The 72,089-nt window shown below is 34.6% G+C and overlaps 1 pseudogene; it reads left to right on the top strand.

Annotated features, from left to right (window-relative positions):
- Positions 1-36,208: 36,208 nt before the first annotated feature.
- Positions 36,209-37,022, top strand: LOC101053211 (large ribosomal subunit protein uL30 pseudogene; annotated as a pseudogene).
- The last annotated feature ends 35,067 nt before the right edge of the window (positions 37,023-72,089 follow it).

The raw sequence follows: 72,089 nt of genomic DNA, 5'->3' as shown, positions 1-72,089 counted from the left end.
TTAAGTAAAATGTTTTAAACTCTAGCTTCCATTTAGTGAACAGAACATCAAGATAAATAGCCCTTATGGTTTAGGCTGATAGACTGATTTCATTATTTCTAAATTAGAAAATAAGTTTGGAGATTGTCAGTTAACAGGCTCTAATAAAGGGGCTCTTAAGCAAAATTTCTACATAATTTATGTTTAAAATTCACTTTATTTCTTATAGGGTAAAAATGATTTAACTTGGTCTGAAAACTAAACCTAAGGGCTTTTTTTCTAGTAGAGTGGAATAGTTGGAGAATTTTACATTTATTATATCCTCAAAGTGGAAAGAAATGTCTTAAAAAATACATTCCCCCTGCGACCACATTTAAGTTATCACCCTTAGCAGTCAAATTTGTAATGTGAGAAAGAAGTGAGCTATCATAACTAGTTAAATTTCCTTAGAACATATCTATTATCAATTTTAACAACCAGATGGGTACAGACTTGCTGTTTTCATCATGATCTTGTCTGATTTGAAGTTTATGGTTATTTCTTAAGGGTACATATTCTTTTTATGTAACAAATATACTTCCTCTTTGGAAAAAAAATATAATTTCTTGTGGGGCCTTCGAATATATATAGAAACATTCAAGATGGGTTCATAAATCAAAAATAAAATCTTCTGCCTCCCATACTGACTGAATGAAGCCTCCATAGGCCATGGGGATCCCAGAGAAACCTGAAAAACTAAATTTCATGTCAGAATGGGAAGAAAGGTCAGTCATACTTCCTTGTACCCCGCTGTTTTGTAGTTTAAGTGCAACTGACCAGCATTAATGTTAAAACAGAGACTGTCAAACTGACAAACAAATTCTGTGGCAATAAAATACCAAATTATAAAGAAGACCTAAGGCCATGCAAGCCAGGTTTAAGTCACACTACAAACCATAAACTCTTTTTTATTTTTGTGACCTCTGAATTTTTATTGGCCTGCTGCTCCCTAAAGGGTCCTATACTTCTGCTGGCTTAATGTCCCAGAACTTTAATGTTGTTAGTCTCAGACACCATTTTGCCATCTACTATCCAGAGGATGGTGGTCTTTCAGAGATGCTTTGCATGGAGTTGCTATTGTTCAGGGCATCACCAAGATTGAAGTTCCTGCCATCTTCCAGCAGGTGGCAGTAGGTGGCTATCTCAGCCTCCAACTTGACCTTGATGTTCAGCAGGGCCTGGTACTCCTGGGCCCGGTGGTACTCCTCTGCCTGGGTCTGTGCCAGCTCTGACTCCAGGTGCAGCAGGATCCTGTTGAGCTGCTCTATCTGCTGGTCATAGCGGGCCTCCACCTCCGTCAGGCTGTTCTCCAAGGTGGCCTTTAGATTTCTTATTGAGTCCAGGTCAATCTCCGAGGACTGGACTGTATGTTTCAGCTCCAACCTCACAGACTGCATGGTGAACACTGTGATGCTCTCCTCAGTCTGCTGAGACCAATATTTGTCCAGTTCCTCTTGGTTGGTTCTTCCAAGCCAGCTCGTCATATTGGGCCAGGATGCCTTCCATGATCTTGGTGAGGTCCTGAGATTTGGGGGCAATCTATCTCCACGGTCAACCCAGAGCTGGCAATCTGGGCCTGCAGGCCTTTTACTTCCTCTTCATGGTTCTTCTTCATGAAGAATAGCTCCTCCTTGAGAGCCTCGATTTCTGTCTCCATCTGCAGCCAAGCGACATTGGTGTAATCAATGACATGGATGTCACTCTCCTCAGACTAGCATGTCTCATACTTGATTCCGAAGTCGTCAGCAGCAAGAGGGGAACTGTCGATCTGCAGAGCGATGCTAGCATTGTCCACAGTATTTGCAAAGATCTGAGCCCTCAGGCCCTCCATAGTCTTGAAGTAATGGCTCCAGTCTCTGACCTGAGGTCTCTTCTTCACCAGGTGTTCCTGGATTTTATTCTCCAGCTTCCAGTTTTCAGTCTCCAGGTTACTCATTCTCTTCAGGTGGAAGGCCAGGCAGTTGTTCAGGCTTTGCTTGGTTTCCTTCTCATTCTGGATGCCTCCCATTCCTGCCAGACCCCCAGCCATTCCAACGGCCAGGGACCCCGACTCCAAGCTGCCGCAGAAGCTGGTGGAGCAGGTCACGGAGATCTGGGCACCAGAGACCCCGGTGCCTGCATAGACAATGGCCAGGCTGCTGATCTGATCAATGCTGTAGCTGGGTGCCTGGATGGAGTCCAAGGACCAGTAGTTGGTGGAGAAGGTGGAGTGAATGGTGAAGATCATGTGGTCTGGGGAGGAGGATGGGAGGATAGAACTCGGGCTTATTAAACAACGGGTTTCTATTTAAGCCAGTATAATGAGGCTTACTTTTTTTAATTAAAATTTTTATATTTATAAATTACCAATTTTCAAGTTTTCTATTATAGCAGCACAAAATGCTATATCAGCATTAAGACACAGTTCAAATGTATAATATACAATAAGTAGGCAAATATTTGAAAATACCGATAATAAATTGCTAAAAATATTCCTGGTGTATTGAGCCAGAGGAATTATCATCAAAGATTTTCAGATTTTTTTTATGAGGTCAAAATTACTAGGATTTGAATTAATGTGATGTCCAATAACTGATTTGGATGACGAGAGAAGGGAAGAAGGTGAGTTGTCAAAGGGCATTAGGCTTACCTTCCAAATTTGGCTGATGATTTATTGGCAACATTCATAGCTATTGGGTTGCTCTGATGATGCGACATGTTAGCTAGGATCTCGGTCATATATTTTGAAAGCCCACCACACTTCTAGAATTCTGTATTGCTTTAGGGACTTTGTTGCTTAGCAATTCATTGAGCCAAGGCATTTCTGCCAATTCAGGCTATGCTGACTCACTCTCTAGTTTCAGGTATTCTTCCAGGAAAACCAGCTAGAACTTCACTGAGAAAGTGAACTTTCATGTGGAAAATGTACATCTGTAGAGAGTCTATTAGTGCAGCCAGATCTTCCCTTTCTAAGATTTCCTCTGCAGCTAGGAGAGATTAACTCAGAGCCTGACATCAGTAAGGTCTGAAAAGAGACATTTCTCAACTTTTCTGTCAGAAGGCTGCTACCTATGAAACTTCATCTACATAACAAGAACCCTGGCTTCCACAACCCTCCTTATCTTAATTTAACTGAAGCATTTTTTTTTTTTCTATTGATTTCAAATTTTTGGACAAAGCTTAACTCATTCAACCAGTTGCCCATCAGAAAGTCTGAATCTACCTATCACCTGTACACCTTCCACTTCCACATATCCCAGTACCTTAGGCCAAACCAATGTACACTTTACGTATAATAATTTGTAAGTTTACCTACAATTCTTGTTTCCCTATAATGTATACGACCAAACTGTAATCTGACCACATTCGGCTTTCTCAGGACCTTTTGAGACTGTTCCCTTGGACATGGCCACTTTAAAATATTTTACAAAATTCAATTTTTTCATTGACAGGTCTTAATAATACATAATAGTGTCTTCATTTACAAATAACTAGAAAATTTCACCTGTACAACTGAACTAAGGATTTTACTTCTAGTTTAAAATAATAACAATAATACGAAATACTAGATATTTAAGGTTTATCCAGCTTATATTTCCATATGAAATGAATTAAAGAGTTAGATAAAGAGGTTATATCTAGAGTAAATTTAAAAGGTAAAACCACAATTGCAAAATTATAACTGAGACAGTGAAAGAGATCTGACCTAACCAATTCCATCTTCCTTTTATTTTAAAGAGTAAAAGTAGTGTTTATTAAATGTCTGTTTGATTTACAAATTAGGACTCCATTGTTTGATTTCTTAAGTCCTGCAATATAATTGGTTAACTATAAAAAGCAGAATCATTTTTCCATTTTTTCTTTTTTAAAATTAAAGCCATTTTTAAAATTTATTGCATTTGTTTGCATTCATTTTATGTATACATGTGTTTATTTGCATAGTTTTAATCAATGGTTAATATGTCATTAATGTTTTCATTTATCTATTGTTATCACAAATTGATTCCATTTTTGTTTTATGGCTTTTGTAACATGAAGAGCTTCTTTTTTAGTAAGAAAATTAGCATTCTGAAAAAAAGTCAAACAAATATACAGGTATAAGTTTCTGTTTTTGTTTTTATTTTTTACTTTTCTTTAACTTCCTTAATACAAGTGTAGAATGTGTAGGGTTGTCACCTAGGTATACATGCGTCATGGTGGTTTGCTGAACCTATTAACTCATTATCTATGTTTTAAGCCCCTTATGCATCAGCTATTTGTCTTAATGCTCTCCCTCCCCTTGCCCCCCACTCCCCAATTGGTCTCGGTGCATTTTGTTCCCCTGTCTGTGTCCATGTGTTCTCATTGTTCAACTCCCACTTATGAGTGAGAACATGTGGTGATTATTTTCTGTTCCTGTGTTAGTCTGCTGAGGGTATGACTTCCAGCTTTTCTCATGTCCCTACAATGACATAATCTCATTACGTTTTATAGCTGCATAGTATTCCTTGGTGTATATATACCACATTTTCTTTATCCAGTCTATTATTTATGGGCATTTGGATTTTTCCATGTCTTTGCTATTGTATATAGTGCTGCAGTAAACACAGATGTGCATGTATCTTTATAGTAGAATGATTTATATTATTTTGGATATATAACCAGTAATAAGATGGCTGGGTCAAATGGTATTTCTGGTTCTAGATCCTTGAGGAATTACCACACTGTCTTCCAAAATGGTTCAACTAATTTACATTCCTATCAACAGTGTAAAAGCATTCCTATTTCTCCACAGTCTCTCCAGCATCTATTGTTTCTTGACTTTTTAATAATCACCATTATGATTGGCATGGGATAGTATCTCATTGTAGTTTTGATTTGCATTTCTGCAATGATTAATGTTGTTGAGTTTTTCTCATGTTTGTCAGCCACATAAATTTCTTTTGAGAAGTGTCTGTTCACATCCTTTGCCCACTTTTCAATGATGTTGTTTGTTTTTTTTCTTGTAAATTTGTTTAAGTTCCTTGTAGATTCTGGATATTAGACCTTTGTCAGATGAGTAGATTCCAAAAATTTTCTCCCATTTTGTAGATTACCTGTTTATTTGGATGATAGTGGGTTTATTTGTTTGTTTTTGCTGTGCAGAAGCTCTTTAGTTTCATTAGATCCCATTTGTCAGTTTTGGCCTTTGTTGCCATTTCTTTCGGTCCTGAAGTCTTTGCCCATGCCTATGTCTTGAACAGCATATTCAAGTATTGCCTATATTTTCTTCTAGGGTTTTATGGCTTTGGGTTTTACATTTAAGTGTTTAATCCATCTTGAGTTAGTTTTTGTATAAGATGTAAAGAATAAGTTCAGTTTCATATTTCTGCGTATGGCAGGCCATTTTTCCCAGCACCATTTATTGACTAGAGAATCCTTTCCCAGTTCTTTTTGTCAGATTTGTTGAGGATCAGATAGGTATAGTTCTGTGTTGGTATTCCCGAGGTTTCTGTGTTGTTTCCTTTGTTTATATGTCTGTTTTTGTACCAGTACCATGCTATTTTGTATACTATAGCCTTGTAGTATAGTTTGAAGTCAGGTGGCATGATGCCTCCAGTTTTGTTCTTTTTGCTTAAGATTATCTTGGTTATACAGGCTCTTTTTTTGTTCCATATGAAATTTAAAGTCATTTTTTCTAATTCTTGGAAGAATGTCAATGGTAGTTTGATGGGAATATCATTGAATGTACAAATTACTTCTGGGCAGTATGGCCATTTTCATAATATTGATTATTCCTCTCCAGCAGAATGGAATGTTTTTCCGTTTTTTTGTGTGTATCTTCTTTTATTTCCATTTTTTGTAGTGCAGTGGTTTGTAGTTCTCCTTTCAGAGGTCTTTCACATCACTTTTATCCGTATTCCAAGGTATTTTACTATCTTTATAGCAATTGTGAATGGGAGTTCATTTATGAATTTGCTCTTTTTTTTTTTTTTGTCTGTTGTTGGTGTATTGGAATTCTTGTGATTTTTGCACATCAATTTTGTATCTTGAGACTTTGCTGAAGTTGTTTATCGGTTTATGGATTCCTTTGGGCTGAGACGATGGGGTTTTCTAAATATTGAATCATATTGTCTGCAAACAGAGACAATTTGACTTCCTCTTTTTCTATTTGAATACACTTTATTTCTTTCTCTTGCCTGATTTCCGTGGCAAAAAATTCCAGTACAATGTTCCATAGCAGCGAGAGGGGGCATCCTTGTCTTGCACCAGTTTTCAAAGGGAATGCTTCATCTTTTGCCCATTCATTATAATACCATCAATGGGTTTGTCATAAATAGCTCTTATTTTGAGATATGTACAGTCAATACCTAGTTAATTGAGAGTTTTTAGCTTGAAGGAATGTTGAATTTCATTGAAGGTCTTTTCTGCGTCTGTTGAGATGATCATGTGGTTTTGTCATTGGTTTTGTTTATGTGGTGGATTATGTTTTTAAATTGCGTATGTTGCATCCCAGGGATAAAATCGACTTGATCATGGTGGATAAGCTTTTTAATGTGCTGCTGGATTCGGTCTACCAGCATTTTATTGAGGATTTTTGCAATGAGGTTCATCACGGTATTGGCCCAGAGTTTTCTTTATCTGTTATGTTTCTGCCAGGTTTTGGTGTCAGGATGATGCTGGCCTCGTAAAATCAGTTGGGGAGGAGTCCCTCCTTTTAAATTGTTTGAAGTAGTTTCAGGAAAAAAAAAATGGTACCAGCTCCTCTTTTTACCTCTGATAGAATTGAGCTGTGAATCTGTCTGGTCCTGAGCTTTTTTTTTGTTGATAGGCTATTAATTACTGCTTCAATTTCAGAAATTATTTGGCTATTCAGGGATTTTACTTCTTCCTGGTTTAGTCCTGGGAGAGTGTATGTGTCCATGACTGTATTCATTTCTTCTAGAGTTTCTAGTTTATTTGCATAGAAGTGTTTATAGTATTCTCTGATGGCAGTTTGTATTTCTGTGAGATCAGTGGTGATATCCTGTTTATCACTTTTTATTGTGTCTGTTTGATTCTTCTCTCCTTTCTTCTTTATTAGTCTAGCTAGTGATCTATCTATTTTGTCAATTTTTTTTTCTAAACACAGCTCCTGGACTTTTTAAAGGGGGTTTTGTGTCTCTATCTCATTCATTTCGACTCAGATCTTAGTTGTTGTTGTTGTTGTTTCTACTGCTATCTTTTAAATTAAATTTGTTTGCTCTCGCTTCTCTATTTTTAAAATTTCTTTAATTTAATAAAAAGGGTGCCTATTTGAGATCTTCCTAGTTTTCTGATGTGGACATTTAGTGCTATAAATTTCCCTCTACATGTTGCTTTAGCTGTGTCCCAGAGATTCTGGTATGTTGTCTGTTTGTTCTCATTGATTTCAAAGAACTTCTTTATTTCTGCCTTAATTTCATTAGTTACCCAGGAGTCATTCAGGAGCCCTTATTCAATTTTCACTTAGTTGTGTGGTTTTGATTGAATTTCTTAATCTTGAGTTCTAATTTGATTATACTGTGGCCTGAGAGACTGTTTGTTATGATTTCAGTTTTTTCGCATTTGCTGAGGAGTGTTTACTTCCAATTACATGGTCCATTTTAAAGTAAGTTCCATGTTGCACTCAGAATATATATTCTGTAGATTTAAGACAATGAGTTCAGTAGATGTCTATTAGGTCCACTTGTTCCAGAGCTTAGTTCAAGTCCTGAATATTCTTATTAATTTTCTGTCTCATTAATCTGTCTAATATCAACAATAGGGTTTTAAAGTCTCCCACTATTATTGTGTGGGAATCTAAGTCTCTTTGTAGGTCTGTAAAAACTTGTTTTATGAATCTGGGTGCTCCTGTATTGAGTTCATATATATTTAGGATAATTATCTCTTTTTGTTGAAGTAATCTCTTTACCATTACGTAATGCCCTTCTTTGTTTTTTTTTTTTTTTTTTTTTTTTTTTTTTTACTCTTTGTTGTTTTAAAGTCTATTGTGCCAGAGACTAGGATTGCAACCTTTGCTTTCTTTTACTTTCTATTTGATTAGTAAATTTTCTCCATCCCTTTATCTTAAGCCTATGTGTGTCTTTGCATGTGAGATGAGTCTCCTGAATACAGTACCCAATGAGTATGAGTCTTGATTCTTTATCCAATTTGCCAGTCTGTGTCTTTAATTGGGGCATTTAGCTCATTTACATTTAAAGTTAATACTGTTATGTGTGAATTTGATCTTGTCATCATGATGCTGTCTGGTTAGTTTGTACATGAGGTGATGCAATTTCTTTATAGTGTCATTGGTCTTTATATTTTGGTGTGTGTTTGCTGTGGCTGTTACTGTTTTATATATACATATATTATGTATGTATAATATACGTGTGTGTGTATATATATATATATAACAATACATATAGCAAAATATAAAAATATATATATAGTAACACAGCAAACACACACCAAAATATAAAGACCACTATATAGTGCTTCTTCAGGAGCTCTTGCTTGCAAGAGCTTCTGCTGTCTTGATAAATTAGCTCTGTCTAGACAGTGAGTAAGGTGAACCTGTTAGGCAGTTACAAAGGCTGATGTGACTGATGAAATCCCCACTCTCTTCTGACTTGTTGGGTTTCTGCTGAGAAGTCCACTGTTAATCTGATGGGCTTCCCTTTGTCGGTGACCTGGCCTTTGTCTTTGGCGTCTCATGTGACAGGAGCAGCTGTGAGGCTGAGCCAGTTCCAGAGCCATGGGTTAGAATGGGATATGGGGATGCCTAAACACATCGCCCTCTACTGAGCTGCAGATGGTGAAACTAAAAGAGGTAATACTCCCTCTTGGGCTTTGGGGTTTCAGACACTCCTTCCTGCTGGGCACTGCCATGTTCCACTCAGTGGATGTGTTCCACAGCCACACAACTGATCTTGCGGTGAGCTCTGCATGGTGCCTACTCATGCAGCACTCGAAGTGTCAGCACTTGGAGTGGCTGGCTAGACACCATACTCACTAGCTGCATGCTCAGTTCCCTCCTGCCGGGGCTGAGCATGCACTCACAGTGGTTGCAGGCTGGAGTACAAGCCAGATGTTGCCTGGGTAGACAGGCTCTCTCTGCTGTGAGCCTAGTAAAGGGGCTGAGAAAAATGACAGCCTCCCAACCCAGGAACATCTCAGTGCAAGAGTATAGCTTTATCTCCCTATAATTTCATCTCCAACCAAACCAGTCATCACTCCTGACTCATAGGCCACCCCCATCCACCACATTACCTTTAAAAACTCTGACCCACAAATGCCTGGTGAGACTAATTTGAGTAATGATAAAACTCTGGTCTCCTGCACAGCCTGCTCTGCATAAATAACTCTCTATTGCAATTCTGCTGTCTTGATAAATCAGCTCTGTCTAGACAGTGAGTAAGGTGAACCTGTTAGGCAGTTACAAAGGCTTCTTGGGAAGTATCCATGTCACTTACACAAACAGAAAGTGAACTTTGAATTAATAAAATATGTAAATTTGATAAAAATTGATAAGTTGAGGCCGGGCGCAGTGGCTCAAGCCTCTAATCCCAGCACTTTGGTTGGCCGAGGTGGGTGGATCACAAGGTCGAGAGATCAAGACCAACCTGGTCAACATGGTGAAACCCTGTCTCTACTAAAAATACAAAAAATTAGCTGGACATGGTGGCGCGTGCCTGTAACCCCAGCTACTCAGGAGGCTGAGGCAGGAGAATTGCCTGAACCCAGGAGGCGGAGGTTGCGGTGAGCCGAGATCGCACCATTGCACTCCAGCCTGGGTAACAAGAGTGAAACTCCGTCTCAAAAAAAAAAAAAAAAAAAAAAAAAAAAAAAACTGATAAGTTGAAAGGTGTTTAATTTAAGTCTAACATATTGGCTTTTTTTTTTTTTCCAGGTCAGGTAGCCTCTGATACATCTTTGTTGATTCCTGGTATTTCTTGGTAATTTAAGAGGTGATGCTTTATATAAAGCAAAGTCATCTTTTTTTCTCCAAATGCAGTATTTCTTATGTGAGTTTATTGTCTAGAGAACACATATTCATAACACACGGTGTATTAAATATGAACTATTTCAAAAATCCTTTTATATTTTTTCCACTCTTTACAAATACCTTTTCTTTAGAACTCAGAGAACTATATTGTATTATTTTCTAACATCTTCAACTTATTTTACACTGCTCATCATTTCATCTCTAAAATTGAATAAAAAGCAATGAATTCTTTAAAATATTTACTGCATTTAATTACACCTAAAATATGTGTGGATTTTAAAAGACACCTCCAAAGTGAGGTGCAATTAAACTGACCATATTATTAACATACAAATGAATAGAAACAGACATTTTTTATCTTTATGTGCACACTATTTAACACTACCTGCTTTACCTCATTTATGACTATACTTAGGCAAAGATCAGTGCTCTTTTTTATGTAGATCAATGCTCTCTTGGTTTTTAAACATCAATCTTAAAGAGAATATGTTGAGTCATAATGATATTTACTGTCATGTTAGTGGTTTTACACATAAAATTCATTTTAGAGTAGTTATATATACAAATTTTGTTATTATTTTATTAATGTGTACATTTCTTAGAGCCTAATTTTTAACTGAATAATCAGTAACAGATTAAACAGTGGCCTACATGGTATGCATTTCTTATCACTGCAGTTGAAATCACCATTTTATTATATGTTACTGTTATATTGGGGTTCAGGGTGCCCTCAGCTCCCCTGAGAGGACATTCATCCAGGTTCTTGGTCTCCTGCCTTCTCAAGAATGAGGGAGGGGACCACGGCACAGAGTGCAGTAAATGCCGGACTCAAAAGTGTTTACAGAAAGTGATTTATTTAAAGAGAGAGAGAACCAGGAGGAGAGAGAAAGAAAGAGCTAACTCTCACACTGAGTGAGAGAATCCAGAAAGATGGAATCCAGGAGGAGAGGAAAACAGCTTCCACACTGAATGGAAGGAAATAGACAGAGATGGAGTTTAGGCAAGGAAAAGCGGCTTCCACATTGGGTGGAAGGGGACCCCAGAAAGGGAAAATCCAGGAGGGGAAAGAGAGCTCCCACTATGTGGGAGGGGATTCCAGAGAGCTGGAAATCCCCTGTGGGTGAAGAAGCAGGGGAATTTATCCTGGGAGAAATTCCCACCTCCCCAAGTTCCTTTGACCAAAGAAAGGAATTCCTTAGAATTTTCGCTGGAGTGATTGACTTTTTGTTTCTTCCAGTGCCCACAAAATGTAAACAGAAACCTTTAAATCTCCCTGATGGAGAGAGATGGGAGGGGGCATGGTGCTGGGAAAGTTCTTGCCCTTAAAACAGCGCCCCCTCGTGGACCCTGAAAAGAGAACACATTGCCTCATTCCCTCTGGATTGATGGCTTTTGTTCTGTGGACATTCACAGTTATTTGAATGCATAAATTAATAACTGAATATGGGTTCTGGTTTTCTCAATGACTGATTCATGAACTAACTTGGGAACTCCTGGGATATTACATTGAACTAATGAATTTTTCATTAGAGGTCCTTTTATAAACTTTTTATCTCTTGAGTCAATACTTAAGTTTAAATCTAGCATTCACCAAGCAGCTTACTGTTCCTTCTTATGTTAATGAGAAGGCTAATTGCAAATTTCCCTAGGTAATCTCAATGTCAATTATTCATGAATCACTGACAACAGACATGACATTTCCAAATGACAGCTTTCAATCCTTTTGTTTACAAGTTTAAATATATGCAGGCGGATATAACAGACTTTAAACACTAAAATTGACAAAACTTAAGTTTATCAGGAAAGATAATAACATTTCTGAAACCAGAATACCTTATATGTTGGTTTTGAATTTATTTATGGCTAACAGGGGAAAAAAGGAAACATTATTTCAAGTGTATCTTTAATTACCTTATTGAATTGATGATCTTGAATGAAAAATATTCCACCCTAAAAATACTTCATCTAATTGATACATGGCTTTTCTTATACAAAAGGTTATAAGATTAAACTGCAATACAAATTAATACAAGAACATTATGTGAAACTTGCCTTTATGATACTTTTTAGTGTTCTCTCTAAATAGTTGATTCTTCTACACTTAGTGAGTTGTAAATGCTTCTATTTGTGCCATCTGCTTATACTCACATCGATACATTTATATCATGGTATGTATGTCATTTTGAAAAATAAATTTATCTGTAGCAATAATTGTTTTCCGTGGTAGTTCCAAATACTTGCATTGCTCTGTGACAATTTTATGTTTGCCACTCACTGTCTCTGAGGTTTCTTGGGTTTTCTAGTATATTCTTAATAGTTTTATGGTCTAGCATCTTCTAGAATTAAAAATAAAATTTGCATTCTACACTTTTGCACTTTTTTGGCTCAGCTTCTTTTTTCTTTCTTAAAACATAATTAGACCAAGAGGCAGAGTTTTTCTGGTCCCCATTTCAAACATTTAGCTCATCCTAAGAATATGGGTCCATTGACTTGAACTTCCAACCCAGAATAGTTTTTAAAACATTATATTTAACCAGCATCTATGGCATAGTGTGTATGTATGTATGTGTGTGTGTGTGTGTTTATGTGTGTGTATAGGCATGTGTGTATGTAAAGGGTTCCTCCCAAATTTTTAGCATGTCAATTATAAATTCAAGTGATATTAAAAAGTTATTTCAATGGTCTTTATAACAAGGGACTGTGTTAAGGAAAATTGCCTGTGTTTCAAAGGCAGGAATTTCCCAATGCCATATCTCCATCCATGCCACCATCTGGAGTACCAGAGGGATATCAAATATAAAGTATTTGTCTAACTTTCCCAAGCATAGACTAGGTAGAAATTCCAGGTGAGCTTCTTTGTTCAGAAAGCCCACCAAAAGCCCTGGGAGGAGGGGCTCTGTTGTGGGCTCAAGCAACCGATCTGGGATCAGAGTCGATGATTAATCACTCCAGAATAAGTTTGAAAGAACTCCTCTTATTGGATAAGAACATGAATGGGGCAGGAATAACTTCAAAGTTAAAACCCCACAGTTCCTTACCTGTGTGGTATTCCCTCTCTGGGATCCCCTCTCACAACGATGTGGGAGGTGCCTTTCCCTCTCTATCTGTGCAGATATCCCCTTCGGATTCTCCTTCCATGACAGCATGGGCGCTGTCTCTCTTTCTCTCTCTGCCTAATGAATCACTTTCTGCTAAACTCTTTGGGTCCTATATTTCCTTGAACGGTATACTCACTGTGCCGCCAGGGCTCCTTTCCCTATTCTTGGGCAAAGAGAGGCCAAGAGCCTCGGACATATCAAATCAGGGAGGGAGCTAAGCCCCATCTCATCCCGTGACCTGGTTACAATAAGGACAACTGAGTAAAAACAAGAGTGTTTCAAAGGACAAAATTACAACAAATTTAACTTAAAGTTCTTACTTGTCTTGATTTGAGATTCTATGTTGAGGCAACACTTGATTCCATGATATAAAACAAGTGTTCTGACCAGTTAAGGAAAGCAGGTTAGCTTTATAGACAGAAACAGGACAGAAGTATGCAGAAACAAAGAGCCAAAAGCAGACTGGTCATTTCATAGTTACTCTCCTTGTAAAGCAGGGGCAAGCGAACAATAGAAAAATAACTGATTGGCTAACATTATCATTATCATGCAAACTGACACTGGCCTGTTTATGACATTAGGCTGCTATCTCTCTCTCCTGATTTCTCAAAAGGCTCGGTTTCAGTCTGATGACATGGAACTTCAGCATGAGCGAGTCTTTTGATTTTTAGTTTGGTCTGTTGGGACCTAGAGCAGAAGCTTAGTCCAAAGCAATGGCCTCCAGTTGTTTTTATTTAATTGTTTGATACCAGGATTAGAAAAAACAATATTTTTTCAAGGTATCAAATTGTTTAACTGCATACTTTTTAATGAAATAAAAGGTGAAAAAATATTTTTGGTAAAGACTAAATAAAATATTAAAAGTCTACCCTAGACCAGGTGTGCTGCAACCATCTTCTGCCTTGGGCAGAGGCATCTGGGTGACAGGAATGGTGTTGTGCCCCAAATTGAGAGATACCAGCTCTCCCACTGTTCACAGGAACTGGGCTTGTTGCAACTTGTTTGTTTCCACCGTCGGTGGTCTAGTGAAAGGGGTGGTGTCACAGCTCTGGCTTGGGGAACCCTGAGGTCTGGGCCTTCAGAAGTTTCACCACTCTTCACTCCCATAGTCTGCTCACTGCTTACAGTTTAGCAAACCGACTAGGGACACGTTATAACCCTTATTGCTCCTGAGCTTTAATAGTTTCCAAGTTCCTGTCCCGCTACCAAGAAAAATGAGGTTACACAGACACTGGAGAGTGAGCAAGGCGGGGAAAAGTTTGGTTGAGTGACAGAAAGAAATCCCTCAGCAGAGAAGGGACCCAAAAGTGGGTGGCCCTCTGGGTAAGAGGGGACCTGAAAGCACGTAGTCCAATATATGGCTGAGTCCAGGGTTTTTATGGGTACGGAATAAGGGACTGTGTGCTGAGTGGTTCATGGGCAGGCCGGGAAAAAGCACCCTTTGATTGGCTGAAAGGCAACAATGAAGTTTTCACTCTGGTCAGTGATGAACTTCATCCAGAACTGGTAGCTGGGTTTTCCAGTTTCAGGATGTTTTTGGCCAGAGGTTGGGTTTTACTGAGGACGTCCGCTTGTCTGCCTAGGAATTTGTCTGTCTCCTGCTATTTTCAAAATGTCCAATAGTAACTTAGGTCCTCTAAACAATGTAATTAACCAAATTTCCTTTAAGTGTTTGCTTAACCCTGTGTTTTCTTGACCTTTAGCTTTTGTTTTCTGCTTTTTATGGTCTTCTAGCTTTTCCCATTATGATTTATTAGTGAAACTTTTTTTGGACCTCTATTATTATACTTTTAATGTCATTGCCATTTTTACATATACAAAATTAATGCCTTAGGTATTTTATATAACGATTTTTTTTAAGGGGAAGAGAGTTGCAGTTTCTAAGTTACCATTCAAAAAGAATAGCAAAAATATATAACCAAATGCCTACCATATTCAAGATTAGACTTATTCTATATTTAAATTAATACTTTATATACTTCGATGGTTGCATATGACTGTTTCTTTTTAATAATATAATGAAACTTGGAGAGTTTAAAGAATTTGCCCAAAGTCCCATAGCTAAAAACTGTATGAGCATGTGTTCAAATCATGACCATGCCAAAAACAATGAATATGTGCTTGTTTTCTTGCTCTCCTGCTAGATAAACTGAATAAAGCGTTCTTAAACGGTAATCCATGCCTAAAATGCATGTCTGACTCTCAATAACAGCACAGCAAATTAATCAAATCAACTGTTTAACCGACTTAATTTACTCAATTGAGCATTTCAACATAATGCTTTTTATTCCAAGTATACCAAACTACTTTGTAATTTCTAATTCATCCTTAATGTTTCACACTTCTGAGGTTGTCTATAAAAACTTCATGTAGAAAGATCATTTGTCCTTCTTATATCTAATACAACTTATCCTAAACTTTCTAGCATGTCACTAAAAACAAATCCACCCTCCTATAATGTGTATATAGATTTCCATTATCCACCTAAATCATACTGCCTAGTGTCATGGAGTTGACTCTATATTTTTTTTCTGAATCTTACTGTTAGAGGGAAAGTTCCTTATCTTGATTGACTTTGCAGCTAGACTGGATAGCGTTTTCTACACTGTAGCCTTCAGTATGTTTGCGTTGAATGAATGCATGCATTGTGCTGCTGTTCTTCATCACTCATTTCTATTTGTAGCCATGTTTACAAGTTATTACAGTCTATGCCACTTTCCTTGTTACCCTGTGTATTTAACAATGGCTTATATTTGTCAACCACGTGATAAATCACCTGGCTATACTAATGCTACAGCATTAATCTGGCATTTCTCTGGTTCTCTGCCTCTTGTCTCAACGTTTCACTTTTACTCTTCCCAACTGCTTATTAATAATCCTCAAGGCTTTGGGGAATTTAACTTTTGCTATATAACCATAGTTTTAATTACCTCACTCTTTACATTAATGGTCTTCCAAGGAGTGTTCAATGACCACAGAGCTACAAGGTCTTGCACTCTTCAGTTTGTCTACTCTAATGGGATTTATGAAACATTGGTCACCCAGGCCAGAAATCAAAATGACCATCATGGTTACCACCCCACCTATGACGGCAAAATGTTAAAACAAAAGAGATTAAAGTAAAAAGTTAAAAGTACTTCTTCATCCTATTCTTATTTTCCCTCAGAAACTAGAGCATATGCTTATATATACCTATAAACCCACTCCCTTACCTGTATTGCATTTTGAATAAGTACTGCAAGTGAGTGATGTGTGTTTGTGTATGTGTGTGCATATTTGTGCATTTTTTTGGGGTCATAATTGTTGTCTTTGTTTCAGGACAAAAAGAAATGTACATGGACTCAGAAGGAAAGTAATGGACTCATTCTGATGGTCATATCTCTCTTTTTTCTCCGAAATGTGATTTTCCTTGATTCAGTCTTCTCTATTACAAGCAGGGTATGAAGTGTTATTTATCAAAATGATCTTAGATTTCCAGCCTCCAGAACTGTGTGAAATAAATTTCTGTTTTTCATAAATTACCAAATCTGTGCTATTTTGTTATGGCAGCACAAGTGAACTAAAATAGTGCCTAATTCAATCATTGAATTGCTTGGATTTCTGGAGTGATAGTTTTGAATCAACAGATAAAAAGAGTCAGTAGTGCAAATCAATGATGTTTGCATAAACTCTTAATGAATATTTATTCAAAGAGCATGGTAAATAGCATTTCTCATCTTCATGGGGTTTTTAATAACTCTCACAAGGAGTTCTAAAAAAAAGTTAATGGCAGTACTAATGCATTAATAGAACAAGAAACTTCAATGTTTATTACCTTTAAAAAAGAGTATTTTTATATCATGTCACTCTAGAATGGAATGTGATGTGGTTTGGCTGTGCCCTTACCAAAATCTCAATTTGAGTTATATCTCTCAGAATGCCTACAAGTGGTGTGAGGGACCCAATGAAAGGTAATTCAATCATGGGGACAGGTCTTCCTTGTTCTATTTTTGTGATAGTGAATAAATGTCATAAGATCTGATGGATTGTTCAGGGTTTTCTGCCTTTGCTTCTTCCTCATTCTCTCTTGCTGCCACCATGTAAGAAGAGCTTTTGGCCTCCTGCCGTGATTCTGAGGTCTCTCCAGCTATGTGGACCTACCAGTAAGTCCAATTAAAGCTCTTTTTCTTCCCACTCTCAAGTATGTCCTTATCAGTAGCATGAAATTGGGTAAATACAGAATGTGCCCTAAAATTATATGTATTTGATGCAGAAAAGTTTAGTTTCATATTATTTCTTACACTTAGTATTGCTTCAAATTGATTAAAACTAATTTTTAATCTATTTTCAGTGGATGGCATATATAAAATATACACTTTTTTTTCCGTAGGTTATTGTAAAAGATACTGTTTCTTTGAACTGAGGGAGGCTGAAGTAGATACATTTTTTTTTCCAATTCAAGTAGATAATTTTTTTCTTTAAATTCAACTGTTCTTTAGTTCTGCAGATTTTAGTAGCTCAACTGTGGTGATATTACGAGGTTGATGAGGTTCCAAGTTATACACTCTTATTTCAGACAATGGGGTCTTCTTTTATCATTGTTATAGATTGGACTACCACAGCCATTTTCACTGAAGAAAATAGTTAACTAAAGTTTAAATCCCACTAAAATTGATTGTTTTCATGTTTTTTAACTCTACTAGTTTATGATCTGTGATTATATGATTCAGTTGGCTTGTGGAAACCAAACCTAACTTTATTTTTACCAGGTGTAAAATATCCAGAGGTAGAAATAACTTGCTGCAGCTTTCAAAATAGATTAAACAAGCAAATATGTCTAAAATAAAATAACATGCAATTTAAATGTATAACCAAATAATAAAAACAAATTTGCATAAAATTAAAGAAATTGTACATTAAAAGTTTGCTTCTGAGAATCAGTTGAAGTTGCCATAAATTAAACTGTGTGCAACATTATATATGTTATCCATGTATTATGTCTTTTAGTTTTCTCCAAATGCTTGGATCATGTTATTTTGTGAGAGCTGTGGTATTACAAGGTACAGAACCAAGACACAGTCTAATGATCATGTTTACAATTTGTGTATTTCAGTTAAATCATTCAGCCTAGGTCCTTTATTTCATTAACTGCAGGAAAAAAGGAAGAAATTGTTTTCTTGCTTATAGTAGATTGTTTAGTATTATGAGGATTATTTTAGGGAATAGTACTGGGGATGTGCAAACACACAGACCGTGGATCATCAATAATGTTATATCAAAACTACGTTAAATAAAATGATGTTATCCGAATACCTGTTGTATTTAATCAGGTAATTAATAATTGCTAGTTTCCCCACAAATGAGTTATTGTCTTGCTGTTATAATTACTTTTGTTTTAAGTCTGGTATATTAGCTTACATTATAAATTCCAGGATACTTTTTTTTTTTTTTTAAGATACAGCTTTAGTTCACTGTTCAACAACGACAATGACAAATATTTCTTGATTACTTGCCAATGGTTAAAATAAAGCAATACAATTTCCTTGGTATTGTTACATTAGTTAAATTCTTATTTCCTTTTCTCAAAAATTTTATTATTGGAATTGGGGAATGATAACGTATTCTGTTATTCAACAAAATCTTTTTGTGGCACCTGTTGAATTAACTTTAACCTAACAACATTTGAAATAATAAATATAATGTGAATAAAGTTATTCATTTAAGAACCATTTATTGAGTCTAGTTTGTAAAAGCATTAGACCAAGAATCTCAATTCAAGATGGATCAAATTAAATTCCTATAAACAAATAGATCAGAGATAGAGAAAGAAGTAGAGACACAAAATCATGTTATATAGATGTTTGTGGATAAAATATCTACAGGAATACTAAGTAAAATACTCTATATTTTTCTCTGTGATCCTTGTTAAAAATAGTAGGAACAAGAAAGTCAGAATATTTTTGTGAGAAATCACGGATATTTAATTCTGTAGCTAAATTTTTCAGTCAAAGAAGGGATTTGTGAGAGAGTCAATAATTATGTGTGTAGGGATTTGTGAGAGGGTCAACAACTGTGTGCACATATATTTATGTGTTTAGGTGTCTGGGTGACATGATCCTTCTTTGAAAAATAGTAAATTAGTTTTGTAGATGAGAAAATGGACTAGAAAGTAATTACTAATAGTGTGAAACATCTAGAAGCTTAATTTTTAGGAATGGGTTTCATGACAGTTTGACAAATTAGTCACACTTAACCATAGTAATGATAATTAATGCAGAGCCAGAAAGGCAATGTTTCAGGACACATTATAAATTTCATATTCAGATAGCCTTGATTTCAGGGTTTGGGATGAAGATTTGATATAGGGTGGAGTTTAGCCTCCCAATGAACTTGAGTCCATTACTCTGAAGATTACATTGATGTAGAATGAAAGATTTAAGCAGATTTACATTTAGCATTTGTGACTAAAAACGCATTTGCACTGAATAAATATTATATACTCTTTGATCTTATTCACCAAATTGGAAAAGTGCTGTTAGAAAAAGTTTAAAGATTAATATAAATTTATAAAAATGGCATCTAAAAAGCCTTTTCTTTTTATGAGCAGGCCTTATACATGCCAAGTAAGAATTAAGTTATGGTTCATAACATGTCTGCTTCATGATTATAATTTTTAGAGTGCTGAAAGGCTATTAGAAATAGTTAAGGATAAACAATTATCTGGAATGTATTATATGCCAGATATTGAACTAAGCACTTTATGTATTATCCTAATTCATTTACACAGTAACTCAGAGATATGTACATTTAATATCCAGAGTGTTGAAAATACAAATATTGAATTAGAGAAGGTTATTATCTCACCAATACCACAATTATTTTGACAATGAGACTCTCTTCTTGAGGTTCCAATCCTCAGATATAAATACAAATTGCAGGTGTAATATTAAAACCGTAATAGGTAGTTTATGAGAAGGCGTTAAGCACAGTCAAAATGTCTTTCACAGACCTTCTGCTAAGAGGTGGGATCTATTTCTTTATTTCTTGAATCTGGCTTATCATAACTTGGCTTGGCCAATAATGAGGCAAAAGCAATGGGTGAATTTTAGTCTATGTTTCAAAAAGTTTTGCCACTATGCTTTATTTCCACTTGCAGCACTGCTCTTTCTCCGGTTTGTTGTGAAGAAGCCCAGGAAGAAAAGATCTCAGAGGAAGAGAAACCCAGTCACTTAAATTAGTCCAACTAAGGTTTGCCCCAAACCCAACCACCAGCTGCGTACAACCAAGTAAAGACCTCCAGGTAAAAGCAGCAGAGAAACCACCCCACGAGTCTTTAGAATCATGGGAAATAACAAATCCTTATTGAGTCCAAAGTTTGTGGTGGTTTGTAAGCAGCTATTGACAACTGAAACAACCACATTTAAAAGAGAGATTTTAATCAAATAGCAATGAAAGCTCTATGTATTTTTAAAAGAAACAAGCTTGCATTTTGTAATTTGCCTTTGTTTTACATATATATGCATTTTTTTCATTTTTGAGAAGTGATTACTTCTCATACTTCTCAAAGGTGATTGAAAGAGTTTATAAAGCAGATGAGGTATTTTATTTCATCTTAATTTCATAGCAACCCAGGGTATGGGATTATTAAATAGTAAATACCAGCAATTTGTAATTTTGCTTCTAGAAGATTAAGCATGTGGGAGTTTGAAAAATGATAAACTAAAAAATATATATGTGTACACATGTGTTAATATGCTATTTGATGAAACAAGTGGGAACTTTTTACAACAAACTATTATCACAATTCGAGGGAAATGTAGAAAAATGTTCTACATGTAAAAATTTAAGTGTTTGAGTACTATAATCTTCTAATTTTTTAAAGTTATATTTAATAAACTAGTTCTCATAAAATATCTTAGAGAATCTCTATTTGAGATTATGCTAAATTCTAAATATCTTTAGTGGGAGTTATATAAAAATAGTAATTTACTCATGATGTTTGAAAAGCAAGAAATATATAATAAAAATAATTTATTTGAGTGAGATAAAGAGATACTAGAAAATCAGAAATCATCATTTATTGCATAATTACAGACTGCATTATGTTTTATTCACTACTTACATGGCATGACTTAGAGAAATGGTAAATGATTAAAATCATAAAAATGAGTTAAAATGCATTTCATAGCCAAAGTAATTATTTAGAGTACTTACAAAAATATTGTATTTACCAACAGATTAAAATATCACCTGTGTGTCTTTTTAGGTATCGAATGTGATTAGCATACTTTGTAAAATAACCACTTGCCAGATCTCCAAAAATAAAACTGTTTCAGAAATGTTAAAATTTGTGTTTCTTCAGTGAATTGATTAAAATATAGAACAAAGCTTTAATTACTCATATTATTACAATGATGTCTATTATTGTGTTTTGAAATTAGCATACATGAAGAATTTCTTAGTAATGACAAACATTTAAAATATATTTACTTTATTAAGTGATACTAATGAACTAACATCTAATGTAATTGCTGTAATCTTACTAAGCAATAAAACTGTTATGTAATATCTTTTAAAGATAAGCTATTTTAATATGGTAAATTATTTGCTTTATATTTATATTACTGTCAATTTATACGTGTGTGTGTATATATATATATATATATATATATATACACTCTCTATATATATATACACACACACACTTAAATCACCTATATTAGAAAAAATATACAAATTATCTTTTTCTCTCTATATGTGCATCTATAAATTGCCTTTTCTAGGGGTATGAGATGACACATTTAAAATGTAAAAGTACATGATGATACACGTTATTTGAGTAAGTTGTAGGAAGTTAAACAATTGTATGTAAAATTCAAACTATTTTGTTGGCTAACAAAATATTTTTCAAGTTAAGTTGTTGGTATATTATCTGACACTTTTGTACTAGTTTATTTATTTTACTTTGACTGTCTTTATTTTTTTGATTAAGCCAGAGCAGCAACATTTTATAGAGTATAACACCAATACTTCTAAATATTAGAACTCTCAACAATTTAAGAAAAAATCTATTTTAAATACTTAACTGAAATACACATCAAGTAGTATTGACCTAGTTTTTAGTACAAGATAACTGAACTGAACTATGGAATATATCGATTTTTCGCTTCTTAACACGTATTGGGAGAAGGATCCCAAGTAAAAGTGAAAGAAGCAACTATAGCTCAGAAAAGGAGAAGAGGTACTGAAGTTGGTGGTATGAAAAAGGTGGATTTAAGGTTAAATCTATTAATATTTGTAAAGCCCTTCAAATATGCCTGGTACATAGGAAGCAACAATGTACCAGGCATATTTGAAGGCCTTTATATATATTTGTTAAACAAATTAATAATAGAAGAATGAATAGAATTATTGTGAAATAAAATAATTAAGAAAGCTATTCTTGCTGTCAGGTCTAGTGTAGATTAAACAAAAAAGAAAAGTAAGCATAGAGACAATTGTATAATCCACTCATGTGGTAATATAGAACATATTCAATCAAATAACTCTTATTATACAAATTTAACTTAAAGATTAAGTATAATTGTTTAGAACTTAACAATTACTCTAACACAGTGATTTCACTTTAAACTCATTAAGACAATTCTATATAAATGTTGGTTTGAGTAAAGAATATATTTTGGTAATGTTAAACATTATTCACATGGTTGTGGTGGTGTTAATAGCTGTAGAAATCAGAAGACAGGACAACCTGCTTATTGAAGGTAAACCAAATTATAATGCACCAGCTGGAAAAACTCATGCAAACTATTATAATTGTACTGATACTTGAAAACTTTGTTTTATGATTTTGAATCACATAGCAGGAAGCACAGATGGAGGCAATGATAACATGAACATTTCCACTTGAAATAGATTAAATTCAATAATCATACTGGATTTCTAATGTATACAAGCACACTCTCTATAACCGGTAGAGGCAGCCTGCTTGAATCAAATAAATGTTCTGATTGTGTGTGTCATTGCATCTCATTTCAAATGTTGGCAGGATGTAATAATTTCATAATAAATGAAAACATATTTAAGCACATAGTTGGATGCAAACAGTAATTGGTAATCTTCTATATTTATTTCATTTCATTCCATTTATAGTTGCACTTGTAATCAATAATCAAGAAGAGAGTAAACTAATGATGCTTGGGCCAATATACCAGCATAACCTCAAAAATATTGGAAACATCTAATCAAATGAGAATTTTGTTCAAATGTTAGTGTTTTAAGCAAAACATTATTTTTATATTTAAAATATTTTTAGTTGGTAAATTAGAGCAAAATCTATTGAAAATATTAAGTCAAAAGTGAATTTAACTAAAACATAAATCTGAAGTAAATTGTATTATGAATAACTTTCAGCCTCACTACTCTTTTAAATATGATTCTAGCTCCATATAACAAACACTATAATATAGGGGATAGAAAACCATTTGTTTCTGTAAGATACAAACTTATTATGGAAATAGAATGTCATAAAACAAGGCACTTAAGTCAGTATAAATTATGAAGCCTAAATATTGACCTAAATTGCAGTTCTTATGTTTTGTTAGAGGCTACGTTCTGTCTTCCTGAAGCACATTGCTTCTACCGCTTTTGTACATGGAAGCAATTTGAATAAAAACACATTGTGCCTAATTGACCAGCTAATTATATGAAAATCGCTGTCAGTCAAGCAGTAGTAATTGGCTATTTTCAAAATAAACAATGGTTTAGTGAATTTGACTTTTTCCCACTACAATTTCTGTGTATACAAATCCATAATTGCTGTTCTTGATATATATTCGAAATGCAATCCTTATATGCAATGATTATTAAAATAAGGGCTCACTTTGCATTTTACTGAATTATAGTCAATGAGTAGTAAAATGCTTTACAAATAAAATATTTTAGCTCAAAATAAATATTTTTAAAGATAGATCCAATTTGTGCCAAATACTTAATATTGTCAATCTTAATTTTCTAAGATTTTGCTCCTGTAAATAGAGGGTCTGTCTCTTTCTACACCTGGCATTAAATCACTCATATATGATTCTAAAATGCAAGGTCTTTTAACTCCCTACAAAATAGCACAAGGCTTGTCATGACCTACTCTTGTCTATTCTTCAGGACCATGCCTTATCAGTCTTTTATATGTACCAAAAATAGTGATTTAATCATTAAATGAAATGCTTATATATTAACAATAAAATACCAATTTTCCTTTCTTTAATGCATATTATCTTTTGCCTTAATATTTTGGATATGAATGCCCTCTGTCTAAAATGTCTCCCTCTGATGCAGCTACTGAAACATGATTTTTAAATTATATGATAATGGTGAATTGCTATAGCAATGGAGGCCATAGTGTTGCTGTGATGATTGATACGGAGTATTATTGATTGAAGGATACAAAATATTGATCCTGTGTGTGTCCGTGAGGGTGTTACCAAAGGAGATTAACCTTTCAGTCAGTGGGCTGGGAAAGGCAGACAAATCCTTAATGTGGGTGGGCACAATCTAGTCAGCTGATGGCATGGCTAGAATGAAAGCAGGCAGGAAAATGTGGAAATAAGAGACTGGCCTAGCCTCTCAGCCTACATCTCTCTCCCATTCTGGATGCTTTTTTCCCTCAAACCTCGGACTCCAAGTTCCTTGGTTCTGGAACTCAAACTGGCTCTCTTTGCTCTTCAGCCCGAGATGGCCTATTGTGGTACCTTGTGATCGTGTGAGTTAACACTTAATAAACTCCCCTTTGTGTATGTGTGTGTATGTATGCATATATATATATACACACATATGTTCAATTAATTCTGTCCTTTTAGAGATCCCTGACTAATATGGTGGCAAATAACCACCACCAGATATAAGAGGGACAGAGTTACCAACATAGAAAGCAACCTTAGAAAGTCACAAAAACGGTTTGAAACAAATTGATTTCTGATAGTAACCAATGTATTTTAGAAGTGTAAAAGATCAGCAACCTTCTGAAGCATCATTTGATTTGTTTATGAGAAAAAATATTATTTATCTATTGTGACTAGAAGTCTGACATACCATAATTTCAAATACAGTACCAAATTTATCAAATACAGTTAGTATAAACAAGGTCAGTATTGAGCAGCATCTGATGGCACAGATAACTTTTATGAGAAAGTTAATTCATGAGCCAGTTGAATTCATTAGTAAGTTAGTAATTTCATAGCCAATCACTGCCACAGTTTTCCCTCTTCCTAAATCCATATTTCTAACATTAAGTTTCTTAAAACTCATTGATGAATGAAGAAAAAGCACAGTCCGAGTTTGTTGGTAAATTTAAATCTTGCGCTTGTATGAGTCGAATGTGAATGGTGTGGCTTTACAGCATTGCTCAGGGCAGATTGGAAGCACTTCAGGGAAAATCCAGCTAGTAGACAGATATCTGTGAAATTTACTTAGTGGTTTCCTGTGTCCAAAAGAAAGATGACAAGAGCTATGGCTGACTCAGAAAGTAGCCAAAGGCTTTGAGGGAAGGTCAGAGAAAAAAATAAGCATGTAATTGTTAATAAAGAGATCTGGGAATGGTATGTGTATAGACCCCTAAAAATGAGATACAAGAGTACAGATATTTATGAATATGTGAATATTCATGGTTGCAATAAGAACAGACACTGAATAGTAGGCTGCTGTTAATTCAGTGGACAAGAAAACCCATTCTCTAAACCAGGGGTCCCCAAACTTTTTACACAGGGGGCCAGTTCACTGTCCCTCAGACCATTGTGGGGCCAGACTATGCAAGGTGTGACACCCTTCACAGCCAGCACTGCTGCCTCCACTATCCCAGACAGCAGTATACAGTGTCACAGGCCCAGCACCGCCTCCAGTGCTGCATACAGGGATGGCGGTGATCAGCCTGTGACACTGTGTATACAGCGTCCTGGACATCTGCAGCAGTGGTGGGCGTCTTCTGTGGGAAGCCCACTGCTGCATGTCTCCCCTATTATAAGACACCTCCTAAAAATAAGACAGCCCCTGTCTTTTGGGGGTAAAATTAATATAAGACAGGGTCTTATAATAGGGAAAACACAGTGTGTAGTAATGTGCGGGGAGACTTTTGGGCAAAGGGAGATTATACGGGCCATTATGTTGTTGTACATTTGGGGGAGTATGGGGGCCATTGTACTGTGTAGTAATGGTTATAGTGCTTTGCCTTTCTTCCTACTTCTGCTGTTATTTTGCACTGCTTCCGGTGATGTGGGGCCCCGCAGCTGCAGACCGGATGTGCATCATATGACGCGCTTCTGGAGCTGTGACACATGCATCCTGCATCACCAGAAGTGATACTGTACGTGAGCTACACCGTGCTTTGCTGCACCACCACATACAGTACTCTCACTGACCACCAATCAAAGAGGTGCCCCTTCCTGAAGTGCGGTGGAATAAATGGCTTCAGGGGGCCACACGAGGCCCGGGGGCTATAGTTTGGGGACCCCTGCCCTAAACCTTATTCAATAAACCTTAGAAGCAATGGGGTCAAGGGCTAGGTATGGTGGCACACATCTGTAGTCCCAGTCACTCAGGAAAAAAAGAAAACAAATAAAAAGAACCAATGAGAGCAGGCTGAAGTTAGTACATAACACAACAAAGGGCTTTTCCTTACTGCCCAAATAGCAAAGATTAACACTAACCTGGTGATGTGGCTGCTTTCCTTGAGAACAAGCTAGCCACCTGGTGGTAGACTGATTATAGTGCATATCTTTAATCATGGAAGGAGTAGCAGTTGGCCCCAATCGGAATAGATGGTTAATTTTAATCTGGATTTTTATTTCTTGCCTGATATGCTTCTGCCAGCAACAACATCTGTGGTTTAGAGAGCACCTTGTTTACCTCCTAGAATATTATTTAGACTCACCACTGATCAATTAGTTTAATTTACCGAGATAAAAAAATGTAATGGTGCTTGTCTTTATGACATTTACGGATCTTACCATACTCTTACCATCCTGAAGCAGTTGGCTTCATACGGCATTGGAACAGCTCTAGAAGACAACTGCAAAGCTAGCTCCGCCTGAGAAAACACCATGTGTAGTTCGTGTGCTGTTTTTAAAGATATGTTATATGTCTATATATCTATATATACACACACAACGTATCTTTATAAATATATACACATATAATGTATCTTTATATATAAATGTATATACATATCTTTATATATAAATATATAAACTTATACACATTTATATATATAAAAAGAGGTAAAGAGAGAGAGAAATCTCTACCTATTATCTATACATTTAGCCATAGATCTACAAAATAAGAGGTAGAAGATGAAGTGATTTTCCTCATTATTACTTGTAATAATCCACTAAAAAAAGTTGGTGTAGGGATCTTATTTCTCAAAGGAGGAAATATTTCATCAGAGGACAAAACATAATTTTTCATTAAGCTAGCAACAGAAACTGCCCCCTGGCCACTTTGGGCTAGACATTCCACTGAACATCAGATAATGAGGTTGCTCTATTGTCTTGATGATTGAACCTAATAGTCAAGCAATAATTAGGTTACCGCTGTGTAGTAGAAGCAAGAGTTTATAGGTAGGAAATTCAGGGGAATTCTCTGAGTTGCTTCTTATCACTCCCATGGCCAGTAGTAAAAGATATTGGAAAGCTACAACACTCAAAATAGGCAGAACCACTAATAGCATAAGTGTTTCAGGAATAAAAAAATGCATTTGTCCAATAAGTTAAAGATCTTTTAGCAAATTAGGGGCTGGCTGAAGACCAGAGGAAACCAGAAGTAGGAATACAACACGGAGATAATACCAACTTCCAATAAGAGCATGAAAATAAAGTTGAGAACTGCTGTAGTTATGCACACATTGATTGTTTGATATGTACATATTGGTTGGTATATTAATTATATATGTAATGTTTGTACATATTAGTAATATACTGTACTTATTAACTATACTTTATATACAGATATATTTTAGTAGTATATTAAGTACAAAAATTACTAGTATTATCTTATTACTACATACATGTATTATTTCATTAATAGTACATATACATGTATTAATAATAAATTATTTATAGATTTGCTTAAATGAATATTAATACTTCCCAGGACACTTATAAAAGTTTATAATAGCTAATTGGTGGGAGGCCAGAAATATACTCTTGTTCTGAATAACAAATGATCACATTAAACATCAAATTTGTATATCACAATTTAAATAACAACAAGTTATTCTGTATAATATACAAACAAGTAGTCACATAAAATCACAAATTATATAGCTATTTTAGCCTTGTGTTTTTCAAAAATAATTATTAAAATAAATGTAAATATTCTATTTCCTTTTAAATTTTGTTTTATGCATTAATAATAATCAAATGGGAAATAAACAGAAAATTATGGTATCCTGTTTAGCACTTTCATCTATAAGACATAGTGAACCATTTCAGATATTAGAAGCTGGGCATTATAAAACTCTTTTTTTTTTTTTTTTTTTTTTTTTTTTTTTGAGGCGGAGTTTCGCTCTTGTTACCTAGGCTGGAGTGCAATGGCACGATCTCGGCTCACCGCAACCTCCGCCTCCTGGGTTCAGGCAATTCTCCTGCCTCAGCCTCCTGAGTAGCTGGGATTACAGGCACGTACCACCATGCCCAGCGAATTTTTTGTATTTTTGGTAGAGACGGGGTTTCACCATGTTGACCAGGATGGTCTCGATCTCTTGACCTCGTGATCCACCCGCCTCGGCCTCCCAAAGTGCTGGGATTACAGGCTTGAGCCACCGCGCCCGGCCAACTAAAACTCTTAAAGAGAGAGAATAATGTATATTCCTAAATCTGTTAATAAGAATAACAGAGAGACAGTTTTTATATACCCGAATCCAATCAGATGAAAATAATTCTACTGGGACAAGAAAGTGATAATTCTATCCCTTATTTGTGAACATTCTATCAATCTTGCTTTTTATTTTTTTCCCTTTTTGTGTTTCTAGTAAATGTATTTATTTATTTATTAGTTTTACTTTGGTTTGGTTCAAATCTACTATTTCTACTAAGATCAAGGGTTTGGGATTCTACTTAAATATTGGTGTCAATGTCTTAAAAACGCATTTCGTGATTTAATGTATATTTAGAAATAAATGCTTATTAAAGCACTAATATAAAATTATAGATGTATTTGGAATGAAAAAAATCAGTGACTGGAAAATAGCAATTAGCTTGAAATAATAATTAGAATACCATGGGTTAGATTCCTTAATTTTTAAAATTAATTTGAATTTCTCTTACTAATGCCTTTGAAATACATTTTCTTACATAATCACCTGTGTTCTCTGCTTTAAAAAATTTGTTTGATTATTATTTACCTTATTGTTGCTGGGTTCTGGGGTGCAGGGGAGGCTGAGTACCCCTGAGAGGATATTTTTCCAGGCTCTTCATCCCTAACTCACCCCAAAATAGGAGACAGGACCACGCCAGGTGTGGTGCACTAGCAAGTGAATATCAGACCCCAAAGAGTTTTTGCAGAAAGTTATTTATTTAGGCAGAGAAAGAGAAAAAGGAGAAAGAGAAAGATGAGAGACAGAGAGCTTCCACAAGATTGTGGAAGGGAGCCCAAATATGGAATCTGAAGAGGTTCCCAAATATGGAATCTGTGGAAGAAGAAATTTTTAATCTGGGAGGAATTTCCTCCTCCTCCAAGCCCCCTGGCATTTAAAAAGAGTTCCTTCAAACTTCTGTTGGAGTGATTGACCTTTGATTCTTTCCCATGCCTGCAAAAACTTAAACAAGGTCTTTAATCCCTTGATGGGGGGCGGGGGGTGGGGGAGAGGCATAGCACTGGGAAGTTCTTGCCCTTGAAACTACACCCCGTTGTGGACTCAGGAAGAGAATACATTCCCTAATTCTGATTAGTTCTTGTACCCTAATTTTCTTTACCAAAGTTATTAAACAAGTGACCTAACTCAATACTCTTAATGCATGTCCATTCAATTTCAGAAGCTGAGCTCAGTGCACATTTATTTAGTACTTTATATGTAATTAGCACTGAGACAGATATTGTGCCAAAGTGTGGATGCCAAAAGATGAAAACATAATCTTTCTGCTAGAGGAGTTACTTGAAGTAATGATGAGATTACCTAAGGAAGAGGATGTAGAATAAGAAAAGGAGCTGATCAGCAGCAGAATTCTGTGAGATACTAAAGAGCATATAAGCATATACCTCTATTGACATTTTAGGGAGTAATAGTGTACATATCAGCGTTCTTTCTGTCAGAATAAGCTAAGATAAAAAGAATCACCAGATATTTGAATTGGCATTCCACAAAACAGTGCTTCCTGAAGAAAAACTCGTTTCCTTAAAAATGAAAGGGAGGTCAGTTGTGGCACCTCAGACTGGTAACCCCAGCATTGGGAGGCTAAGGCAGGCAGATCACCTGAGCTCAGGAGTTCTAGACCAACCTGGCCAACATGGTGAAACCCTGTCTCTACTAAAAATACAAAAAAAAAAAAAAAAAAAAAAAAAAAAAATCAGGCATGGTGGTATATGTCTGCAATCCCAGCTACTCAGGAAGCTGAGGCAGGAGAATTGCTTGAATCTGGAAGGTGGAGGTTGCAGTGAGCTGAGATCATGCCTCCGCTCTTCAGCCTGAGTGACAGAGAAAGACTCTATCTCAAAAAAAAAAAAAAAAGGAATTTTGAATGTCAATTAATGAATACCCCAGAACCCAAAATACAATAAAAAATAAAAATAAATAAATTCCAGCCAAGATCTTGAGAAAAAAAAAAGAAAAGAAAGAAAGAAAAAGAAAGATCCAAACTTAGAGTAACTAAATAATTCTCTGAATCTCAAAGTTTAAAAGTAAACCAACATTATACATAGAAAACCACAGAGGGAAGATAAATAAAATACATAAGAACTTTTTCCTACAATGAAGATAGAATCAGAATTCCATCATTAATTTTCTTCTACAACACCAATCACAAGTAGATAGGAACACAAACTCTACTACCCAGGGAAAAAGAATTGTGGCTCAAAATAAATACAATTAAGTGAGGATAGATTATCTGTTTATCATCTCTTTATTATGTTAATAAATAACTACATAAAATTTAAGAAAACATTCTTTAAGATAAATACATTGTGCAAAACATGTATTTTTAAAAATGTCTCAAGACTTCAAATACCAGTCATGATATAATATTTTCTATGGAATTAGGCATCTCAAAAAAATTCAGAAAAACTCACATAGCAAAGAATTGATGTAGTTATTCTTATGCTGGGAAATAACTCTGTTAGGCACCTGATAGTTTAATATTTAATCCTTACTTAGAAACTCTTCTTCTTCCTTTCTCTATTTTTCTTTTTTATCTTTTCTTTTCTTTTTTTTCTTTTTCTTTTTTTTTTTTTTTAAATTATACTTTAAGTTCTGGGACACATGCGAAGAATGTGCAGGTTTGTTACATAGCTATACACGTGCCATGGTAGTTGGTTGCACTCTTCAATCTGTCACCTACATTAGTATTTTTCATAATGCTATCCCTCCCCTACTCCTCCATCCCCCAACAGGCCTCCATTTGTGATGTTTCCCTCCCTGTGTTCATGTGTTCTCATTGTTAAACCCCCACTTATAAATGAGAACATGTGGTGTTTGGTTTTCTGTTCCTGTGTTACTTTTCTGAGAATGATAGTTTTCAGCTTCATCCATGTCCCTGCAAAAGACATGAATTAATCCTTTTTTTTATGGCAGCATAGCATTCCATGATGTATATGTGCCACATTTTCTTTATCCAGTCTATCAGTAATGGACATTTCAGTTGGTTCCAAGTCTTTGCTATTGTGAATATTGCTGCAATAAACATAAGTCTCTCTGTGTGTGTGTGTGTGTGTGTCTTTATAATCCTTGGAGTATATACTCAGTAATGGAATTGCTGGGACAAATGATAGCTCTGGTTCTAGATCTTTGAGAAATCGCCACACTGTCTTCCACAATGGTTGAACTAATTTTCACTCCTACCAACAGTGTAAAAGTGTTTCAATTTCTCCATATTCTCTCCAGCATCTGTTGTTTTCTGACTTTTTAATGATTGCCATTCTAACTGGTGTGATGGTGTTGTGAAAAGTGGCTAGCCATACACAGAAAACTAAAACTGGATCCCTTCCTTATCTTATACAAAAATTAACTCAAGATGGATTAAATACTTAAATGTAAGACCTAAAAACATAAAAACCCTAGAAGAAAACCTAGGCAATGTCATTCAGGACATAGGCATGGACAAAGACTTCATGACTAAAATATCAAAAGCAATGGCAACTAAAGTCAAAATAGACAAATGGGATCTAATCAAACTAAAGAGCTTCTGCACAGCAAAATAAACTATCATTAGCATGAACAGGGATCCTACAGAATGGGAGAAAAATTTTGCAATCTATCCATCTAACAAAGTCCTAATATCCCAAACCTACAAAGAACTTAAAGAAATTTAAAAGAAAAAAAAAAAACCCTCATCAAAAAGTGGGTGAAGAATATGAACAGACACTTTTCAAAAGAAGATAGTTATGTTGCCAACAAACATACGAAAGAAATCTCATCATCACTGGTCATTAGAGAATTACAAATCAAAACCACAATAGGAAATTCTTCTTTTCATGTTGAAGAAACTGAGACTTAGAGAATATTAAAAGCTACAGATGCTTTTTCTAATGTGGTCAACTAATATACTAATATATTCTTTTCAAGTACATATAAAACATGTTCAAAAATGAACTATATGGTAAGCCAATAAAAAAAGTTTAAACAGATACCAAATCACTAAAATGTTAAAGAATATTATTCTCTTACCTCAGTAAAATTTAGTTAGAAAGCAATACAGGAAATACTAGAAAATACATAAAAGTTTGAAGATTCACATAACAATGTCAAAATACCCCATAAGTCAAGAATAAATTTTTTATTTTATTTTATTTTATTTTTTTTGAGACAGAGTTTTGCTCTTGTTACCCAGGCTGGAGTGCAATGGTGCGATCTTGGCTCACCGCAACCTTCGCCTCCTGGGTTCAGGCAATTCTTCTGTCTCAGCCTCCTGAGTAACTGGGATTACAGGCAGGCACCAACATGCCCAGTTAACTTTTTGTATTTTTAGTAGAGACGGGGTTTCACCATGTTGACCAGGATGGTCTCGATCTCTTGACCTTGTGATCCACCCACCTTGGCCTCCCAAAGTGCTGGGATTACAGGCGTGAGCCACTGTGCCCGGCCTAAGAATAAATTTCAATGAAATTTAAAATATCTGGCAATAAATAATAGTATAAAATAATAATAATGTGGCATATTACATATAATGTGACATATATGGAATCCATAAACCACAAGTCTTGAAGAAATATTTTGAACTTAACTAAAAACTAGATACCCTAATATGTAGAATAGTATGATTGACTTTATACTTCCTATAACCGGGATTTTTTCTTGGATGCTGGTGATTATTGTGGGTTCTTGGCTTCCAGCCTCTTAAGGAATAAATGATGGGGCCACTGCAGGTGGACCATATGCTCGTAAAAGTAAATATCGGACCCCAAAAATGTGGCAGAAAGGTGATTTTATTTAGGTAGAGAAAAGAGAAGGAAAAGAGAAGAAGAGAAAGGATTCCACAAAGGTGTGGAAGGGGATTCCAGAGGGGGAAATCCTGGAGGGAGCTCCCACCATGTGGGAGGGGATTCCAGAAAGTTGGAAATCCGGGGCAGTTGAGGGCGCATGGATTTTTATCCTGGGAGAAACCCCCACCTTCTCCAAGATACTGGGCCAATGAAAGGAGTTCCTTAGAACTTCCGCTGGACTGATTTACTTTTAGTTTCTTCCCTCACCCTTGAAATTCAAACATAAACTGTTGAATCTCCTGGATGGAGAGAGATGGGAAGCGGGCACGGAGCCAGGAAATTCTTGCCCTTAAAGCTACACCCCCTCATAGACCCGGAAAGAGAACACATTCCCTCATTCCCACATCTAGTTGTACCATTTACCACCCTCAGAAGAATACTTCAATTGATCTGCTTTTTTTGTTTGTTTGTTTGTTTTTTGTTTTGAGACAGAGTTTAGCTCTTATTACCCAGGCTGGAGTGCAATGGCGCAATCTTGGCTCACCCCAACCTCCGCCTCCTGGATTCAGGCAATTCTCCTGCCTCAGCCTCCTGAGTAGCTGGAATTACAGGCACGCAACACCATGCCCAGCTGATTTTTTTTTTTTTTTTTTTTTTTTTTTTTTTTTTTTTTTTTGTATTTTTAGTAGAGACGGGGTTTCACAATGTTGACCAGGATGATCTCGATCCCTTGACCTCGTGATCCACCCGCCTCGGCCCCCCAAAGTGCTGGGATTACAGGCTAGAGCCACCGCACTCAGCCCTGATCTGCTTTCTAATCAACAAAGGGGAGAAATATAACAGTCAGTTTTCGTTAGGAAATTTATAGAGTATATTCTGTTGCATTAGCCAAGGTACTTAAACTCTGACAAAGTAGCTGTGAACATTTGCAATACATATAATCAAGATAAATAAAAATGTATATGGCAGCAACCTTGTCACTTTTATTAATTTCATAAACTAACAGCAAAAATAGAAACCGTATAATAAACACCTCAAGTTAACTCAGAGAGGTAGATATTCACTCTTGCATATGTTGCAAACCTTTCTCCCCAAAGAAATATTAAGAAGTGTTGACTTTTTTCAGGGGTATAATAATCCTCCTTATGGCCTCTCAGATATATAATTATCAATAGTTAATTGAAATTTCTAATTATTTATAATTATGCTCACCATATATGTCTCAATCTGTTTTAAACATTCTACTTTAAATAAATCAACTTACATAAATTTTATTTAACAAACAAAAGCATCTAGAATTTTACATATAAGAAAAAGGAAACAATATTCCCTAAAATCTTTTGATTTTGTGATTTTTCTCATCATTTCTTCTATAGCAACAGGCCAATATTTGGAAAATACACAACTATCAAACACTGTTAATAAAATATATTTGAGAATGAAGAAAATGCAGAATATATTAGCAGTATTTCAAAGCAAATTGAAATACTATTGAAAAAAGTTGTATTACTGGAAAAACAACCAAATCATGTCCGTTATGTAATTAACCCAACCATTCAGAGCTGATCTATATTGAGAACTGAAATCAGATCCCTGGTAATGAAATGAAGACAGAGAAAAAGGTATGGATTGATAAAGTCTCATCATATTACAGTGCAATTTTGTTTAATAATGGGGTCTGTCACTAACCCTCATTAAACATTTAAATCACTGGGTAAGTGTTGAATAGTCTTGCCTGCCTCAATGACAGGGGCCTATGAAGGAAATTACATTAGTTTATCTTACAATTGGGAAGGGAAAAATCTTCCAAAATGTCATTTGGGATGCCATGCACAGTGAGATGGATAGATAGTATCCTCTGAATAGAACAAATGCAACAAAATGTTGCCAAGCCTTTAGTACATAAAGCAGTTCTTGATGCAGGATAAACATAGTCACCAAAGAAAAACAGCAAAAAACACAAGGCACATGAAGAGCCTGGAGCACACTTGTTGATCTTGGCTACACAGGCCTCTTCCTCACAATCAGATTTTCTTATTCACTTCCCTAAAATTGCCTTTTTAAAAAAAGTTTACAAACAATTTGAAAAATAAAAAAATAGTTTGAAAAATGTCACTTGAATTTAGGTTAAACAGTAATTTTGTCCAAAAAGCACATTGGAAAAATTTCATGAATATCAAATTGTTCACTGGTATTTATGATTTATTCAATCTTAAACTATGAGATTTTGCATTGGAAATGATTTACCAAGATTCTCCAGCTTATAGTGAATGTCCATATGTCTTTCCTATTATCAGCTTAATTAGATACTGCCGAAAATTAGCCACTATTTGGGCTTGATTACTTATACATGGCCTTTACTGTCAATAATGAGTTTGTGAATATAGTTCAGATTCTGATAAGAGGTTTTCCTTTAGCAAACTTTGCCGGTCTGTGTTGTTTAAAGTTGACAGCTGAAAAGACTTACGTAATAGCACATCATATTTATCTGGGTTATGATCCAAGAATTATAAACTAATAATGGAATTCACAGAGCTCTTTTTTTTCCGGCTGGAACCATGGAGGGTGTAGAAGAGAAGAAGAAGAAGGTTCCTGCCGTGCCGGAAACCCTTAAGAAAAAGCGAAGGAATTTCGCAAAGCTGAAGATCAAGCGCCTGAGAAAGAAGTTTGCCCAAAAGATGCTTTGAAAGGCAAGGAGGAAGCTTATCTATGAAAAAGCGAAGCCTTATCGCAAGGAATATAGGCAGATGTACAGAACTGAAATTCGAATGGCGAGGATGGCAAGGAAAGCTGGCAACTTCTATGTACCTGCAGAACCCAAACTGGCATTTGTCATCAGGATCAGAGGTATCAATGGTGTGAGCCCAAAGGTCCAAGGTGTTACAGCTTCTTCGCCTTCGTCAAATTTTCAATGGAACCTTTGTGAAGCTCAACAAGGCTTCAATTAACATGCTGAGGATTGTAGAGCCATATATTGCATGGGGGTACCCAAATCTGAAGTCAGTAAATGAACTAATCTACAAACGTGGTTATGGCAAAATCAAAAAGAAGCGAATTGCGTTGACAGATAATGCTCTGATTGCTCGATCTCTTGGAAAATATGGCATCATCTGCATGGAGGATCTGATTCATGAGATCTATACTGTTGGAAAACGCTTCAAAGAAGCAAATAACTTCCTGCGGCCCTTTAATTTATCTTCTCCACGGGGCGGAATGAAGAAAAAGACCACCCATTTTGTAGAAGGTGGAGATGCAGGCAACAGGGAGGATCAGATCAACAGGCTTATTAGAAGAATGAACTAAGGTGTCTCCCATGATTATTTTTCTAAGCTGGTCAGTTAATAAACAGTACCTGCTCTCAATTGAAAAAAAAATAATAATAATGGAATTCACAGAGTAGAAACTAAACTATTGAGAAAAAAATAGTTCAGAAAGGCCTAATATTTTCTTCTTAAACATTCATTACCATTAACTATTCCTCTTTGCATTAAAAATAATTCAATAAAATGCCAATATGAGGTTTTCAATATTTTATTACTCTTTCCTTTTTTCTGATTTCTTCTCCCTTTGAAGATAAAAGAGGTATTTTAATTAGGATGCAATGGGAATAAATTCAGAATTAGCATATGTTGGTGTTCAATAAATGCAGTTTTAATTATAACCTTTTCCTGTTTATTTCAGTTTCAGAAAAAAAGCACATCAGAGACAAAACAAATGTTTCTGAACATGTTATATTTAATGATATATTGCCTGAAACTTCATTTCGATGTTGGTACATCCATTTTTCTAATTCTGAAAGCCTGGTTATCTTTTTAGATGAGGAAAAAGTCCAAAGAATATATAGAAGTTGCCTCATTGCTTTATACAGATTAGGGAGCATGTTTCCTTACCTGAGAATTTATAGAGCTACTCTAAAAAATAGCCCATTTCATCAAAAAGTCCTGGAATCTGTCAGTCAATGTCCTAGGTGCACTCCATTGTAGAGAAAATCAGAGACAGAAAAGGGATCTATAGATCTCAAACTACAATTGACTCTGTTTACCTAATGACTTGTAACTTTTTCCTGCAGGTTATCTGAGTGTTAAGATGTAGAAAATCCTTTTCTCAGGCAACATATAAAATGAAATAAAATAAGTTCAAGCATTCCTAGAAATTTCATAATAATTTGTGGAAGAATTGTCTTAAGAATTTGGAAAGAAAGAATTAAAGTTAATACTGCAGAAGCATATTTGTCTATGAGGATGTATATTTTTATTATATATAATTAGCATTTCAGATCAATTACCTTTGGGTATTTATATACAGAAAACCATACAACATTTTAGGAGTCTGAGGCAGGTGGATTGCTTGAGGCTAGGAGTTTTAGACCAGCTGGAGCAACATAGTGAGACCTCATCTCTACAAAAATTAAAAATAAAAAATAGCTGTGTGTAGTAACATGCACCTGGAGTCTCAATTACTTGGGAGGCTGAGGAGGGAGGATCACTTAAAACCAGAAATTCAAGGCTGCAGTAAGTTCTAATCACCATGGCACTCTGTGCTGAGCAACAGTGTGAGACCCTGTCTCTAAAAATCGAATTAACTAATAAGAAAACTATTCTAATTAGATAATTTTTTCAATTTCAAAATACCTGCAAACATCTAAATTTTCTGTTTCATTTCCTACTTAATTTTAATTATCTTACATTGGTCTCCAAATATCTTTATGATGATCATCTTGGATTTTGCTACTGATCAAAGAAATTGCAGGCCATTTAAGCAATATTAGTACACAGTTATAATAAGATATGACAAATTAAACTGAACAAAGTTTTAGTCTCAACTAGTTACATTATGTTAAAACAATAGGACCAATTTTACTTTCTGTAGACCTACTGTAGAAAACAATTAAATTTTAAATATATGAAGTCATAAAATTCAGCATCTTACTATATGATTGAACTAATTTGCCATTGATTTCTGTTTCTAGCTGTGTTCATGCATTGGGTGATTGGGTTTGGGGATATATTTGACATAGAGATGACATCATTAGATATGGTTTCTAGATTTCCCGGTTTGGTAATGGATCAACAAGGTGACTAAAATGTCATATATTTGCAAATGAAATTGGAAGAAAAGGAAATAACTGCAGCATTAATAAAAGAACAAAAAACATATAATGAAGTTAAGAAAAAAACGTTTAGTAGATACAAATAACCAATTAAATTGAGTCTTGTCAAAGATTTTTAAGATATTATATATTCTTTAAGAGCTACAGAAATTGATACTTTATGTAAGTTTAATTGAACTACATATGTTCCAGCTTTTTTACTCAGCCAAAATTAATATCTATCTATTGAACTATCCCAAACCTTGTTTGTCATGATCACTGTATGTTAAAAAATATGTAAATACATTTTTTGATGGCAGGTATAAAGGTACATATAGAATATATCTTTACACATAAGTCATTACATTGCCTCACAGAGAGTTGAATATGATCAGTTTTGTGAAAATGTAAGCTTACTGCATTGTGGGAGATATTTACCTTTCTAAACCAGTTTCTTCTTTACTACATGGTACCCCAGCAAAAAGCAATCTGATATTTACACAGAAAAACAAAAGTAGAAGTGATAGTGAAAATGAGTCTGACCTAAACCAGAAAAAGGCAATTGTAGCTGACTCTTTAAACATTTATAAGCTTCCATTAGCCAGTGCTATGTAAATACCAAGACAAGAATAAGGCCCATTATTACATTCTTCAATAATTTGATGACTTATCTGATATATTGGCTAACTCCAATTTTGTTAAGAATCATGTTCAGAAAAAGAGACCTGTTCTAAACGTGTTTATTCATTATATACAACACAAATCAATTCTGCTTCTCTTGTGTTGTGTCCAAATGAAGGTGAGTGTCATTTCAGTGATAATCATTGGTTCAAAATCAAATATGGAAGGTAAATCAGAATATGTTCTAAGTTAGCCCTGGATCCAGTCTTGTTCAATCATTTCGATCATTGGATTCTATAATAAAATATCAGAATATATTAAATAGGCTGATACATGATAATGGCTGGAAGGAATAAATAACACCTCAAGGAAGAAAGTAAAAATTAGCCTTGATAATTAAAAATTTAGGTAACTTATTTCCAAATGTTGAGAGAGAGAGAGAGAGAGAGAGAGAGAGAGAGAGAGAGAGAGTCTTTTATTTTCTTTTATTAATTTGAATGTTTCATGACAGTAAGAATTAACTAAATAATTAGAAGCCAATAACTGATAAGAAGAAACTAATTTGGGGATTTGTCAGTAATGTCATAGTCACAATTATTATCCTTTTATTAGCAATGGATTTTATATGGATAATTAGATATTAAATATGAGACCTATAGCTCAAATATATTTCACCTCTCTATGGTTTATTCCTAGGAGTTTGGATAGACCATCATTATAATATTTATCGCATTGCATTGTGAACATTGATTTCTACCATTCGTCAGCAGGTCATAGAGGTTTACACAGTGATCAAGGAAAGGATTGGTTTCTATACATTAAATCATTAAGATAGAAGCTCTCATTGTAGAAAAGTTTTAAAAAATGTAATGGAAATGGAAATTAGTTTCTGTCATTTCTCTCTGACTTAGTTTGCCATCATCTTTCTCTGCCTTTCTAATAATATAGAATGCCTGAAGCGTAACAGAAAACAGCAACTGATTGCTGTGATAAGAAACCATAATGCAGAGTATGGGGAGAAATGGAGAGTGGCAGTAATCTTTGTTATTTACCCAGCACACTCCCCTTCTAGGAGGTTAGATAAGCGTTGTCATTATGTAACATTAAGACTGGTTGTTTCCTCTTAAAAATAAGTAGCTAAAATAAGGACAAGGTGGTTTCTTATTTTGAAACCTTAAAAAGTACTACATTATATTGTAAAAGTGATGTATGAATTGTGAACTGTTTCTCTTACAAGGTAGAAAAAAAGGCAAAGTATTACTGTAATATTGACTTTATCCTACCACAAACCATATGAAGTCTGCTGTAAATGTTTTACTGTATTTTATGTTTACATTACTGGTCTTTTGCAGATCATTATATTTGATGGTGTTCTTGATGTTAAAAATTACTAAACTATTTAATTTAAGGAAAGAGCTATTGCTAATAAAATACAATCTCAACAATTTTAAATGCTACTTTTTATGCAAGACATTTGTATTTTGTCACTGGTAAACATTGAAGTGCTTTTAATTAATGATCATTTTTTTCTTAGTGAGGTCAGAATATTGCTTATTTTTAAAAGAAAAAAAATTACAGCATTAGAAAATACGCTATTTTTCTAAGTTTACTAGGATAGTTTTCTAACAAAGTTGTCTTTCCAACATGCAATACTTTCTAGCAAAGCTGCGCGTGCCTTTCAAAAAGTCATCTCAATTGGTTGCCAGTTAGTTTATTTTTTGACATCAGATACCACCTATTACCCTCTTACTTTCTCAGACTTTCCTAGAAAACTTATATTGGCCCGAATCAGATAGATTAAAAATAAAATATTTTCTCTAAGCGTCAACATTTTTAACTCTGACACATAGTCCTAAGAACATTCCTTAGCATGCTTATTTCTTTCTTTTCTTTTCTTTTCTTTTCTTTTCTTTTTCTTTTTTTTTTTTTTTTTTTTGTAATTGCATTTTAGGTTTTTGGGTACATGTGAAGAACACGCAAGATTGTCACACGTGGCAGTGTGGTTTGCCGCATGCTTATTTTTTAAACTGCTCAGGGAACCTAGGCTATGTGAGGTAACACAGAAATGCTGAATTAACAAAGGTTCAACACCATGAAATCTCATTCCTCAATCAGATTATAACCTGGTGAGTCTACTGGGCTATTTTCCTTCAACTGTAGATCAAGGTTGCTTCCACCTTGGTATTACAGTACTTGGTCTATGTGGCCTTCAAAGCCTCAGAAATAAGAGGAATTGATAAAAGTGTTATGTCAGATATTTAAAGGGCAGGAGCTGAAAGTCACTGACATGACTTTCTCTACCTTCTATTGGCTATAAGTCAACCAAATCACCTCTGACCTAACTACAAAGGGGAATTGAAAATAACACCTTTCTGTGTACAAACGAAAGAAACAGAACTATCTTATTAGAGATAGGTTGTTGCTGCTGGTCTGTCCATGAAGAAGCAAACATCTGACTAGCAGAGAGCAACTGACTTATCAAAGTCTGGATAGGCAATATGATGATTTTTAGAATGATCTTAGAAAATCATAAATAGAATTAGGGCAAAGAATTGTCAGGGTACATAAGTTGTTCAAGCCCTCTGAATGCTATTAATTAAAAAAATACATAATAGTGCATCAAAAGGAAATGAACTGATATTAATTGACTAAACACTGAAAAAGAAGAAATTTGCTATAATTTCTTCCCCATCCAGTGTTTTGAAAATAACCACATAGTTTCTATTTTTAATCATGTATTAAGATGTCTATCTATAAATGGATATTTTGGACAATGTAATCTTTAATTTATCTTTTTACTTATAAAACTTTGTAGTCCTGCAGAAGTATCATAAACTCTTTTTATTCCTGTCTTCCAAAATGTAAAAATCATTCTTATAACCTATAGTAAGTAGCACTAAACAGAATACAGAGAATAAGTCTTGCTCTATAGTCGAAGTTGGTGCAAATATTTACATAAAGAGTATAATAAATGTTCTTTTCATGATCTAATATATATATAAATATCTGCATAAAATTATTTTAAAAAGTAGAAAAAAGTTATAAAAATGTTTTGCAATCTATGGTATCTCTAAGCACTCAATTGTAAATACTATCAATTCACAAATTGAAGGTACAAGCCAAAGAATGGGAGAAAATATTTGTAAACTATCCATTTGACAAAGGTATTTATAACCTAGCTCAAACAGCTCCAAAGGAAAACAAATCTAATAATCCAATTAAAAATGCATAGATCTGCACAGACATTTTTCGAAAGAAGACATACAAATGAAAAACATATGTATGAAAAGATGCTCAACATCACTGATCATCAGAAAATGCAAAACAAAACTACAATGAGATATTATCTCACCCCAATTAAAATCACTTTATCCAAAGACGGGCAATAATGAATGCTGGTGAGGATGTGGAGCAAGGAACCCTCATATATTATTGGCAGGAATATAAATTAGTACAGCCACCATGGAGAACAACATGGAGAAAACTAAAAACAGACTACCAGATTACTCAGCAGTCTTACTGCTTGATATATATCCCTCAAAAAAAGAAATCAGCATATCAAAAAGATATCAGCACTCCCATGTTTATTGCAGCACTATTAATAATAGCCAGGATTCAGAAGCAACATAAGTGTCCATCAAAAGAGGAATGGATAAGGAAAATATGGGGTACATACACACAAAAAAATACTATTCAGCTATAAAAAAAAAGACCCTAATGTTTGCAAGAGCATGGATGGAACTGAGGACATTATGTTAAGTAAAACAAACAAACAAACAAACAAACAAAACCCAGGAATGAAAAGACAAATTATATATGCTTTTACTTATGTGTAGGAACTGAGGACATTATGTTAAGTAAAACAAACAAACAAACAAACAAACAAAACCCAGGAATGAAAAGACAAATTATATATGCTTTTACTTATGTGTAGGAGGTAAAAATTAAATCAGTCAAACTCTTGGAACAGACAGTAGAATGATGGTTGCCAGAAGCTGGGAATGGTAGTGAGATGGAGAAGTGGGGATAGTTAATGGATTAAAAAATATGGTTTCATAAAGTAAATAAGATCTACTGTTTGGTAGCACAACAGGGTGATTCTAGTCAATTAAAATTTATTGTACATTTAAAAATAACTAACAGTATAATTGGGATGTTTGTAACACAAAGAAATAGTACATGCTTGAGATGATAGATACCTCCATTTATCCTGATGTGATTGTTATGTATTGTTTGCCTATATCAAAATAGTTTGTGTGCCTTATAAATATATACACCTTCTATGCACCCATAAAATTTAAAAAATATATTTTTAATTGTTAATATTGCCATTTAAAAATTAAGTATTTTATAATCCATAATTTTCAGAAATATTGTTAGCATTTGCTATAATGAAATAGCAGAAATAAATTTTAATAAATTTGAGTCAAGACCATGTTATAATGTTATAAACATTTAAAAATTTTAAATTGTATAAAAGCATACCAAACTCATATGATTTTACAGTAAATGGCTTTAAGAAAAATTTTTCAAAGGGTAAAAGTAATGTTTTACATAGAAAACATTACACTTATCTTCATTAAAATGATTTTAAAAGGTAAGCTATAAAGTAACATTGCAGATTAAACTGTATGTACATTTATCAACTTCAGAGAAATATAGGAAAAAATAAAGATATACAATGTATAAAATTTAACTCTTTTCTCCAAAAATATTTAATATCAGTTATTCACTGTTAATAACAAAACAAGAAAGTTTTGAGACAGAAAAAGTACGTGATAGGCATGAGCCATACTTATTGTGCTGATTGGCTTTATAGCAACTCAGCTCCATCACCCTTTCCTTTTACTGCTGAAAACTTGATTTTCCAAAATTTATGTGGGTACCTTGTTCCAACTTAGATTTTGCCAAAGACAGGAATGTGTGGGAGATTTAAAAAGCAAAGACAAATAGATATCATTTTTCTTTGGAACTGCTTTCACTAGAGAAACTGGCAACTAAGAGATTCAAAGAGTTTTCCAAACTGTCTTTGATGAACTATGTTTCTCATCACTATAGAATGATATAGTTTCTGGAAGAGTCTTAAGGAATTCTGAACATTTCAGCAACTTCCAGGCCAGCTTTGGCAACCACTTTTTTTTTTTTTTTTTTTTTTTTTTTTTTTTTTTTTTCAGTATGTCGTTTTGAGATCTTCAGAAAATCAACATTTCTAATACTGGTGGCAACTCCTTTGACTTTTAATGGCAGCTTCTTTTTCCTCCATTGTACTTGTTTCACAAGAACATTTAAATTTAATGTAGATATAGGCGGTTAAATCTATATTAATATTTTAAAGCCAGAATATTTAGCATAGAAGGGGTATTTAGAAGATTCATCTGCCCAATTTCTGAAAGCAAAAGGAAGTGGCATCAAAGCAACGGTTCACATTTATTACAGCCTCTTCCTCAACATATAGCTAGGACTTCATGGGAAGTTTCCTACAACCCGGTGACTGAGGAAGAAATGACTTGGGCATATTTTATATGATGACCTGGAACTACCTGGAAATGGATAGCGATAGCATTATGATTTTGCATGGATATCACTTGTTGTCAGTTTGACACCACAAGCGCTCCCTTCTAAGGTTCTTACCATGTTTATGAATGCCAGCTTTCCATTTATAGTTCTCGTTTATAGGGTAGCATTTGCCAATTATAGAAATCTGTGCAATGTTGAGAAGGCAAAAGTGAAGCCAAAGCCCTTATATTCCGCAGGCAGTTGCTACTAGATGTGTAGGCAAATTTGAAATTTTCTGTGATTTCACTTCAATCCGAATGCCACCTACTTTACCACTGCAGACTGAGAATGATGCTGGGAGCCATTCCAATAAACCCACAAAATTTAGCAGCTATGAGAAACAGGAACTTTTATATACTATCAAGGTTTTATGTTGCAGTCAGATTCATTTACCTTCACTCTCATAGATTTTATTTTCCCCAAAGTGGTTTAATCCACTAATATGTGTTAAATTTTAATAGAAGGATACACACAGAGAAACTTTAGTTTTTCTTACTGTAAGCTGACCTAGTCATGGAATTCAGGTAAGTCATACTTGGGAAGTCATAAGTAAGCTGATATCAGATGTTTAAGTAGGTGATATATCATCCAACAAAATATATAACTTTACTTATAGCTTCAGTTACATAAAATCCTACAAGTGAAGTAATTAAACATTTTATTTTCTTTATCTTTAATGTTTAACTATTTTACAATTATTTTGTGTGACAGTCTATAAACACAGTAATTACAGAAAAAAGCAGCAGAAAATAAAAACATGGAGAAATTAGCCTGTTAATTATTCTGCACATTTGCTTCTAAGATACGTAAAACTTTGATTGTATGTATACAAATTTTGTGGAAAATTATTTTTCTGTATATATGACTGCTGCATAATTTCTTATTCATTTAATATATCCCTATAACACTAAAATGTTGATAATTTGCTAAAGGTTTCAAATTTTTTTCTTTCTTTAAACAATGTATTTTCTAGGAATTGTGTTGCTGCTTTAGAGGACCAGTAATACAGCACACAGAAGCCAATACAGCTCAGAAACCTCTCCCTCAAGGGAAAGAAAAGAGTGAATCATGCATCCAATGTTCTGGCTATACAAAATTGTTGCCTGAGGGACTGAGTTCTCTCTAGTCTGACTCAGAGTAATTATAAAACATGGCATACTCTAGTTGCCTGCGGGTCTCTGTGAACAAAAACCAGCTGGGAGGCAGGCTGTTGCTTCATAAAATCTATGCTACAGAAGATAGATAACAGAGGGAGTAAGGGATTATAAGCTTCTAAAATAAAAAACAAAAAGAAAGAAACTGGAACATTCCTATAAGTAGAAAGCTGCATGAACAAGTTTAGTGAAGACACACCACGTAAGTAAGTAAATAAATAAATAAACAAAACTTGAGAAGTCACATGAATCTCTAGCCAGGGTGACTGGCAAAATTCTTTCCCCAGACCAAGGAAGTGGGTCAAGACTGGACAAATAGGCTCTCTCTCTCTCTCTCTTTTTTTTTTTCCAATGCATGAATAACTTACAAAGTTGTAAGTAACACCAGGAAACAAGGAAAACTGAATTTAAACAAATCCCTTGAAAATGACTCTTAAGAAAGAGAGATTTGTGAATTACCTGATTAAAAATTCAAAATAATTATTATAAAACATGCAAATAGAGGTCATTTGAAATTGTTTCATCAAAAGAATAAAAAGAAAAAAAGTATGAAAATAATGCAAAAAGCCTAAAATATTTGTGGAATAACATAAAACAGAACAATATATACATTATTAAAGTCTAGGTCAAGAGAAAGTGAAAGGGATATAAAGCTTATTTCAATAAATAATGACTGGAAACTTTCCAAATCTGTGGGAAGAAATGGATATCTCAATTAAAGAAGCTGTAGTAACTTTAAACAGGGTAAACTCAAAGAGCACATGAGGACGCATTATAATCAAATGGTCAAAACTCAGACAAACAAAATTCTGAAGCAAGGAGAGAAAACACACTCAGCATACAAGGGAGCCATTATAACTATAAGCGGATTTCTCAGCAAAATCTTGCAGGACAGAGTAATTAGAATAATATAGTCAATGTACTAAAAGAAAAAAAAAAACACTGGCAACCAAGAATACAGTATTTATCAATATTTTTTCTTAAAAAGGAAAAAAAAAAAAGATAAAAACACTCCAGGATAAATAAGAGCTTACAGAGTTGATTATCACCACAATTGTCATAGAAGAAATGCTAAAGGATGTCCTTTAATTTAAAACAAAAATAAGCCAAACAACAAAACAAAAGCATATGGAAGTATAAAGCTTACAGATAAGAAACTATATAGACAAATAGAGAATACAGTGATCCTGGAATGCTGGTGTGTAAATCACTTTTAATTCTGGTATAAAAGTTAAAATATAAAAGTGTAGGTAACTGTAAGTATAAAATATGTTCATGGAAACAACGTAAAGATGTAATTTGTGATATCAATAATATAAGTATGTAGTGCTTGCTGAACATAAATTAAAATGTTATTGAATTATTGAACTTAAATAATTAAAGTTCAAATAAGATAGGTTGTTATCAACATAAAATATTTTAGGTAAATGCCATACCAAAGAAAATACCTATAGGTGATACAAAAAAAGAAAATAAAAAGAAATCAAAGCATGTCACTTCATAAATATCAACCAAATGTAAAAGAAAACAAGAAGCAAGAAAAGAGTTACAATATCTAGAATATAGACAGAAAACAATTTTACAAATGTTAATAGTAAGCCGTTTCCTATCAATACTAATTTTAAATATGAATGAATTAAACTCTGTTAAAAGATAGTATAGCTAAATGGGTTTAAAAAAAGATCCAATTATATGCTAAATATAAGACACTCACTTTAGATTTAAGAACATATATAGATTAAAAATGAAGAAACAGAAAAAAATTTTCATGCAAATGCAATCCCAAAAAGAGCACAGGTTACCATAGGTATACCATACAAAATTAATTTGCATCAGATTTTGTCACAAGGGACCAAAAATGACATTATAAAATGATCAAAGTGTAAATTCATATGGAAAGTATGACAATCATAAACATATATGCATCTATATATGTTTTCGAGAGCATCTAAATATATGAAGCAAGAATTGACAGAAGTTAAGGCAGAAATAGGCAGCAACATAATAATAGTAGAAGTTTTCAATATTCCAATTTCAGTAATTGATAGAATATCCAGACAAAAAATAAATAAGAAAAAAAAAAAGATTTGAACAACATCATAGACAAAATAGACCTAAGAAAATATGTAAAATATTTTACTAAAGGTAGAAGAATACACATTTCTCTTACACATAGATTATCCTCTGAATTGATCACCTTTTAGGTCACAAACAAGTCTTAACAAATTTAGGAAGTCTGTAGTTATGCCACATGTCTTTTCCAATCACAGTAGAAGGAAACTGGATATTAGTAGCCAAGGGAAAGCTGAACAATTAACAGAGAAGTGAAAATTAAACAACGAAGACTTGAGCAGCCAATGTGTCAAAAAGCAAAAGAAAAAAGAAATTCAAAATATTTTTAGACAATAAAATTAAAGGCATAACATACATGTAAGATGAGTAAAAGTAGTATTAGGAGAGAGGTTTATATTGATAAACACATACACTAAAAAGAAGAAAGATCTTAAACAAGGAAACAATCTTACTCTAGAGCTCAAGAAACTAGAAGCATTAGAACAAACTATGCCCAAGGTGATGATAAAAAATAAATAATAAAGATTAGAGCAGAAATAAATCACATAGGGAGTAGAAAAAGAATAGAAAAAAAGTCAAGGAAAAAAGAAAACGATTTTTAAAAAAGTTTAACAAAATTTGCAAATCTTTAGCTAGACTAATGAGAGAGAGAGAGAGAGAGAGGAGAGAGAGCCAGAATGATATTAACAAGATGGTGGAACAGAAGATGCCTCAGCATCACTCCCCCCATTATATCTAGCAACTACTCAAAAGTAAAGAATATCTCTGAATTCAGCAAGCTTGGGGAAGAACTTGGATCAACAGAAATGAGAAAAACCTTGACCAGTAAGAGGAATGGTTATTTTAGGCCACACCACCCATTCCCCAACCTGGTAAAAGCAACTCATGAAGTCTTTTTTCACACTCAGAATTTCTGAGGTAAGAGGAGTGACTTGAAGGTGATGTTTGATCTTTCTACAGGTCTGAGAATTTTTGTAGAAGCCTACTCCAGTCCTGTGCCACAGTAAGTATTGAAAATGCCAGAAGGGCTGAACTACCTGAGATAAATCGGAGACAAAGATTGGGGTACTCATCAATATGATACATAGATGTTGGCAGCTACTCTGTGTTTCAATCAACAAGGATGCTATGCTGAGAAGACAGACCACGATCATAGTGCTGCAGAAGGTAATGATCTATGGGAATACCTGAATCTCTGGCTGGATTTTTCACGAAACCATTGTATTAGTCTGTTTTTGTTTTGTTTTGTTTTGTTTTGTTTGAGACAGAGTTTCGCTCTTGTTACCCAGGCTGGAGTGCAATGGCATGATCTCAGCTCACTGTAACCTCCACCTCCTGGGTTCAGGCAATTCTCCTGCCTCAGCCTCCTGAGTAGCTGGGATTACAGGCATGTGCCACCATGCCCAACTAATTTTTTGTATTTTTTAATAGAGACGGCGTTTCACCATGTTGACCAGGATGGTCTCAATCTCTTGACCTCGTGATCCACCCTCCTCGGCCTCCCAAAGTGCTAGGATTACAGGTGTGAGCCACCACACCCAGATTGTATTAGTCTGTTTTTATGCTGCTAATAAAGACATACCTGAGACTGGACAATTTACAAAAGAAAGAGATTTAATGGGCTTACAGCTCCATATGGCTGGAGAAGCCTCACAATCATAGTAGAAAGGCAAAAAGAAGCAAGTCACCACTTACATGGATGGCAGCAGGAAAAGAGAGAGACTTCGTACAGGCAAACTCTCATTTTTAAAGCCATCAGATCTCATGAGACTTATTCACTATCAGGAGAACAGTACAGGAAAGAACCACCCCAATAACCAATCACCTCCCACTGGGTTCCTCCCATGACACATGGGAATTGTGGGAGTTACAATTCAAGATGAGACTTGGGTGGGGACCATATCAAACATGAAGTCATGTGGAGCCTTCCCCTGACTTGGAAACAAGTTAACGTTCTCCTTCCCACTAAAGACTACCCCACGCCTGGTGGAGAATGAGAAATTTGACAAAAGACAGAAACAATTATGAAAATAGAAGTTCTAGCTAGATACAAGAAATACAATAACAGAATTGAAAAATTTAGTTTCTACAGCAGATTTCATCAAACAAAGGAAAGATTCAGTAAGATAAAAAACATAACACATAAAATTACTCAATCAGAGGATTAAAGGCATAAATTAAAAAAATAAATAATGAAGGTCTGTAATGGGACCCCATCAAGTGAACTAACCATGACATCATAGAAATTAAAAAGGAGGTGGCTGATAAAAAGGCCTAGAAAGAATATTTAGGAAAATAATGTCTACAAATATATCTAGTTACAGGAAGCTCAGAGTTCACCAATCAAATTTAACTCGAACAGACGAGTTAAATTTAACTCCTAACACACGTTATAATTAAATTATCAAAAATCAAAGACAAATACTAGAAAAAGGAAGAGAAAAATATATATATTCCATAGAGTTCTAATGTGAATTCTAGTAGATTTCTCAGCAGAAACCCTGTGGACCACTAGACAATACAATGATGTATTCAAAGTGCTAAAGGAAAGAATAAACAAATAAATATTTTTTTAAAAGCTATTAATCAAGAATACTATACCCAGAAATATTCCATTAAGAAGAGATAAAAACCTCTTTCACATCTGGGCTGAGGGCAATGGCTCATTCCTGTAATATTAGCATTTGGGAATCAGAGGCAGAATTGCTTGAGCCTAGGTGTTCAAGATCAACCTGGACAACATCATGAGATTTTGTCTCTACAATGGAGGGCATTACATAATGGTAGAGGGATCAATGCAACAAGAAGAACTAACTATCTTAAATATCTATGCACCCAATACAGGAGCACCTAGATACAAAAGAAAGTTCTTAATGACCTACAAAGAGACTTAGACTTCCACACAATAATAGTGGGAGACTTTAACACTCCACTGTCAATATTAGACAGATCAACAAGACAGAATATTAACAAGGATATCTAGGACTTGAAGTCAGATCCGGACCAAGCATACTTAATAGACATCTATAGAACTCTCCACCCCAAATCCACAGAATATACATTCTTCTCAGCACTACATCACACTTACTCTTAAATTGACCACATAATTGGAAGTAAATCACTCCTCAGCAAATGCAAAAGAATGGAAATCATAACAAGCTGTCTCCCAGACCACATGCAATCAAATTAAAACTCAGGTTTAATAAACTCACTCAAAACCACACAACTACATGGAAGCTGAACAATGTGCTCCTAATTGACTACTGGATAAATAACGAAATGAAGGCAGAAATAAAGATGTTCTTCGAAACAATGAGAATGAAGATACAACTTACCAGAACTTTTGAGACACATTTAAAACAGTGTCAAGAGGGAAATTAATAGTACTAAATGCCCTCATGCAAAGCGAGGAAAGATCTAAAGTCAACACCCTATGGTCACAATTAAAAGAACCAGAGAAGGAAGATAGAACAAATTCAAAAACTAATAGCAGACAAGACATAACTAAGATCAGAGCAGAACTGAAGGAGATAGAGACACAAAAAACCCTTCAAAAAATAAATCAATCAAAGATCTGGTATTTTGAAAAGAACAACAAAATAGACAGACTGCTAGCCAGACTAATACAAAAGAAAAGAGAGAATAATCAAACAGATGCAATAACAATTATAAATGGGAGGATATCACAACCGATTCCACAGAACTACAAACTATCATTAGAGATACTACAAACACCTCTATGCATATAAACCAGTAAATCTAAAAGAAATGGATAAATTCCTAGACACTTACACCCTCCCCGCCCCCCCCAAGACTAAACCAGGACGAAGTTGAGTCTCTGAATAGACCAATAATAAGGTCTGAAGTTGAGGCAGCAATTAATAGCCTACCAACCAAAAAAAGTCCAGGACCAGATGGGTACACACCAAATTATTCCAGAGGTACAAAGAGGAGCTGGTACCTTTCCTAGTGAAACTATTCCAAACAATACAAAAAGTGGAAATCCTCTCTAACTCGTTTTATGAGACCAGTGTCATCCTGATACCAAAACCGGGCAGAGACACAACTAAAAAAGAAAATTTCAGACCAATATCCATGATGAACATTGATATGAAGATTCTTACAAAAATACTGGCAAACCAATTGCAGCAGCACATCAAAAACTTATCCATCACAATCAAGTTGGCTTCATCCCAGGGATGCAAGACTGGCTCGACATACACGAATCTATAAATATAATCCATCACATAAACAGAACCAAAGACAAGAACCACATGATTATCTCAATAGATACAGAGAAGGCCTTTGACAGAATTCAACAGCACTTTGTACTAAAAACTCTCAATAAACTAGGTATTAAGGAATGTGTCTCAAAATAATAAAAGCTACTTATGACAAACTCACAGCCAATATTATACTCACTGTATAAAAACTGGAAGCATTCCCTTTGAAAATTGGCACAAGACAAAGGTGTCCTCTCTCACCACTCCTATTCAACATAGTATTGAAATTTCTGTGCAATCTGACAAAAAATAAATAAATAAATAAAGGATATTCAATTAGGAGAAGAGAAAGTCAAATTGTCTCTATTTGCAGATGACATGATTGTATTTAGAAGACCCCATCATCTCAGCCCAAAATCTCAAACTGATAAGCAACCTCAGCAAAGTCTCAAAATACAAAATCAATGTGCAAAAATCACAAGCATTCCTATACACCGATAACAGACAGAGAGCCAAATCATGAGCGAACTGCCATTCATAATTGCTACGAAGAGAATAAAATACCTAGGAATGCAACTAACAAGGGATGTGAAGGACCCTTCAAGAGAACAACAAACCACTGCTTGAGGAAATAAGAGAGGACACAAAGAGATGGAAAAACATTCCATGCTCGTGGTTAGGAAGAATCAATACTGTGAAAATGACCATATTGTCCAAAGTAAGTTATAGATTCAACACTATTGCCATCAAGCTACCAGTGACTTTCTTCACAGAATTGGAAAAAAAAAAACCCTAAACTTCATATGGAACTGAAAAAGAGCCTGTATAGTCAAGACAATCCTAAACAAAACAAACAAGCTGCAGGCATCAAGCTACCTGACTTTAAACTACATTACAAGGCTACTGTAATCAAAACATCGTGATACTGGTACCAAAACAGAGATTTAGACCAATGAAACAGAACAGAGGCCTCAGAAAGAGTGCCACATAACTACAACCTCTGATCGTTGACAAACCTGACAAAAACAAACAATAGGGAAAGGATTCCCTATTTAATAAATGGTGTTAGAAAAACTGGCTAGACATATGCAGAAAACTGAAACTGGATCTCTTCCTTACACCTTATACAAAAATCAACTCTATATGGATTAAAGATTTAAACATGAGTCTTACCACCATAAAAACTCTAGAAGTATACCTAGGCAAAACCATTCAGGACATAGGCATAGGCAAGGACTTCATGACCAAAACACCAAAAGCAATGGCAACAAAAACCAAAATAGACATATGAGATCTAATTAAACTTAAAAGCTTCTGCACAGCAAAAGAAACTATCAGGGAAGCAAACCAGCAACCAACAGAATAGGAGAAAAGATTTGCAATCTACCCATCTGACAAAGGGCTATAATCCAGAATCAATAGAGAACTGAAACAAATTTACAGGAAAAAATCCAACAACCCCATCAAAAAGTGGGCCAAGGATATGAACAGACGCTTTTCAAAAGAAGACATTTATGCAGCCAACAAACATATGAATAAATGCTCATCATCACTGGTCATTAGAGAAATGCAAATTAAAGCCACATTGAGCTACCACGTTATGCCAGTTAGAATGGTAATCATTAAAAAATCAGGAGACAACAGATGCTGGAGAGGATGTGGAGAAACAGGAACACTTTTATACTGTTGGTGGGAGTGAAATTAGTTCAACCATTGTGGAAGACAGTATGGCAATTCCTCAAGAATCTAGAGCTAGAAAAACCATTTGACCCAGCAATCCCATTACTGGGTATGTACCCAAAGGACTATAAATTGTTTTATTATAAAGACACATGTACACATATGTTCACTGTGACACTGTTCACAGCAGCAAAGACTTGGAAACAACCCAAATGTCAAACAATAATAGACTGCATAAAGGAAATGTGGCAAATATACACCATGGAATACTAAGCAGACATAAAAAAGGATGAATTTACATCCTTTGCCAGGACATAAATGAAACTGAAAATCATCATTCTCAACAAACTGACACAAGAACAGGAAACCAAATATCATATGTTCTCACTCATAAGTGAGCATTGAACAGTGAGAACACATGGACACAGGAAGGGGAACATCACACACCGGGGTCTGGGTAGTGGGGGGCGAGGGGGTGGGAGAATTGGGGAGGAATAGTATTAGGAGAAATACCTCATGTCGATGATGGGGCAATGGGTGCAGCAAACCACTACCATGGCACATGTATACCTATGTAACAAACCTGCATGATCAGCACATGTACCTCACAACTTAAAGTATAATACATAAATTTAAAAAATAAAATATATTACAGAGCTATAGTAATCAAAACAGTGTGGTATTCATATAAAAACAGAACAATGAAAAAGGATAGAGAGTCCAAAAATGAATCCACTCATTTACAGCGATTTTATTTTCAAGCAAGGTGCTAAGAACACACATTGCAGAAAGGAAAGACACAACAATGAATTATGCTAAGAAAACTAGATATTTGCATGTCAAAGAATGAAAATAGAGAGTTCTCTCACTTAGTCAACTCTAAATGGACTAAAAACTTAAAAGTAAGACTGTTCTCTCTGTTAATCAACTCTAAATATATTAAAAACTTAAAAGTAAGACCCATAACTTAAAAGTAAAACTACTGAAATAAATCATCTGGGAAATGTTTTATGACATCAGTCTGGAAATAAATTTTTGGTTAGGACTTCAAGAACACAGACAACAACAACAACAAAAGACAAATGAGATCATTTCGAACGAAATAAATGAATAATGACACAAAATGAAGACAAATAAAAAACACTTCTGCACAGCCAAGAGATCAACAGAGTGAAGAGGAAATATACTGGTTGAAAGAAAATAATTACAAACTATGTATCTGACAATGAGTAACTCAAACAACTCAAGAGCAAACAATCACAAAGCATCTCTGATTTTTACAATGGACAAAATACCTGACTAGACATTTCTCTGAAGAAGATATGCAATTGACCATCAAATACATGACAAAATTCTTAGCATCATTGGCCCTTAAGAAAATGCCAATCAAAATCACAATGATACGTTACTTCACTCCAGTTAGAATGACTACCATACAAAAAGATAAAAATAACTTCTGGCTTGGATGCTGAGGATAGAGAACTAAAACACTTGCTGGAGGTGTAAATTAGTACAGCTATTATGGAAAACAATATTGAGTTTCCTTAAAAAATTAAAAATAGAACTACCATTTGATTCAGTAATTGTATATACATATATGTTCAATGGAAGTGAAATCAGTATGTCGAAGTGACACCTGCCCTGCTATGTTCATTGCAGCACTATTCACAATAATCAAGAGATGAAATCAACCTAAAAGTCTATCAATGGACAAATGGATAAAAAAATGTTTATATGTATGCAGTATTATTTATATACAGTATTCATACACACACACACACACACACACACACACACACACACACACAAAAGAATACTGTTCAGCTATAAAATACAATGAAATTCTGTCTTTTGAACTACCATGGATGAACCTGTATGATATCATGTTATGTAAAATAAACTAGGACCAGAAAGATAAACTGCATGATTTTACAAATATGTGAAACTGAAACGTTCATCTCATAAAGGGTACACCTTAAAATTTTCATGCTAGTCAAAGAGACTCAATGCAATGACTATCAAGATCCCAGTGATGTTTTTACAGAAATAGAAAAAATAATCTTACAGTCTACATGGATTGCTAGAATATCAAATAACAAAAACAATCTTGAGAAAGAACAAAGCTGGAGACCTCAGATATTCTGATTTCAAAAAATCTACAAAGGGAAAGTAATCAAAATGCTATGATACTGGCATACAGACATACAGACTAATGGAAAAGAACAAGGAGTTCAGAAATAAACCCAATATATTAGCTGTTAGGAAAACACCTAACATTAGGTGTGGGGAAAACTGCAAATTGTCATGCGAAAGAATGAATTTGCTCCCTTAGCTCACAATATTTTTTTTTTTTTGTAATTGTGGCCTTACCTTAAAGTCAAAGACAATTGCTTCATTTTATAACAAATATTTCCTTGCTAAAAAAATTGTTTCCTCTTAGTGCCCTCAGGTGTAACACAAACACACTGCATATAAAGCACCAATTAAGGCCATATCATCTCCCCTGTGGGACTTAGGAACAATAGGAACTGATGTGAATATGTTTGTACTTATACTGCTTGGAGTGCTGTGTGTAATAAAAACTTTTGTCTTTAACCCAGAAAAAAAAATTGTTTCTTATAAGTATGTCTTATAAGTATTTCTACTATATTTTAAAATAATTACTCCTTTCTCAATTGAATATTTATATATTGCATAGTTTGGATTTAGAATGATTATTTCTTTTGGCTTGATTTTCTTGTATGTAAATAATGTTTAAAGATTGGCTCTAGCACAATATAAACTTTCAAGTGCAACATTAAATCTTCAAAAAAATCATGGTATCATTTTGCTCAGTGTTACTTGACAATTCTAACAAATACGTCCACTCTCCACTCAATATATAACATCAATTATAATTAATAGTAATATCAATGTTAAAATATGAACATGTTATCAACTGTGTATACAGTAGACAGATGCTTTATTCTATGATTATAATTTCAACACATTTAACTCTTTTTAAACACGGTTGTCTAATAAATCTGCTTAAAGTCAAATTTGTATTAATACATTTTATTTATTTATTTAGCTAGTACTTATTGACAACTATTTTCAAGCAACAATTTTGTTGCTGTTTATAAAATGGTAAATGAGTTCAAATGCGTGTCTTCCATCTTTGTAATTATTGACGAGGTAGGGATAAATTCTCATTCAAAGGCGATCATAATACAAAACACGACAGGAAAGTGAAGAAAGGAAACTCTTGTAAAAGTATCCTTATGGTACAAAAGGATGAAATTCTGCAAGGCATTTTAAAATCTATTAAAGATAATTATTGTATTTCTAGAACATAAGGTTCCAGCATTAAAACGCATTTCAAAGAGGTGAGCTACATAAACAATCAAACATTACAGAGACTCTCCCTTAGTGCATTGAGAAAGAATGTGTGCTATATTGAACTTAGGAGACAAATTAGGGCAACCTCTTTTTTTTTTTTTTTTTTTTTTTTTTTTTTTTTTTTTTTTGAGATGGAGTTGCACTTTCGTCACCCAGGCTGGAGTACAATAGCATGATCTTGACTCACTGTAACCTCTGCCGCCCTGGTTTAAGCGATCCTCCTGCCTCAGTATCCCAAGTAGCTGGGGTTACAGGTGCCTCCCATATGCCCAGCTAATTTTTATGTTTTTAGTACAGAGGGGGTCTCAGCGTGTTGGACAGGCTGGTCTTGAATTCCTGACTTCAGGTGATCCACCTGCTTCAGCCTCACAAAATGCTGAGGATACAGGCATGAGCCACTGCACCCAGCTAAGAAAACTTTTGTTGTTGTTGTTGTTGTTTTTCATTAGGCAAGTAAGGAATCATTGCCACCTACATTATGGTACATGAAGTTGATATTAAGAGACAGACAAAATAAAGAGTCAAATAGAAAATAAATATGACTTAATGAATCATTGGATTGAGGGACAATGAAAATGAAAGACTCTAGGATAGCACTTCGATTTATGGTGAGAATATCTTGATCTAGTTGTGTGCTATTGCACGACACAGGAGGATGATCTTGTAAAGAATGAGAAGAGGCTATGGGTTCAGTTTTAGATCTAATATTAATGTATGGAAAGAGCCCTTTGTAGCAACCTGGCTTCAGTGGGTGGAGGATTCCGCAGTTTAAAAGTTTATTCATCTATAAGTCTATGTGCTTAAATAAGCTTACTAAGAATTTAGGGTATGGAATACCAGGCAGCCATAAAAAACGAGTTCATGTCCTTTGTAGAGACATGGATGAATCTAGAAATCATCATTCTCAGCAAACTGACACAAGAACAGAAAACCAAACACCAAGTTTTTACTTACAGGCAGGTGATGAACAATGAGAACACTTGGGCACAGGGAAGGGAACGGGGAAGGGAACAATGCTTACTGGCCTAGGTTGGGGAGGGGGTGGAGGGAAGGGAAGGGGAGGGACAGTAGGAGGTGGTGAGGATGGGGAGGGATTACATGGGGAAAAATGCCTGATGTAGGCAACGAGGCAGGGATGGAGACAGCAAACCACCATGGCATGTATGCACCTATGGAACAATCCTGCAGGGTGCAGGATGTGCACAGGTACCCCACAGCCTAAAGTCCAATTAAAAAAAAAAAAGTTAGGGTATGCAACATACTAAAAGATAAATTACAATTTAGTTAAAATCAGGGAAGGAAGTAAAATGTTGAGATTCTCTTGATTCTTTAACATGTTGACATTATGTGAAAATATTTGTGTACTAAGGGCTTCGGACTACATCTTAAAAAATGGAGACAATTTTCTTTAGTATCTTAATGAGAATGGATAAGTTGTAATTTTATGTCTTCACTTTGATCCTCTTAAATATGAAAGAAGAGATGGGTTACACCAACAAGAAGCATTGCCTTCCTTGTCTCCTTATTGTTAATAATACAGGAATCTTTGGATCTATCTCTGAAAAGTCAGAATAGTGGATTTCTCCAGGTTTACTGTGAATTTTATATAAATAACACAAATAACATACGATTTTACTTATTGTGATTTTGAGAGGAAAAACGAGAAACTTTGTTGAAAATTATTTCTGGCCATTATCTATCCCTAAGTGTTTTGATCACTCTCTAATTTATTTCAGTAAACTATTATGAGGTTAGTAAGGAAAAGAAAACCTGGAATGTATCAAAAGTTTGCCTAATAAAATGAGGGATATATAAAGGGCAGTATTTTTTAGATACTTGTTTCAGATGCTTGGAAATAATATCAGGCTATAATATAGATAATGATAAATAAATAAACCATGAGAGGAGATATTTCCCATGGAGAGTGTGTTGAGTGATAAAAGAGAGTTTTCTAGGAGATAATTCTCAAAACTATGATAGTTTAATGAACGAGCATAGGAAGAATATTTTATATTAGAGACTTAGATGTTCTGGCCAGACTGTGATGTTAAAAAAATATAAAGGAAAAGATTTAGTGGTCAATAGTGCCAAATGCTGCTGAGAGAAAATGCATAATCTCCAGAGTGCAACTAATATTCTATGTTTAAATGTAAAAGAATAGAGAGGAGCAATTATTTTTTTTCTGAAGGATATAACTTTGCAGGTCTGTGACAAGGAAATGAATATGGTCCATTATTTAATGAATATGGTAATTGTTAAATAAATACAAGGCCATCTGTGATGATTAAGGTTTAATATATCTTGAGATATATAGAGAAGTTTCATGAAGACATGGTAAAATTTACTACAATTATATTTGATATTTCTTGTTTTTAAGTTAAAAGAAAATAAGTCTGATTATTGTCTTCTTTTCTAATAAGGAATTTGAGCCATAAGAAGGTTAAGTAACTCCTTCAATGTGGCATAGCCGGTAAAAGGTGGTAGTCTGTGTTCTTTACTAATATTCTGTAGCAATAAAAAGACATTTTATAATCTGGGGCTTTTATGAAGGTGACGTAAGATAGTGGAGAGAAAGTGGGTGGCGAATTAGATAAATCATGTTCTAGTCATGACATTTTATTAAACTGCTTTGTGATCTCGTGACACAAAACTGCTGCAATATGTTAACTTACTTGGCTATCATTTCCTTTAATTATAAATAAACCGTTTAGATTATCTGTAAGGTCACTTTTGATTTCATAATTTTTGTGAGACGACGATATAAAGGTCTCAGAGTTCTTTTATTTTTTAAAGTATTCTTGACTAGGATAACAGAATTAAGTAGTAGGAAGACTGTCAGTTATTACATCTTTCCTTCCACAATTTCTCCTGCGAATTGCTTTGATTGTTAACAAGATGATCTTCTGGTAATAAAATGCCTCTCTTTCCTAAGTATTGTTCAAAGTTATAATAACTTACATGAATTAACCAGCTTTTGGAAAGGTCACTTTTCCAATAAATGGCAAATAAAAAAAAAAGATTAATAAAATGATTCAGAGGCATTTATTGTTACTTACAAGGGTTATTCTGTCTGACACCTCTATGTGTATAATTATAGCCAAATCTTTAAAATTGCACAGAAAGCTTTTTGCCTTTTTATTCCCCAGTTAGCAGAGCAAAGATTATCTCTAACTGCTGCATTTTCACATATTTGAAAGTAACCTCTCTCCTCATAAATGTGCAACTGCGCTGGGTGAAAACAACCGTAGCTGCTGCTAGATGTTTTCTGCCTAGAGAAGCTTGATATGTAACAGCGAAAAAAATCTAGTGTGATTTTCACATTGGGAAGGAGCATCTAGCCTGGGGTTGGGAGTGGGCTGAAAATAGGAAACTATAATAGATAAAGAGAAGCACACAAACAGCAGCATGATTTATATCAGGGCCGGTAAACAGATATGATATTTAGAATCCAATTTAAAGAACACAGAAGGCAACCTTACCGCTTTCTTTATGTTTGCTACCTGGGTATTTGCATTAGCAGCATGGTCAGGGACATGAATAGCATTAATATTTGAATGTCCAAGATAATCCCTGGATATGTCTTGCAGCTAAATTTGAGGGGACTCTTCAGGTTACTTCTTAATGTATTCAGAAGAAAACTATTGTTGGATCCCAGCTTGAAATAAATCATTTATTTAGGATTTGTATATTTTTATAGACCACCAAATTGTTGCAGAAGTTCAGTCTAAGTCTTTATGCAAGAGACTTTTATTAGTTAATGGAGAGTCCTTATCTTTGGGAAACAAAATTAATGTTTGTGATACGGATTCAAAGAAAAGCCTCACGAGACAGAGTGATGGGAAAAACTTCAATTATCAGCTTATGTCAGTCATCATGTTGTACTGGGAAGTGGGCAGAGGTGAAAATAGACAGAGAAGAGACAGAAGATAGTGGAGAGAAGAGATGAGACACAGAGCAAGAGAGAAAGAGAAAGAGAGAAACTTGAACATATCCCAAGTTTAATTATACAGTACGAACTAGGACTAAAGACAGATAGGACCCACCTGAAGGTCTTCACAGTGAATGCTGTGCAAGACTGATTAAGAAAGAAATAGAAAATCTGTGATAAGTTCTGTTGTAGGAACAAGCAGTCACACGATCCAGGCTGAACAAAATCAGATATGATACTAGCGTGACTTCCGAGACTTGTGTGAGAACTATTCTGCCAAGATGTGGAGTATTTTTGGATTCAAACAGTAAATTAAACCCCCCTACGGAATTTTCTTCTCCCTTCTATAAGAGTTAATTTATAGCAACTATATAAGAAAATTGAGATTACTCTAGGTTAATAAATAAGGACATGGAATATTATGCAGCTGAGAATAAAGAAGCAGCTCCTAGTCTATTCTTCACATCAGAGCTTGTAATGATTAGTCAGTACAATACGCAGAATCCTCTCACATGCACAACACTAGTAGCACTGAAATCTGAGTGGTTAGCTGTACTTCTTTTGCTATTTACATGGGACTCATTGGACAAGGTCTAAGGAAAAATGAGTGAAATAGAAAAACAAAGAATGTGGACAATGAAGATCATTTCTGGGTTATAGAAAGATATCGACAAAATGATTTAAGCCCACCCACCAAATAATTAGAGTGAATGCTAGTACAAAAGTCTCAGCAAAGCCTTAGAAGCAAGGGAAGCATGAAGAAATAGCATACACTACTGCCCCTAAGTTTTCTTTCATCCTCTGCCATTTCTTCAGGCAACAGAAAATTGATAGAAAAAGAATACACTGTTCTTAAAGCACGACTTGGGGGACATTCTCAGATACTATTTGAAGAGTTAAATCTGAGAAAGAGGAAACTACACAAGCATGTATACGTTCCATAGGAAGAAAGCAACACACTCTCCAAGCAATAACAAAATGAAATATAGATAGAAACATAGGTCAATACAGGGGAGATAATTCCACATGATTGCATGATACAGGGAGTTATTTAATTAGAACATGAACTTAATATAAAGAGCAATTAGAGGAAATAATAAAACAGCAGAAAGAGATAAGAAGGGAGATTACAAAAAGAACAAGTAGAAGGCCGAAACAGCATGACTATGCAATTATTAATAAATTGGAAACACCACTACAATTGAATCACACAGGAAAAATTAAGATATTAAATAGCCTGCACGTAAAAAGACAAAAATGTTAATGCCTTTAGAGATAGCATCCAACATAAACATAATTGTTGCTTATTTCATCAAGAAATGAAACCGATCTACTCAAAGATATAACTCAAAGAACTTCTAAGGTACAATTTTGAAAGAGAATTTGCAGACATAAGAACCCTCTGAGTTCCATAGTGACTTTAATTAACCTATAGTTTTTAATGACTAAAGACCAATTTCTCAAACATATATATTGAAAACAAGAAAAAATAGAATTGATGTGTGCACAAGGAGGAGGGTATGGTAGAAATATTTCTGATTGACTTGAAATTTCTTAACAATGTTAAATAAAAGAAAATGTGAGAAGGCTTATAAATTTCTGAAGAAACACGTGACTAGATATTAGTAGATCTCTTCCCTGTGCTGGCTTCCTGGGTGTGTCATCCCTCCTTTGAACGAGAGGGCAAGAGAGGAACTGGCCTATCCAAACCTCAACTCTACAAGAGCTGGCATTTCTACTCCTTCCCTCTTTATTTAGCTGAAATGCAGGAAGTTTCCCTTGTTTGAATGAGGACATGTAGAGTGTCACTGATGCGTAAGATACATGAGCAAAAAGCCATGTCAGCGGTTCCAGCCTTGGATATTCTGGAAAAGAGACCAACCATCCTATCAGACTCTATCTGCATTGCTGTTTCAATGGTGAGAAAAAAATAAAGGGTTTACTATTTTAAGCCAAGAAGTCCTAGGGTTTTTAATGAAGTAGTAGATATTTAAGACAATGTATAATCAAAATATCATTTTAAAATAAGAGCAACAAATAGATATTTGCAAATGTGGCCTGATAAATGAAGGAACATAGTGCTAATTGATAATCCTTAGTGAAATTACTATCCAATCAAGATTGAATTAAAGTGTTTTAAAATAAAAAAGTATGTTAAGAAGAGCTAGTTATGAGCATTTAATTCATTCAGAAATAATGATGCTACTGAAAATTAACTTCTGGATATAAAACAGAATTTTAAGAACTTGCAGAATGTGAAAATAATCATATAACTAAGCAAAACTGAGGGCAGAGAGAATTTGGAGAACTAGGCAGTTGCTAATATCTCTACTTTTCTTAGTAGAGAGGCAAATTTCAGAGCCTACAAGAGCCATCTTAATGCCTTGAAAACTTCTTAAACTTAGTGAACTCTGTCAGAAGTGGTATTATTTAGGTAGGACACAAGTTTTTTTACAGTATCAACAATCTTCTCCTTTTCATTCTGACTGCTTGCTTTAAAATTTTACTGAACATAAATTGAATTATTGTATTTAAACTATCAATAGCATAATTGTTTTTAGAAATGTTTCATTTTCATATGCATATATGCATTAAATAATATCTCTTGTTGCATTATTCAATACAGTAGCCCCAAGCCATACATGGCTATTTAAACTAAAATTAATCAAATGAAGTGAAATTAGAAGTGTAGTTGTTCAATTTCACTAACCACATTCAAGTGCTTAATATCGTATTTGTCTACTGGCCACTATACTGGAAGTATAGATAGAGACTGAAGTCCACCTAATGTTAACAGTGGTTACTTGGCTGGGTGCCGTGGCTCACAATTGCAATCTCAGCACTTTGGGAGGCTGAGGTGGGTGGATCATGAGGTCAGGAGTTTGAGACCAGCCTGTTCAACACGGTGAAACCCTATCTCTACTGAAAATACAAAGACTGGCTGGGTGTGGTGGCAGGTGCCTCTAATCCCAGCTACTCGGGAAGCTGAGGCAGGAGAATACCATGAACCCGGGAGGTGGAGGTTGCAGTGAGTGGAGCTCGGCGGCTGCACTCCAGCCTGGGCCACAGAGCTAGATTCCCTCTCAAAATAAACAGACAGTGGTTACTTATATTAAAATTTGGCTTTTAAAATATTTCACTTCTTTGCATGCATTTTTTTAAGTTATTTCAATAATTTTTAGTACACTTGTGACTGGGTTTTGGGGTGCAGGGGAGGCACAGCTCCCCAGAGAGAATTTTTTTGGGGGTTCTCATTCACCCAAGAATGGGAGAGGGGACCACACTGGATGCAGTGCACTGACAAACTAAATACCGGATGCAAAAATTTTTTGCAGAAAAGTGATTTATTTAGGTAGAGAAAGAGAAAAAGGAGAATAAGAGAGAAAGCTTCCACGAAGGGAGTGTGGAAGGGGACCCAGAGGGGAAATCTGTCAGGATGAGGGTGACTGAGGCTTTTAACCTGCAAGGAATTCCCACCTTCTCCAAGTTCCCTGGCCAATGGAAGGAGTTCCTTTAAACTTCCGGTGGAGTGATTGACTTTTTGATTCTTCCAGTGCCCTCAGAAATTAAACAGAAACCGTCAAATCTCCGGGATGGAGAGGTATGGGAGGGGGCCATGGCCTGGGAAGTTCTTGCCCTTGAAACTACGCTCTCTTGTGGACCCGGAGAGAGAACACATTCCCTCATCCTTGTTCCATTTTTTAACAAAAAGAAACCTCAAAGTTAAAACGTCTTTTTAAAAAATATTTGAAGGTTAAAAATGCATATTATGTTAACAATGAATGATAAAGATATAGAAAGTTAATATTTATATTTTGTATCTTTAGCATTTTAAATACTAAATAATATATAGAATGCATGGAAATTCTCTGTACTTTCTGATCAGTTTAGCTATGAACCTAAAACTGCTGCAAAGTCTGTTACAAATACAACGTAAAAATAGTTGAGAACATATTCTTGGTAATAATCCTTGAAAAACTTAGAGGTAAGAAAAATCATGGTGTAAATGGGAATTTACAAGTAGTTTGGTGTATTTGCCTTATTGAGGGTGATTAAAATTAAGACTGAGGAGCTAGGCAGGAATTCTTGAACGGCCCTACAAAACTGCAAAAATATTTGAACTATATCTTATATATGAGAAAAAGAATGAGTGAAACATGATAGCTAGAATTCTGTTACTTGAGAAGTTGGGTTAATGATGGAGCACAGATTACTGTACAGATCCATTAAGAAAGCCAGAGACCTCTGTCCACTCCTACTTCAGCAATATGGGTTTGGTTATGAGTTTTCTCAAATCAGCCCAGCTTCAGTGTAGCCTCTGGTTAGTGCAGCTTCTCTTTAGTAACAGCAGCAGCAGTAGCAATAGGAGCCCAGCCTGTGTCAGCACCAGGGAGCTTGGCATTAAGTCTTCTCAGACCACAAAAGCTGGAGGGAAGAAAAATGGTAATTGTCATTCACTATGAAAGGGGGCTGATTATGAGGGGACCACTGAGGATAGACTGGAAATGTGGTTGAGAGTATATTTTGAATAACGGCTGACCATTTTATAAGAAATCGCTAGGACAAAGATAAAGTAACAATTCTTATAGTTACATTTTGAACATAAATTTTACCTCCAGATTTTTGTAGTCTGCAATAGGACAAAATAGACAAAATATATCAAATAACATAACCCTTAGTGTTTGCTTTTGTGTGTTTTTTTTTTTCTCTTGTAGTGTAATGGGGAAAATCAATTGTTTATTAAAAAGAGCTATAAGACACTGCAGTCCTTTCCAAAGTATGACAGAATTTGGATTCTCTTGCTCTGTCAGCCCCCACTGGTTGATCCAGTCTTCCTTCATGGATTTCAAGTCCTCTTGGACTATAGTGAGGAAAGAAGTCATTCAACTGTTATCTGCATATTTTTCATCTATGCCTGTGTGAGTTCTGCAATTTTTCAGTATATGGCTTTGCCAAGTAGTGATACTGTTCAGCTGAATGTCTCTTTAGTCTCATCACTGAGCTTTTCTCTACAGAGTCTCTTTCTGAGAGACACCACTGTGCTGTGTGCTCAGTACCTCCCACCAGCGATTTTTTTTCTGTTGCTATCCTATTACATTTATTATTATTATATAGATTTTTGTTGTTAAAGGATAGTGTACTTAGGAAAGGAATGTAGTGTACACATAAATATTTTTCCCTGATTGTTCTCATGTGAACATGTGTACTAGCACTGTCAGCAGTATTATTTTTGAACATAAAATATGGGCTATATTGCTTTGACCGAATTGAGTTTGTGTTTCTTACTCTGCTAGATTAAAACCACTGTCGATTGTGTGTGCACTTGGATCAAGCACATTATTTTAGTACATGAGTAATAACACTAATAATGATGATAACAACAATAGCAACTACATACAAAGCAGCTTTAAAGACAGAAAAGGAAGTGCATTGTGGCAATTCCCAAATTTTCCCTTACCAGCAATTAAAAATCATTTGGGAAAAAGAAAGAAGTCGAGCAAACAGGCAAAGTTAGTTTCAGAGTGCTGAGATAGAGTCTGTATTCATAAAATGTATTGATTTACAATGTCAGTATTATGAAATGCTTTTTTTGATTTCCAATGGCCTGCTATCATACAGCCTTATTTTTCTGTAATGGATACATGAAAAATACAACTTTTATATTTGTTGCATTGAACACATGCATAAGGCAAGTATTCTAATCTTGGATACTTCTATACACTTAATGATTTAGTGTTGCAAAATGTTTAAAGATATTTTGAATGAATATTGATTCATGGAACTTAGCCAATCTCTGAAGAGTATTGTTAAGCCACAGTGAACTGAAAAATATGTATTTCTCTTTAACCCAAAAATCTACTCATAGAATAGTAAGTAAAAGAACAGTGTTGAAGAATGACTTGGAATTAAATGTTTAAAATTTCATTTATTTTTCAGTCTCTTTAATATTCACAGTAAAAGTCAACCTGCCCGTTACTCCAAATAAAATGCAAGCAGGGGAAATCATATAGGTTGCTGTAACTGGAAAATACAAAAAAAAATTGTATGTCTAGTGGAAAATCACAAATCTTCCTCTTTTTTTGGGGGGGAGGCTAGATTATGCTACTTTTAGCCTCAGTTCTGCATTATTGGGAGTAACTATGCTGAATGCTGCCAAGTCCAAATTTACAGGTATCAATATCACTAGGAGTGAAGAACTATCCTAAAGAAGTACTGAAGAGTATTTGTATACTTGTTGGCCTGCTCCTACTCTAGTCAGGGTAAGAAGCAAATTACGGCTCCATTTATAAAGTTGAATAGATCTGAGTGCAAATTCTACCTTTGCTGCTACATTGCTGTGTAATCTCAGATGAGATCTTTGATATTTATAAGTTTGTTTCTTCTTTCTATAAAAGAAAATGAAAAAAAGCATTTATTTAAATTATTATTCAATTGTCCCCTAATTCAGATCAGAATATTTTATTAAACTTAGAAGATTCAATGGAGCAAATGATGAGATTTAGATATTACTTGGAATTTTCTCAACTTTCTTTACAGCTCAGAACAGATTGTATCCCTGCATTAACTCTGCCTCAGTGATCATTATTTTTAAGATAATTGCATTGAGAAAGACTGTGAGAACATGATTTCTTTTAAGTTCAAAAGGAGAAAATATGGTAATTAATTAGTGATATCCAAGGGTCCAGAAGGGCTGTGAATTTGCTAGACTTGTAAATTAACAATCATGGTCTTAGCATGTTTTTTAGACAACGTCTATATCCTATTAATATCATCAGAATGCAATAAGAAAAAAATAATAAATATGAAACTAGAAGACTTAGATACATGGGGAAGTATGTTTACTAGATTTTTGGTTTTGGACGTATTAAAATTCTTCTTAGTCTTTTCCCTTCATCTCTATAATTACATCAAAAATACCAATTTATAATACTGTTATGAGATGTAAATAGAATAATTTTTGTGAAAGCATTGTAACAATTTTATTATAATGAATTACAATATATGTAATTCATTATTTTATTACTTATAATATTTAGACAATTTAATATGAGACATACATTTGGGTTGGCTTTTTTTCAATTGGTAAATGTAGGCTATTTCAGTGAGTTTCAGTCTTTTCTTTGTCTTTTTAAAATTACTTCTTTCTAAAACCATTACTGTATTTCAGTAAAAATTGTCCTGTATTATAATGAATAGGAAGCATAAACCATTATTCTGCATCTGAATTGTGATGATTATACTAAGCATATTACTGTTACATTGATGTCAGATATTTATATGCACATGCTTTCATTCACATTTGAATACCATTTTAATGGAATTAATGTTTTTCCCTCATTTCATTTTTGATTGATTATCAAAAGCATTTAATTTTCAGATAATTGATTTTCAAGCTTCTTAATTTCATGAGCGAGGGAATCAATTATCCTTTATGTAAAAATGTGTGTCCAATGTCTTCAAGGTCATATAAAAAGAATACATTTTAATTCTGTTAAAACATATGACTAAATTGGCACCAGTACTTATTCTTTAAGAGGCTGGCTAAACCTAGAGTTTCCTCTTGCACTTCTTTTTCTTAAGAATTTAGCATTGCTTCCTCTGTTTTGCCCTCTAAACCTAATTTATTAACAATTAGCAACCTTTACCTCCTAAATATCTCTTCATTTATTTCTTTCCGTATTTAGAACCACTGATCTAATCTCCAAATTCCTAACATTTTTCCCTTATTCTGCTGCAATAAACTCCTAACTAGGTTTTCAACATACTTTCTGGCCACTGTCCTAATCTTGTTTTCACAGTGAAAATTAATTTATCATTCAAGTAAATCATAGCCAATCTTGGCACACTTTTCTGCTGAAAATGGCACTTTTTGTTTCCTCCTCATTTCTTTAGATTCATCCAGTTCTTGACTCCTTTGTTCTCTTTCCTCCATACAGTTATTCATGTCTTCATGTAGTTTCATCCTTCCTTCTCCCAGCAGTCCCTTTGCTCATGGTGTCACCCCCATCGGGCATGGTTTTCCTTTCATCAAATTAAATTCTCAGGTCAGTCATATTTTCATCAGAGAAGAATTTTAAAACTCAACTAATTGCCCATACCCTGATACAAGTTGTCATAGAAATATGTTTCTCGTTTAGTACTTTTCAACATCAAAATTTTATATTAGTATGTGTAAATATTTATTAACATCTAACCTTACTTAAGGATACACAGGTCATGAGGACTAAACATATTCAGTATTTCAGTATATCACTGAATCATCTTATCCTGGAACAACCTAAGCCAAAAATGACAATCAGTTAACTGTGGTAGGCACTTGTTCTGCACTATGAATATTCTATTTTGTTAAATCCAGGCACAGTGGCTCACTGTAATACCAGCATTTTGGGAGGCTGAGATGGGTGGATCACCTGAGGTCAGGAATTTGAGACTAGCCTGGCCAACATAGTAAAATCCCATCTCTTCTAAAAATACAAAACAAAAACAAAAACAAAAACAAAAACAAACAAACTCAAACTCAACTTTTTTTTTTTTTTTTTTTTGCAAAAACAAAAACAAACAAACTCAACTTTTTTTTTTTTTTTTTTTTTTTTTTTTTTTTTTCAAAAACAAAAACAAACAAACTCAACTTTTTTTTTTTTTTTTTTTTTTTTGGTGTGGTGGTGGGTGCTGGTAATCTCAGCTACTTGGGAGGCTGAGGCAGGAGGCAGGAGAATCGCTTGAACCCAGGAGGTGGAGGCTGCAGTGAGCCAAGATCCTGCCACTGCACTCCAACCTGTGAAAGCATTGACTCTATGTAAGACTCTACAGAGTCTTACTCTGTCTCAAAAAAAAAAAAAAAACCAAAAAACAAAAAACAAAAACAAAAACAAAAACCCAACCACAGTAAACATATAAACTGAGTACTGGTATTATTTTTAACATAAAAATTAGAAACTAGAGGCAAAAAAGAAGTCAAGTAAATTGCATAAGCCACATAGCTAGTTAGTGGAAGAATTCGGTTTTGAGCTAAAACTCTGGAGGACCTAGCTCCGAAGCCTGTTAAGAATTTCTATGCCTCATAGATTAGAAAATCGCTAACACGGGTTGAATGAGCAACTGCTCTATTTCTCAGGATAGTCATAAAATAACATGAAATGAGTGCATATTTATACTCACATATTTAAAAATTGAATTTTGCACAATTTATTGAATATATATTTTAAGTTTAATAATATCAAAATAGAGTCCACAATTTTGGTGAAAATCCATTTGGTGGTTTTCACATGATACAATGCTGAAAAAACAAATGTAATTGTATTTACATAAGTTATGTCAAAAATTACATTACTTCTATATGTAGGTGAAAAATTGCAAGCAAACATTCAAAAATATTTCTTACATAGTGAATAATATTCAAATGTTTTATAAAGGATTTTGAGGGGATTTTGCCAACATCTTTGGATAAAATTTAATCTAGATAATTCACTTGTTGATTAATGCACAGCAGATCAGGTTTGGTTTTGGTTAAACTTTCTTTTTGATTCATAACTTATTTTTTTTAGATTAACTCTTTGTTTGTTTGTTTTGGAAGCGGAGTCTTGCACTGTTACTCGGCCTGGAGTGTGGTGGTGTGATCTCAGCGCAGGTTTCAAGAGATTCTTATGCCTCAGCCTCCTGAGTAGCTGGGATTACAGGTCCCCATCACCAAGCCTAGCTATTTTTTTTTTGTATTTTTAGTAGAGATGGGTTTCACCATGTTGGCTAGGCTAGTCTTGAACTCCTGATCTCCTGATTCACCCACTTCGGTGTCCTGTGACTTATTTTTTCATACAGGGTGCACCTAATACGTGATAAGCTCTGGGCCAGGTGTTATGGATTTAAATAAAACAAAACAAACACTTTACTTTTCAGGCATTTTGTATATTGAAAGAAACGGAAAAGATAAAATACAGTTTGAAGGTGTATGAAATGAAGAGGAGAAAAGTGTTTATGCAAAATTTTCAGAATCAGTAAGAGTTAGGCAATTGAATACTGAAAACTATGATTACTTTTTCCCCTTTGTAAAATTGGATAAATAGGAATTTTTAACTGGACCCCCAAGAGGTTTTATTGTGACTGTAGCATAGAATGTTCTAGATTAGATGTTTCATGTAGAGAATGAGTGAGGAAACAGAAAAAAATGAAGTTCAAAATGTTGGCATTGGCCAGAACATGAAGAGGTTTGATATTATAAGGATAACCAACTTTTTCTTAAATGGTAATGGGCATAGAACCTTGCTGGTTATGAATGAAAAGCCTTATTACTATTTTAATAACACAAATCATGTGAAGACAGCTAAGGATGAGTAGACGTTTTCCAGTGAGAACAGCTGTTGTAAGTCTATTTTGGTCAACCAGAAATTATGAGATATATGCTAAAATTATTGCATTAGGGCAGAAAAAAAAGGAAGAATTAGATACAACTTACTGAAAACGGATGGTAAAAGAAAGAAACGAATACTTAATACCAGATTTTGAATTTCAACAATTCAGAAAATGGAGATGTAATCTTTTTATTCAGTTTTATTCTCCATAGCAATTGCTGTGGAATGTGTACATAGTAGGCTTCTCAGTTGGAAGGATTTAGATGTGCTCTCTCAAACAAACAATTTGGTTAAAAATCTCAAAATAAATAAAACATTAAAACATGAGGCTCATAGAAGCTCCATTTACTATATAAGCACATTGAGAAATAAAGGAGATAG

This window comes from Saimiri boliviensis, chromosome 3, assembly GCF_048565385.1.
Source record: "Saimiri boliviensis isolate mSaiBol1 chromosome 3, mSaiBol1.pri, whole genome shotgun sequence".
NCBI classification, from domain to species: Eukaryota; Metazoa; Chordata; class Mammalia; order Primates; family Cebidae; genus Saimiri; species Saimiri boliviensis.
This window is presented reverse-complemented; position numbering and strand designations above follow the sequence as displayed.